Source organism: Rhinichthys klamathensis, unplaced genomic scaffold (assembly GCF_029890125.1).
Source record: "Rhinichthys klamathensis goyatoka isolate OS25496 unplaced genomic scaffold, OSU_Roscu_1.1 h1tg000445l_1, whole genome shotgun sequence".
Taxonomy (NCBI): domain Eukaryota; kingdom Metazoa; phylum Chordata; class Actinopteri; order Cypriniformes; family Leuciscidae; genus Rhinichthys; species Rhinichthys klamathensis.
This window is the reverse complement of record NW_026606940.1, coordinates 5,855-77,779: the sequence shown is the minus strand read 5'-3', so window position 1 is coordinate 77,779 and position 71,925 is coordinate 5,855. Positions and strand designations below refer to the sequence as shown.

The following is a 71,925-nucleotide window of genomic DNA, read 5'->3' as shown; positions in this document are numbered from 1 at the left end:
TTGTAGAAATAGTGTGCTCTGGTTGGTCTGGATTATTCAGGATTTTTTATTTTATACAGAAATAAATTCTTTATAATTCAGATGAGAATAAAGTTAGTGTTGATTAAAATGAAGGAAAACAAATATATTGATCTGAAATATAGCACATTAATTAATTTATTTAGGTTCAATTACCAAACATAAAATCTTAATTTAATTTAAAGCAAACAATACATTTAAAATATATGGGTTGTATGCACATTTTTTTTTATAAAAAAAGATATATATCCAAAAAGACAAGGCCTTAAAGGGTTAAACTCTTGTCACTGTAACAGACACAATCTCTCTCTCTCTCTCTCTCTCTCTCTCTCTCTCTCTCTCTCTCTCTCTCTCTCTCTCTCTCTCTCTCTCTCTCTCTCTCTCTCTCTCTCTCTCTCTCTCTCACACACACACACACGTCAAGTCACTTACATTTTAGATGCAATATTGAATAAGCAGAAAAATCGGATTTTCTGCTCTGAAAATATAAATAAGCATAAAAATTGAATAAGCACTTTGAATATTCTAAACAGAATAAGCACTAGTCGCTAATGAATAAGTACTAGTACTTAATGGAATAGATACTAGTATCTAAAAAATAAGTACTAGTAGCATGAAAATAGAGACTAGTAGGTTAAAATGATTAAATGTTAAAATGGCTTGCCATATTGTCTCAGAGAGAGAGAAAGAGAAAATGACCTTTTAGATACTTACTAGATACTAGTATTTATTCAATAAATACTAGTACTAAGTCATTAGATACTAGTATCTATTAAATAGATACCAGTACTTATTCATTAGCTACTAATACGTATTCAAAAGAATATCTAAAGAATAAGCACTAGCTCTCACACACACACACACACACACACACACACACACACACACACACACACACACACACACACACACACACACACACACACACACACACACACACACACACACACACACACACACACACACACGTCAAGTCACTTACATTTTTAGATGCAATATTGAATAAGCAGAAAAATCGGATTTTCTGCTCTGAAAATATAAATAAGCAAAAAAATTGAATAAGCACTTTGAATATTCTAAACAGAATAAGCACTAGTCGCTAATGAATAAGTACTAGTACTTAATGGAATAGATACTAGTATCTAAAAAATAAGTACTAGTAGCATGAAAATAGAGACTAGTAGGTTAAAATGATTAAATGTTAAAACGGCTTGCCATATTGGCTCAGAGAGAGAGAAAGAGAAAATGACCTTTTAGATACTAGTACCTATTAATAGATACTAGTATTTATTCAATAAATACTAGTACTAAGTCATTAGATACTAGTACCTATTAAATAGATACCAGTACTTATTCATTAGCTACTAATACGTATTCAAAAGAATATCTAAAGAATAAGCACTAGTATCTAAAGAATAGGCACTAGTATTAAAGAATAAGCACTAGTCGCTAATGAATAAGTACCAGTACTTAATGGAATAGATACTAGTATCTAAAAATAAGTACTAGTAGCATGAAAATAGAGACTAGTAGGTTAATATGATTAAATGTTAAAGCGGCTTGCCATATTGGCTCAGAGAGAGAGAGAGAGAAAATGACCCTATTCAAACCACAATATCTGACTTTCTGAGGGTCGGAGCTAATTACTTTAAATTAGAAAGTTGTTTGGCTTGAGGAGAAGAATATACACGCTGAGTTTTGTAACTGTAGATAAAACTAACCCCCCCACTTTTGTCAAAAGCATTTAGAAAGTGACACACTTCCTGCTGCCAGTTGGTGGCGCTATAACTTTGACTCACAATAGTCACATCCATGTGATCGGCCTCTTACAGCGAACATACTGTTGAAGTTTCATCAAGATCAGTTAATGTATGCAGAAGTTATAACACACTTCCTGTTTCCATTATTCGCCATAAATTCGTTTCCTCGCCACGGCCAAACCGTTCGAGATATGAAAAATCCCCTGGCAATTTTTCATCCTCAATGTCTTGACATCATGCTGACCGAGTTTCGTTGCGATTGGTTGAATTCTCTAGGAGGAGTATATCGAATTCCAGGGGCATACGCTTCCAAACAAACCATAATAGCCGACTTCCTGTTGGGCTGGGGTAAAAAGTAAAAGTACAAAGGATATATGAACCGATGAGATCTATATGTGTACCGAGTTTCATATTATTACATGGAAGCGTGTTTGATTTATGGACCAAGTTTTCGGACCCCGTTCCAGGGGGCGCTGTCGAGCCCCCCTGCCACGCCCGGGTACCAGCTTCAGCCCGGCCCTGATGGCCGCGGGTTCTGACCAGTGTGCAAAGTTTCAAGAGTTTTCGTGCACGTTAAGAGCCCCAAAAGTGCCCGAATAGTCGATAAAATAATAATAATAATAATAATAATAATAATAATAATAATAATAATAAATATAGCTGCGAGCAGCGATTACGGGCCCAAGCCGGTGGCACCGCAACCCCGGTGCCTTTAGTTACCTAAAGGCACCGGAGTGGCGGTGCCACCGGCTTTGGCCCTTCATCGCTGCTCGCAGCTATATTTATATATATATATATATATATATATATATATATATATATATATAAACAAGCCGGTGGCACCGCCACCCTGGTGCCTTTAGGGTTACTGTGCATGACGGGCAATAACTTAACCCCGCTTTGACTGTTGAGAAGATGTGTACTGTAGAGCTTGCATTGGTGTGGGCTCTGCAAAAGTGTGCATTGAGGGCACATATCATATGCGTGAGCAACCTTCTAAAACCTAAAATGAAAAATGAGACACCCTACGGTCTCATGGACTTAATGGACACATGAAATAAGTACACAAGATTGAAAGTTAAATCAAGTGTGCCAAGACAGAATATTACTTGCCTGATCTGATTAGAAAAAAGTTTGTGTGTGTGTATGTGTGTGTGTGTGTGTGTGAAACGTGATTGAACAATGTAGACATTAAAACATACTCCGTCCTTTTGTTCATACAGGACATTATTCAAACTGCAAAGTGTTTACTTATATTTGTGTACAATCGCAATAAAACACAACATTGTGCTTTTGTCAAACTGTAAACTACAACTGTCACCCAACCAAAATCTCTTTTTTATTTTATACAAAAATAAATAGTCTATCATTCAGATGAGAATAAAGTTAGTTCAAATTTTAAGGAAAACTCTGAAATATAGCACATTCATTTAAAATTCATTCAGGTTCAATTACCAAACATACAAATCTTAATTTAAAGCAAACAATACATTTAATATATATGGGTTGTATGCCTATTTTTTTTATATAAAAAGATATATATCCAAAAAGACAAGGCCTAAACTTTAACAAGGGTTAAACAATCACTGTAACAGACACAATCATACACACACACACACACACACACACACACAGACACAGACACAGACACAGACACAGACACACACAAGTCAAATCACTTACATTTTAGATGCAATATTGACTTTTTTCTGTTTCAGCAGCGAAAATAGTTAAACAAAGATCACAGCAGAACCATCGAGCATCTCACAGCAACGCGTTCTCATTACTGAATGATTCAGCATTTTGAACGAATCGGTTGACTCAAAGATTCAATGACCAATCCATAATCTGTCTCATTCATGAATGACTCAGCCGTTCGAACGAATCGTTCGAACAAATGAATCAATGACTCGCTCATTAAGACGGTCGCCTGGCGACACCTAATGATGGTTTAGTGATATGTTTAAAAGTATCATTCTTTCAAACGATTGTTAATTAACTCATATTTGAAACATAAGCTATATATATATATATACACACACATATATATATACACAAAAATAAAATAAAAACACATTTGAAGCGTGTTTGCTTACTAAATTGTGAGCGGAACGAAAGTTGCAGCAAATATCAGCAATAAATTTCATTAATCACGAGAGTGAAGTGCTGACTGAAAAGATGATGACGGAATAGGCTATTTTATGTAAAAGCGCCTATTTAAGCGAATCTGTCATTGTACTCTTTTGTTGTTGTGTTTTCCGTGAAAAATAATAGACTATTGAACTCACAATTCAAGCAATTGGCCCCCGATATTGCACTAATTTTAAAGTGACACTAAAAAGTATGCGGCTGCAGTGGCATTCATTACAGTGCGCATCCATGGCGACGAGCGAGCAAAACAGAGCGAACGTTTTTTCATTTCTACTTCCATAGAAATTCATTCGAGCGCACTGCGAGCGCCACCACTATAAATGTCCTTACTTTACTTTCACTTTTAACTTAGCGATATAAAAGCCCCCGGTGTTACACGTCAAATAACCGGTGAGAAAAAATTCTCGGAGTCACATAGCAGCTACCTATATTTAAATACAACAGGCCTACCTGATTTTGAACACAAGAGGGCAGTATAGCCCTATGTATTATTTGATATATTTATTTTTTAACTGAATAGTGCATCCTGGCTGTTTTTAAACTTGTACATTATTCTTAAATTGAAAAAAAGAATAAAATGGGTTTAGTTCTGATATTTGTATAATTTTATCTAGAAATAAATGGTGTATAATTACATTTTTAGAAGATATGAAGCTTTTAGTGTTTTTTTTTTTTTTTTACATGACTTTAATCCCTCGCCATAGCAAAACAATTAGAGATATTCAATAGATATTCACAATTATGCTTCTTTAATGTATTTTCATCATGTTGAAAAAGTTTGGTGGGAATAAAATAAACCACTTAAGAGGAGTGATGCATATTTTGTCATTTAAAAAAAAATACAAAAATTGTTATGCGAAAAGACAAGGACTTAGAGATTTCTTTATCCTTTAATGCAGGAAAAATCATACAGCCAGCCACACACACACACACACACACATAAACACAGACACCAACCCTCCCTCCCTCCCCTCCCCTCTGCTCCCCTCCCCACACAGACACACACACAAACAGAATGGCAGGGGGACAAGAAATCCATTCAAACTACAATATCTGACTTTCTGTTGCTCTGAGCTAATGACTTTAAATTAGAAAGTCGATTGGCTTGATGAGAACAATATGCGTGGCAAGTTTTGTAACTGTAGGTAAAACGAGCAAAGTTATAACACACTTTATGTGTCCTTTTTTAGTCATAAAATTAATTTCCTCGCCACGGCCAAACCGTTCGAGATATCAAAAATCCCTCCGGAATTTAGCATCATCAATGTCTTGACGTCATGCTGACCGAGTTTGCTTGAAATCCGATCAATTCCCAAGGAGAATTAAATAGAATTTCAGGGGTATGCGTTTCCAAACAAACCATGATAGCCGGCTTCCTGTTGGGATGTCGTAAAACTTAGAGCACGAAAGTTGTTTAACCCAATGATATCTATAAGTGTACACAGTTTCATATTATTACATGCAAGTGTCTTTGATTTATGGACAAGTGTTCGAATCCCAGTCCAGGGGGCGCTGTCGGTCCGCCCTGCCACGCCCGGGTACCAGCTTCAGTCCGGCCCTGATGGCCACGGGTTCTGACCCGTGTGCAAAGTTTCAAGAGTTTTAGAGGATGTTAAGGGCCCCAAAAGCCCCCGAAACCTTGATCAACAATAATTAAAAGCTTTGTCACTCAAACAGACACATCCCCCTCCCCCCACAGACACAGAGGTATGCAGAGAGAGGGAGAGAGGGACAGAGATTACTCCAAAACATCCCATTCAAACCAAAATATCTGACTTCCTGTTGTTCGGAACCAAAAACTGTAAATTAGAAAGTTGTCCGGCTTGATCTGAACAATATGCCTACCGAGTTTTAAGATTGCAGGTAAAACTATGAAACTAACCCTCTCACTTTTGTCAAAAGGTGGCGCTACTGAGTCCCTGCACCACGCCCGTTCCTGAAACTTTGCACATGTCTACTGGCTAATATATGTGACATGTCTGTCGAGTTTCATGCAATTTCAAGCATGCTAAGAGTCTCAAAAGCATCAAAAAAGAATTTTAAAGTTTGATGTGTTGCCACGGCAACAGTATCAAAGATATCAAGAATCCATTCACAGGTCTACATCTGGCGTATGTTTACATTATACAGATGAAGTTTGAAGCAAATCGGGTTAAAATAAGAGGGTGATTTCGAAGCATTTTGAAAGTGACACACTTCCTGCTGCCAGTTGGTGGCGCTATAACTTTGACTCACAATAGTCACATCCATGTGATCGGCCTCTTACAGCGAACACACTGGTGAAGTTTCATCAAGATCAGTTAATGTATGCAGAAGTTATAACACACTTCCTGTTTCACGTTTCTCGCCATAATTTCGTTTCCCCGCCACGGCCAAACCGTTCGAGATATCAAAAATCCCCTCGCAATTTTTCATCCTCAATGTCTTGACTTCATGCTGACCGAGTTTCGAGGCATTTCTTTGAATTCTCTAGGAGAAGTACTTTAAATTCCATTGCATGCGTTTTACAAACAACCCTAAATAGCCGACTTCCTGTTGGGCTGGGGTAAAAAGTAAGAGCATGAAGTATATATGAACCGATGAGATCTATATGTGTACCGAGTTTCATATTCTTACATACAAGCGTGTTTGATTTATGGACCAAGTTTTCGGACCCCGTTCCAGGGGGCGCTGTCGAGCCCCCCTGCCACGCCCGGGTACCATCTTCACCCCGACCCTGATGGCCGCGGGTTCTGACCCGCGTGCAAAGTTTCAAGAGTTTTCGTGCACGTTAAGAGCCCCAAAAGTGCCCGAATAGTCGTAAGAAAAATAAAAGAGAAAAAAAAAAAAAAATATAGCTGCGAGCAGCGATTACGGGCCCAAGCCGGTGGCACCGCAACCCCGGTGCCTTTAGTTACCTAAAGGCACCGGGGTGGCGGTGCCGCCGGCTTTGGCCCTTTGGCCCTATAAATATATATTTATATATATATATATATATATATATATATATATATATAAAGCCGGTGGCACCGCCACCCTGGTGCCTTTAGGGTTATTGTGCACGACGTGACACAAAATATCTGCTCGCTATCTGCCGAACGGCTCTGGTAGTTCTGCTTCAACACTGATGATGTTGTAGAAATAGTGCGCTCTGGTTGGTCTGGATTATTCGGGATTTTTTATTTTATACAGAAATAAGTTATTTATAATTCAGATGAGAATAAAGTTAGTGTTGATTAAAATGAAGGAAAACAAATATATTTATCTGAAATATAGCACATTAGTTTTAAATTTATTTAGGTTCAATTACCAAACATACAATCTTAATTTAATTTAAAGCAAACAATACATTTAAAATATATGGCGTGTATGCACTTATTTTTTTATAAAAAAAAAAAGATATATATCCAAAAAGACAAGGCCTTAAAGGGTTAAACTCTTGTCACTGTAACAGACACAATCTCTCTCTCTCACACACACACACACACACACACACACACACACACACACACACACGTCAAGTCACTTACATTTTAGATGCAATATTGAATAAGCAGAAAAATCGGATTTTCTGCTCTGAAAATATAAATAAGCTTAAAAATTGAATAAGCACTTTGAATAAGGCACCGGGGTGGCGGTGCCGCCGGCTTTGGCCCTTTGGCCCTATAAATATATATTTATATATATATATATATAAAGCCGGTGGCACCGCCACCCTGGTGCCTTTAGGGTTATTGTGCACGACGTGACACAAAATATCTGCTCGCTATCTGCCGAACGGCTCTGGTAGTTCTGCTTCAACACTGATGATGTTGTAGAAATAGTGCGCTCTGGTTGGTCTGGATTATTCGGGATTTTTTATTTTATACAGAAATAAGTTATTTATAATTCAGATGAGAATAAAGTTAGTGTTGATTAAAATGAAGGAAAACAAATATATTTATCTAAAATATAGCACATTAGTTTTAAATTTATTTAGGTTCAATTACCAAACATACAATCTTAATTTAATTTAAAGCAAACAATACATTTAAAATATATGGCGTGTATGCACTTATTTTTTTATAAAAAAAAAAAGATATATATCCAAAAAGACAAGGCCTTAAAGGGTTAAACTCTTGTCACTGTAACAGACACAATCTCTCTCTCTCACACACACACACACACACACACACACACACACACACACACACACACACACACACACACACGTCAAGTCACTTACATTTTAGATGCAATATTGAATAAGCAGAAAAATCGGATTTTCTGCTCTGAAAATATAAATAAGCTTAAAAATTGAATAAGCACTTTGAATATTCTAAACAGAATAAGCACTGGTCGCTAATGTATAAGTACTAGTACTTAATGGAATAGATACTAGTATCTAAAAAATAAGTACTAGTAGCATGAAAATAGAGACTAGTAGGTTAAAATGATTAAATGTTAAAACGGCTTGCCATATTGGCTCAGAGAGAGAGAGAGAGAGAGAGAGAGAGAGAGAGAGAAAATTACCTTTTAGATACTAGTACCTATTAATAGATACTAGTATTTAGGCTCTAGATCCACTCCGAAAGTCACTTCGTGATCATTTAACCGCTTCATTTGAGAAAAACTATCATTATGACATAAACTCAAAATGTCTTCACGGCAACCCGTCAAAATAAAAGTTCGGTTTAACTTGACAGAAATATATTACCGGTGTACAGTAGAATTTAGATATGTCCCAATGTAATAATACTAACACTAATCCAAATAAATTATCATCAAAACTGAATTTAAGGAATAATCCATGTTTTAATTTTAACAGTAAAGCTCATTGTGCAGCACGTTATTTGACAAAAAGTTTATTTAATTTCATATGATTAAAATTGATGATAAATGATAAAATTTGTGTTTTATGTCTTCATTTTATTACCAGAAAAAACACAACACAGAATTAGTGTGACATTTTTTTTCATATATTTTTTTAAATGTTGTATACGTTTAATGATTCATAATACACTATTTCAATTAATTAGACATGCTTTTTGATTGCTAAAAAATTTACACCACGTATTCGTAATAAACCTGCTCCGCAACACTAGCAGTTCCCCCAATCCCCCACCCCCCCCCCCCCCAAAAAAAATCCTAGGGGAAACACTGGGCATTCATTACGGTGCACGTCCATGGCGATGAGCGAGCAGAGCTGAGCGAACGTTTAGTTAATTTATTCATTCGAGCGCTCTGCAAGCGCCACCATTATCAATGTGGACGTCCGTATTTAAAAGCTCTCGATCCTCAGTCACATACCAAATATGTATATAATTTTGAACACAAGAGGGCAGTATGGCCCTATGTATGAGTTGGTGTTTAAACTAAACTATCACTCAAAGAGCCCCTTCCCCCTTCCCCCCACAGACACACACACACACACACACACAAACAGAATGGCAGGGGGACAAGAAATCCATTCAAACTACAATATCTGACTTTCTGTTGCTCTGAGCTAATGACTTTAAATTAGAAAGTCGATTGGCTTGATGAGAACAATATGTGTGGCAAGTTTTGTAACTGTAGGTAAAACGAGCAAAGTTATAACACACTTTATGTGTCCTTTTTTAGTCATAAAATTAATTTCCTCGCCACGGCCAAACCGTTCGAGATATCAAAAATCCCTCCGGAATTTAGCATCATCAATGTCTTGACGTCATGCTGACCGAGTTTGCTTGAAATCCGATCAATTCCCAAGGAGAATTAAATAGAATTTCAGGGGTATGCGTTTCCAAACAAACCATGATAGCCGGCTTCCTGTTGGGATGTCGTAAAACTTAGAGCACGAAAGTTGTTCAACCCAATGAGATCTATAAGTGTACCGAGTTTCATATTATTACATGCAAGTGTCTTTGATTTATGGACAAGTGTTCGAATCCCAGTCCAGGGGGCGCTGTCGGTCCGCCCTGCCACGCCCGGGTACCAGCTTCAGTCCGGCCCTGATGGCCACGGGTTCTGACCCGTGTGCAAAGTTTCAAGAGTTTTAGAGGATGTTAAGGGCCCCAAAAGCCCCCAAAACCTTGATCAACAATAATTAAAAGCTTTGTCACCTAAACAGACACATCCCCCTCCCCCCACAGACACAGAGGTATGCAGAGAGAGGGAGAGAGTGACAGAGATTACTCCAAAACATCCCATTCAAACCAAAATATCTGACTTCCTGTTGTTCGGAACCAAAATCTGTAAATTAGAAAGTTGTCCGGCTTGATCTGAACAATATGCCTACCGAGTTTTAAGATTGCAGGTAAAACTATGAAACTAACCCTCTCACTTTTGTCAAAAGGTGGCGCTACTGAGTCCCTGCACCACGCCCGTTCCTGAAACTTTGCACATGTCTACTGGCTAATATATGTGACATGTCTGTCGAGTTTCATGCAATTTCAAGCATGCTAAGAGTCTCAAAAGCCTCAAAAAAGAATTTTGAAGTTTGATGTGTTGCCACGGTAACAGTATCAAAGATATCAAGAATCCATTCACAGGTCTACATCTGGCGAATGTTTACATTATAGTAGTGAAGTTTGAAGCAAATCGGGTAAAAATAAGAGGGTGCTTTCAAAGCATTTTGAAAGTGACACACTTCCTGCTGCCAGTTGGTGGCGCTATAACTTTGACTCACAAAAGTCACATCCATGTGATCGGCCTCTTACAGCGAACACACTGCTGAAGTTTCATCAAGATCAGTTAATGTATGTAGAAGTTATAACACACTTCCTGTTTCACGTTTCTCGCCATAATTTCGTTTCCTCGCCACGGCCAAACCGTTCGAGATATCAAAAATCCCCTCGCAATTTTTCATCCTCAATGTCTTGAGTTCATGCTGACCGAGTTTCGTGGCATTTCTTTGAATTCTCTAGGAGAAGTACTTTAAATTCCATTGCATGCGTTTTACAAACAACCCTAAATAGCCGACTTCCTGTTGGGCTGGGGTAAAAAGTAAGAGCATGAAGTATATATGAACCGATGAGGTCTATATGTGTACCGAGTTTCATATTCTTACATACAAGCGTGTTTGATTTATGGACCAAGTTTTCGGAGCCCATTCCAGGGGGCGCTGTCGAGCCCCCCTGCCACGCCCGGGTACCATCTTCACCCCGACCCTGATGGCCGCGGGTTCTGACCCGTGTGCAAAGTTTCAAGAGTTTTCGTGCACGTTAAGAGCCCCAAAAGTGCCCGAATAGTCGTAAGAAAAATAAAAGAGGAGAAAAAAAAATAAAATAATCCTAAGGAAAACAATAGGGCCTTCGCCTTTTCAAGGCTTGGGCCCTAAAAAAAATAATCCTAAGGAAAACAATAGGGCCTTCGCCTTTTCAAGGCTTGGGCCCTAAAAAATAATCCTAAGGAAAACAATAGGGCCTTCGCCTTTTCAAGGCTTGGGCCCTAATAATCCTAAGGAAAACAATAGGGCCTTCGCCTTTTCAAGGCTTGGGCCCTAAAAATAATCCTAAGGAAAACAATAGGGCCTTCGCCTTTTCAAGGCTTGGGCCCTAACAAGAACCGAACCGACAATGAGGGAAGACAAGGTGAATGTTCTTATAGTGCTGTTGATGAGGGAGATCGCTGACAGGTGCGGGTGATTGTGAATGATGTGCAGGTGGGAGCCAAGAAGGGTGATGGGAGATGTAGTGCAGAGGAGGTGACACAGTTGGTAACCGTGACAGTACCAAAACTGAAAAATCTAATTGGCTTGACTCTACTCCATTTCCTACTTGACTTGAATCATGTCCTGCCCTATGAGATAACTGGCTACGTTCATAACCATTCATCCATAATACTTATGTCTATAAAAGTGCTAAATGATGTATCAGGTCACTTATATTTGGTAGTCGCAGTAGAGCTCAGTCTTTGGGATGCTTATCTTTCCTTACACACTCCTGCTTTTCTATCAACTAAATACACAGGCGGAAAACACTATTTGCCGAACAATGGGAGACACTATGTATCCATTGCTTTCCAAGGATGGAGAAATAGTTATTGGAGCTCTTTTTGTAATCCACACTGAAGTATCATTGCCATTATTTGGGTTTACACAAAAACCCCAGCTACTGTCATGCTCCAGGTTTGCTTCTTTATATTTCTTTATATAAAACTGGTTTGCAGGTAATCCACAAAATTTGATTTATAACAGCAAATAACATCTGGAATATTATGGTGTTTTAAGTATAAGCCAAGTTAATGTAAAAGTAAAACTTATTAATCTGATTCTTTATTATTTGCTATTTACCATGATGGTTTAATATCTTCACAGTGTGAATATAAAAGATTTTCGGCTAGCTCAAACCATGATCTTTGCCATTGAAGAGATTAACAAAAATAAAAGTTTGCTCCCAAATGTTTCTGTTGGCTATCGAATTTATGATACCTGTGGTTCAAGACTGTTTTCAATGAGTGCTACTATGGCATTGATGAATGGTCCAGAGTTTGCAACAGGAGACAGATGCAGTGGACAGTCTCTTATACATGCTATCATAGGAGAAACAGAGTCTTCTAACACAGTGATTCTGTCCAGAACTACAGGACCTTTTAAAATTCCAGTGGTAAGGAGCAAGTACGTTTAAAAATAATTCTGATACTATAATGATTATACTGATGTGCTTCTGTGTTTTTATCCAACCTCCCACCCAGATAAGTCCCACAGCCACATGTGAGTGTCTGAGTAACAGGAAAGATTATCCGTCTTTCTTCAGGACTATTGCTAGTGATTACCACCAGAGTAAAGCAATTGCAAACATAGTCAAATACTTTGGCTGGTCTTGGGTGGGAGCTGTGAACAGTGACAATGACTATGGAAACTATGGAATGGCCATATTTCTAAAAACAGCCCAAGAAGAGGGGATTTGTGTGGAGTACTCTGTGAAATTCCTGAGAACAGAGCCTGAAAAAATCAGAAACGTGGTAGACATGATACAACAAGGGACCTCTAAAGTAATTGTTGCATTTCTTACTGGATTTGAGATGAAAAGTCTACTTGAGCAGCTAACTATTCAGAACATTACAGGCCTCCAAATGATAGGTGTGGAGGCATGGATAACTGCAAAAAGTTTGATGACTCCAAACAGTTTTCATGTGCTGGGAGGGTCACTGGGGTTTGCAGTGAAAAAAATCCAAATTGAAGGGTTTGCAGAGTATGCTAGGAAAGCATTCTGGGACACAGCTTTTCCATGCTCTTTTAATGCTGAAATAAATTGCAGTCGATATCAGGATCTATTTGTGGTGAAAAAGTACAACGAAGATGTGCTCGAACAAAGATTTCTAAGCTATGTCTACAAAGCAGTGTATGCAGTGGCTCATTCACTACACAGTCTACTCAAGTGCAAAGAACAAGAAGGTTGTGAAAAAGGCCTGACAATACAACCACAGCAGGTAAAGAAAGAAAGAAAGAAAGAAAGAAAGAAAGAAAGAAAGAAAGAAAGAAAGAAAGAAAGAAAGAAAGAAAGAAAGAAAGAAAGAAAGAAAGAAAGAAAAAAAAACAGACAAGGAGTGAAAGAGGCTCCATTTTTGTCTGACATTTTGTTAAAACGATAATATATCAAAACTGTCTCATTTTTTTAGGTGGTTGAGGCTCTGAAAAAGGTTAATTTCACTGTAAAGACAGGAGACCATGTGTGGTTTGATAGCACTGGTGGCGCAATAGCCCAGTATGAAATTGTGAACTGGCAGCAGGAAACAGATGGATCACTCCAGTTCAAATCAGTGGGATACTATGATGCCTCTCTACCTCCTGACCAGCGCTTTGTGATTAACACTAAAAACATAATCTGGGCCAGAGAAAAACTGGAGGTAAATGGCAATAACCAGTTTGTGCAATAGGGTCTTCCCACACAAAAGGTTCACATTTGAATACTGCTTGACTGATATTAACTAATGTGGCATTCATCTTTACAATTTATTTCTCTGAGGTCTTAAAACAGACCTTTCAAACTGTTGTTTTGTTCTGGAGATGTATTTACAACATATGAAGTTTTATTAACTAAGTTCGGGAGGAGCACGTTCAGATAATTAACACGAGTGGACAGCACTCAGCAATCAATGATAAGAGGGTACATATAGACTCAGCAGTCTTACCTCGATCCATTGACAGTTTGCAGCATCCCCCCACCACCCCTTCTCCACACTCCCAGTTCTAAAACACTTACAGGGGGGAGTACTCTGGGTTCGAGCTGAATTCCGAGCTCGGAGCCCTCTCTCTGGATAGCACGCCAAATACGCATTAAATCTTACTCACTCAAAATTATATGTAAGTGTGAACTCGTGAAACTGGCATTCGTTAGTTACTATTCAACATTTGTGTAATTTTATGCTTCAAAGATGTTCTAGTCTCTGCTGAAAAATACTGGCAATTATTTTTATTATTTTACGCTGCTGCTGCTCATATAACATAGAGTACATGACATAACCCCCTGTACCAGATCTATACAGTCGGAACTGGGGAAAATGGAGGGTTTCTGAAAGCACGCTGCAGATTGTTTAAAGCAAACACTACCGGTATTTGAATGTTGAGCCGCAGCTCATTGGCGGCTGATGCAACAGCTTCCAATCAGCAGCACTATGTAGATAATGATGTGATCACTACCAAATTGAGTTAAGGACCTATCAGTCTGGCCATCTAGGGGCCTATTTTAACGATCTAAGTGCATGGTCCAAAGCGCATGGCACTTAGGACGTGTCCGAATCCACTTTTGCTAGTTTAACTACAGGTCTAAAAGGGTTGTCGCTATTCTCTTATTGAGTAATAGGTGTGTTTTGGGTGTAATATGCAATAAACCAATGAGAGTCTCATCTCCCATTCCCTTTAAAAGCCAGTTGCGCTCGCGCCATGGCGGAATTTGCAAGCGGAAAAACTGAATGCTTCTCTAGTGAGGAAACGGATCTGCTCGTGCGCAAGGTTTAAGCGCGGACCATCTACGGGACAAAGTGTACGTGTGTTGTGGACCTGCCTATAGGCACATATTACTAACGCGCTCTTTAAATAAAAAATAAAAAATTGCGCCATTGACTTTAGACCAGGTTTCAGTTGGTCAATGGTGCAGCCTATTTCAGTTGGCTAAAAATAGACATGCGCCAACAATGCGCCTGAACACACCTCGTTTTCAGATGGGTACACAAATGGGCGCAAATTCACTTGCTATTTAAACAACGTGATGCAGGACGTGAAAATTATAACTGTGTCGGGCTGAAACTAGCAAAAAACACTTGCGTTGCGCTGCATTGCGCCGGGTGTATGATAGGGAGCCTAGTTTCAAGACAGAACTTAGTATTTATTTTCACTTCAGAGTCAGTATAGATAACTATGTATAATGTAATTTTCCATGTAGAAGCCAAGGTCTGTGTGCAGTGAGAGCTGTTCTCCAGGCACTAGGAAGGCTGCACAGAAAGGAAGACCTGTCTGCTGCTATGACTGTATTTCATGTGCAGAAGGAGAAATCAGTAATGAGACAGGTAATCTTCAGTCCATCTCAATATTCCAAAGAAAAATGGTTAGTGGCTCACTTTGTGTTCTTCTTCTACTGTTCAGGGTGCAGTTTATCATCAAAGGAGTTCATTAATAAAACTGTTTCCTTTTTAATCTCTAACTATAGTAAACACAACTTCCTTTCCAGATTCAAATAACTGCCAGCAGTGTCCAGGGGAATACTGGTCTAATGCTGAGAAAAATAAATGTGTGTTAAAGCCTGTTGAGTTTCTGTCATTCACAGAAGTTATGGGTATAGTGCTATTTTTTTTCTCACTGTTTGGAGTTGGATTGACTGCACTGGTGGCCATCCTGTTTTACAGCAAGAAGGACACCCCCATAGTAAAAGCCAACAACTCAGAGCTGAGCTTCATGCTGCTCTTCTCATTGACTTTGTGTTTTCTCTGTTCACTTACTTTCATTGGTCGGCCCACTGAGTGGTCTTGTATGTTGCGTCACACAGCGTTTGGGATCACCTTTGTCCTCTGTATCTCCTGTGTTCTGGGGAAAACAATAGTGGTGTTAATGGCCTTCAAGGCTACACTTCCAGGAAGTAATGTCATGAAATGGTTTGGGCCTTCACAACAGCGACTCAGTGTTCTTGCCTTTACATTTATACAGGTTCTTATCTGTGTGCTTTGGCTATCAATTTCTCCTCCATTTCCCAACAAAAATATGAAATATTATAAGGAAAAGATCATTCTTGAGTGCAGTCTGGGATCTACTATAGGTTTCTGGGCTGTTCTGGGTTATATTGGCCTACTGGCTGTATTGTGCTTCATTCTGGCTTTTCTGGCTCGCATGCTGCCTGATAACTTCAATGATGCAAAATTAATTACATTCAGTATGCTCATATTCTGTGCTGTGTGGATCACATTTATTCCAGTTTATGTCAGTTCTCCTGGAAAATTTACTGTAGCTGTGGAGATATTTGCAATTTTAGCCTCAAGCTTTGGTTTACTGTTCTGCATATTTGCACCGAAATGTTATATCATCCTGCTTAAGCCAGACCAAAATACAAAACAACATATGATGGTAAAATCAACATCTAAATTTTAAGAAATAAAATAGTACAACATTTTATCATAGGATAGTTTTTAGGTGACTGCTACTCACAGCATTAAGTCAAAAAGGGAAAGAGAGTAACTAGATGTGATAGGGAATGCAGAGTAGCCTTCACATCAGGTGTGTCCAAACCTGCTCCTGGAGGGCCACTGTCCTGCAGAGTTTAGCTCCAATTTGCCTCAACACACCAGCCTGGAAGTTTGTAGTATGCCTCGTAAGTCATTGATTAGCTGGTTCATGTGTGTTTAATTGGGGTTGGAGCTAAACTCTGCAGGACAGTTGCCCTCCAAGAGTAGGTTTGGACACCCCTCCTCTAAATACAATACAAACTTTGTTGTCAAAAGATAGGTAATGATTTTTTTTATGTACATTTAACAGAATTTACCAATTTACATGTGATACATGAATATGATCCATTATTGAAATGCCATCAAATCTGTCACCTAGCATCACTCAACAATGCATGTGGTACCTTCAATTTCATATGTTAACCTGACAATTTTACAGCTATTATCATTGGATGAGCTATTCCAGTGCAGCAAAATAAATATAGAAAAAAGCTTATTTATTGAAAAATATATGCCACGTTTGTTGATTTCTGTTTTACCCATGTAAAAGTGTACTAACTTTGTTGTTTTTATTTGAAGAAAACTAAATAATACTTTTCACTGTGTTTTCATTAACTGTGAACCTAAATAACAATTTAAGTTGCATAAGTGTTTTACAACTTAATGGTTCTTGTAAGTGACTGCAATAAAGAACTTAGTGGCCTGGTACTCATTTGCCTGTCCTTGAATATTTTTTTTTGGGGGGGGGGGGGGGGGGGGGGGGGCATGATGACACAAAGCATGATGATTTGTGGCATGTTGCAACCTGCAAAACAGCCTGACGCAAAGGCTCCAGTGACTTGTACTTGCCCGGAAGCTAGGCTTCATAAACATAAAAAATAAAAATAAAAAACATTTTAATTAATGCACAGCTGGAAGCTACACCCTATTAGTGTAAACAAAAAATGTTTAACTAATCTCAACAACAAAGACCATGAACAAACACATGATGTAACATACTGTTAAATTAGGTGTAATTATGGTTTATGACAAGGGGGAGCTTACAATTTGTGTTTGGAACAAATCTCTCCTCAAATTATGAAAGGAAAGGTCTCCAGACTTTACAAAATCTGTTAACAGAGCCTTGGGTGAAATATTTGAGTTTCTCTCATTTTAAATATGCCATGATACTCTCTACCCACTTGGTATGTGTTGATAGTTTGTTCGACTTCCACTGTAGGAGTATTAGCCCTCGGGCCTACAAAGAAGAAAAAGCCAATCCGTCAGATTGACCCGGTGGTAGTGAGAGATTATCTGATGTCATTCCAAATATTGCTATTGTTGAATCAGGATGTATCTCCTTGTAGATTAAAAAATCTAACTTTCCCCTTATTGTTAATTAATTTGACCAGACACCAGTTATTTTGCCAAGAGATATCTTATTTATTTTACCATTTAAATGGATGTTGTAACCTGTATATCTCATATTCAATCTATTATTTTATACTTCAATCACCACTGTCAAACTCATACATTTGACAGTGGTGAGTTCTAGGACATCTGAGCACAAATCTACAAAGACTATTATATAATACAGAGATAGGGCGAAGATTTGAATCTGAGGTGTTTCCGTATATAACATCAGCATAATCAAGTATTGGAAGTAACCTGTTGTGAGAAGCAATCAGCAGAGCGATAAAGTGACTTCAATTGACCATATATTTTCTTGCAGATTGAGTTAATATGAGGTTTGAAGGAGAGCTTGGTATCAAGCCAGAGACTCTGTTCCATCAAGAAAACTAATAGACCAATTTTTAGATAAAGGCAAAGAATTAGGTAGAGTGCAAAACAACATACTGTAAGATTTTTTCCTGTTTGAGGAGTTTATTAGAAGAAAACTAAGCCTTTGAACTAAGTTAAAGTCCGTTTGTAGAGAGTGTTGGATTTGTGAAATGTCAGAACTGGAGGAGTATATTACAGTGTCATCTGCATATAAGTCAATTAAACAGTCAGGACAGATTTGCGATAAATCATTGATAAAAATGGAAAATAAAAGAGGACCTAAGGATGAACCTTGTGGAACACCTTTATCAACAATTTTGAAGCCTGACTGGCTGCCTTGAAAAGTAATGCACTGACTTCTGTGATGAAGAAAAGAATTGAAAAATAATAATGAGTCAGAAGAAAGACCAATAGCATACAGTTTATCCAAGAGAAGATAATGATCATCCATATCAAATGCTTTGGTAAGATCAATAAATATAGCACCTGTCGACATGTTTCTGTCAGATGCTGACAGTATGTCATTTGTGAATTTTAGAAGAGAGGTGGTGGAAACCAGATTGGTGTGGAGATAAGTTTGGGTCATTAAGATATTTAGAAAGTTGGTCAAAGATTAGTTTTTCAAATATTTTTGTTACGCTATTGATAATTGAAATAGGTCTGTAATTATTAATATCTGTGATATCACCTCCTTTATGAAGAGGAGTTACTCTGGTGCAATTCCATGATCGGGGTGGTTCGCAAGTTGCCAGTGATAAATTAAATATATCAGCCAATGGGAATGATAGAACATGAGAGGCGAGTTTAAAGAACTTGATCTCCAGACCATCTGCACCAGCACTGCATCCGGAGTTTATGTCATCAATAACCTGCTGAACATCAGCTGGAGTGATAGTATTGAAGCAGAAGGATCTATTGCACCTGTTCTGGGTCAAGGAAAAATCAAAGTGAGAAGGAAAGGAAAAAGAACTGCCAACTGTGGAGAAGTGCTGACTGAAGGCTTCTGCAATTAGTGAAGGTTCACTGATAGTTTCATTGTTTACTCTGATATGGGAAATAAGGCTTTTTATGGGTTTGTTGGTTATATAATTGATTCTCTTCCAGAATTGCTTTGGATTCTTAAAATCAATTGAAAAATAGTCATTATAGTAATTTGCTTTAGCATTTCTAGTATTGGTTTTACATTTATTCCTTAATTCTTTGTAAGCATCCCAGTCAGCAGGATCATTTGATATATGATATTTTTTCCATGCCTTATCTCTTTGTTTGAATAAGTGTATGAGGTCTCCTTTGATCCATGGTAAGTGTCGACCCTTGACTTTGATTGATGTCCAAGGAGCATGTTTATCTATTAACTCAACAAATTCAGTATAAAAGTAATTCCATGCATCTTCAACAGATGGAATTAACTGAAAACTCTCCCAATTTATGTTTAATATATCTTGGATAAAGTGTTCAGGATTAATGTTAATCGCTTTCCTTACTCTGATTAATTTAGGAGGAAGATGAGGCATTTTGATTTTCCAGATACAAAAAACAATAGAGTGGTCACTGAGAGAATCAGGTAATACCCCAGATTTTAAGTCTATTACTGCTGGAATAGTTATGTGGTATAATTAAGACTGCATGAAGTCATCAGATGACATAACTACAAGTAATGATAGTAATGACAAAAATAAAATAGGAGACTGTAAATCCTACATTATTTAATTTGTTAATCAAAATCATTCAAAGTATTAATTGCCTATATCAAACTTATAGGTAACTATCCTTTCCCGTTTAGGTGACCTAAACTAACCCATCATTTAGCATTACGCCATTTGCGTCATATTATACGGCAAACAGTAGTAAAGCAACACAAACCCTTACTGCTCCCAGCATTGATTTTCAAATAAGAAACAAAAAGTAAGGCAGAGGCAGCTCAAGCAGCACTTATGCCAGTGACAACAATACAAATAATATATAATAAGTTTGATACCAATCCGGCAAGGAGATTATTACAAAAAGGGAGAAGAACTAAAGAGTTGAAAGAGTTCATCAGCAAGCTGAGTATTGTACTATTATTAGCACTAGCCTTCGATCACTAACTTTAGGCTGTCATGTCAGAGTCATTGGAGGAGTTCGTAAGAGAGGGTTCACCAAGGAATTCCTCAGCTTCCTCAGGAGTATGAAAGAATTGTGTCTTACCAGCAAAAGCAACTCTCAGTGCAAGGATAGATCAATGTGTATTTAATGTCCCGATCACGGTGCTTTTTCTTAACCGCATCAAACCCTCGGCGTCTCTGGACCAAACCAGCGGAGAAGTCCGGATAAATGAAGACACAAGCTCCTTTGTACCGTAGGGACTCCTTATTCTCCCTGGATAGTTTTATTACTTTTAGCTTATCCTGGAAATAGTGGAACTTTACCAGGATCAGCATGGGACCCTTGGCTCTGGAGTTGTCCTGGATACCTGTACGATGACAGCGCTCGATCACCGGAGGAGTGGAGAAATTCACTTCACCTAGGAGCTGTGGAATCAGATGTCTCATGAAGCCAAGGATATCTCTAGCCTCACCCCTCTCTGGGATGCCAATGAATCGTAGGTTGGAGCGTCTGCTTCGGTTCTCAGCTTCATCCACCCATGATTTCAGGTCAGTGTTTTCCTTTTCAAGCACTTTTACACATTTGACCAGGTCTGTTATATCATCCTCGTTTGAGCTGACTCTCTGCTCAAGCTCGATGACCTGCTCTCCAAACATTTGAAGCGATCCATCTATTTTGGTCAGATTGGCTCCAAGTGAGTCAATTTTTGCTTCCATGTGTGAAACCATATCAAGCTTCATTTGCTGCATCATGTCCAAAATACTTTGGAGAGTAATTGTCTCATCACCCATTGAGAGGCCAGCCTCTTTCCACTCACAAATAGAAGGATGTGGATGTGGTCCAATAACTAGTTAGTTTAGAACTGAAGATTGGTTTAGTTTGCCTTTCTTGATAAACCATTAGTAGACCATTGGACAAAAAGAGTTTTAGAGTGGAAAAATATGTCACAATGACCTCAGTAAGCAAAACGTTGGGGGAGCAGACTGCAGCCTTTAGCACACACTCACACCACTGCAGCCATTTTGTTGTGTGATCTAGTGATGATTTCATATTCGGTTTTGATGAGGGAAAAAAACGTCTCAGGTTACTACTGTAACCATAGTTCCCTGAGAAAGGGAACAAGACGATGCGTCACTTGACGCTTTGGGAACGCCCCCAGCGTGCATGCGTCTGAGCATCAATGTCAACTAGTCCAATGGAAAGAATGAGCGTCACGGGCGGGTGACGTCATGACCAGGAAGGGATAAAGGCTCACCCGGTGAAACGCGGCATTAGCTTCAAAAAGTCGAAGCAAGCCGATCACAGGGAAGCAGGAAGTATGGCAGGGTGACGCATCGTCTCGTTCCCTTTCTCAGGGAACTATGGTTACAGTAGTAACCTGAGACGTTCCCTTTCGAGGGAACTCGCGATGCGTCACTTGACGCTTTGGGAACGAGAATACCCAAACCGCCAGAATTCCAAGTACCTGAGTGTCAGTCTGTTGGAACTAAGCACTAAGCACCTGAGAACCTGGGGCAGCATCCAGGTCCAAACTGTAAAACCTGACGAATGTGAGCGGTGAGGACCAGCCTGCCGCATCACAGACGTCTTGGAGGGAAACCCCAAATAACAAGGCTTTAGAGGCCGCCATACCCCTCGTTGAGTGAGCTCTGACCACCAAGGGACACGGATGGTCAGAGTACTCGTATGCAAGTGAAATAGCCTCGACTATCCACTTGCTAACCGTCTGTTTAGAAGCAGGAAGACCCTTCTTAGGTGATCCAAAGCAAATAAATAACTGGTCGGACTTCCTCATAGAAGATGTCCGATGAACATAAGTATCCAGTGCTCGCACTGGACACAAGAGGTTCAGCCTTTCCTGGTCCGCAAATGTAAAAGGAGGAGGACAGAAAGCCTGCAGCACGATAGGCCTCGGAATCAAGGTCGGCACCTTAGGGACGTATCCCTGTTTTGGATATAAGAATGCCTTGACCATCCCCGGTGCAAACTCAAGGCAAGTGGGGGAAACCGAAAGGGCCTGAAGGTCTCCAACTCTCTTAAGGGACGAAATAGCTAGCAGAAAGATAGTCTTAAGGGTAAGAAATTTCTCTGAAACCGAATCTAAGGGCTCGAATGGAGCCCTAGACAGACCTTCTAGTACTATTGCCAAATCCCAAGCTGGCACCCTAGTGCGAGTTGCAGGCCTCAGCCTCAATGTGCCACGAAGGAAACGTGTAATCAGGGGGTCTCGACCCAACGATGTACCCCCAACCAGGGCGTGGTAAGCCGCAATGGCCGCCACGTAAACCTTAAGTGTGGAAGGACATAAACCTGACGTAAAGCGCTCCTGCAAGAACTCGAGTACTGTATTCACAGAACAGTTAACCGGATCCCACTGATGTCGGTGACACCATACAGAAAAAACTTTCCATTTCAGCGCATATAGTTTCCTAGTAGCTGGAGCTCTGGAGCTTAGGATGGTCTCAGCAGCCTCAGCTGAGAGACCACTCTCTATGAGTTGGGCCCCCTCAGAGGCCAAACCCACAGGTTCCAAATCTCTGGTCGAGGGTGAAATATTGTGCCCCCGGCCTGAGACAGAAGGTCTCTCCTGATCGGGATCTCCAAGGGAGGACCGTCTAAGAGATGGATCAGGTCCGCAAACCAGATCCGACTCGGCCAGCGTGGTGCTACAAGCAGTAGTCTTATTCCGTACTGGCGGACTCGTTCCAGAACTCCTGGGAGCAGAGCAACAGGGGGAAATGCGTACAGACGTAGCCTCGGCCACGTCTGCACCATAGCATCCAGCCCCAGGGGGGCTGGGTGAGTAAGGGAGAACCAAAGTGGACAGTGCGTCGTGTGCTGAGACGCAAACAGATCCACCTCTGCTTGGCCGTAAAACTCCCAAATTTTCTCCACCGCCTCGGGGTGGAGTCTCCAGTCCCCTGGCCTCAGCTCCTGCCTCGACAGGATGTCTGCCCCCACATTCTGGTCCCCAGGAATATACACTGCCCTCAGGGAGAGTACCTTCCCCAGAGACCACAGGAGGATCTGGTGCGCCAGTTTGCAGAGCGGACGCGACCTCAGACCCCCCTGACGGTTCAGATAAGAGACCACTGATGTGTTGTCTGATCGTACAAGCACATGATGGCCCCTCAGGTCTGGGAGAAACTGTCTCAACGCATTGAAGACAGCCATCATCTCCAGGCAATTGATGTGCCACGAAAGATGATGACTTTTCCACAGACCCTGAACCGAGCGGCCTTCCATTACCGCTCCCCAGCCGGTGAGGGAAGCATCTGTCGAGATCGTAACACGATGGCAGAGAGCTCCCAATACCGGACCCTGGGTTAAGAACCAATGTTTCCTCCATATAATTAAGGCACGAAGGCATCGCCGCGTGACCTTGATCATACGAAGTGGGTTTCCCCTCGGGGAGAACCCTCTGGTCCTTAGCCACCACTGTAAAGGTCTCATGTACAGCAGGCCAAAAGGAATCACGTTGGACGCTGCCGCCAAGAGACCCAACAGTCTCTCGAACTGTTTCACAGTGTGTGACTGGCCTAGCTTTAGCTCTTTGGTGGCTGTCAGGATAGCAGCTACACGAACGGGCGATAGAGTGGCCCGCATCGTCACTGAATCCCATACCACACCAAGGAAAGTGGTTCTCTGTACTGGAGAAAGAACACTCTTCTTGGCGTTGAGCCTCAACCCCAACATCTGCATATGGGCGAGAACGACACCTCGGTGCCGAACCGCCAACTGCTCTGATTCCGCCAGAATCAGCCAGTCGTCGATGTAGTTCAGAATACGTATGCCCTGAAGCCTGAGAGGGGCTAGAGCTGCATTCACGCATTTCGTGAACGTGCGGGGTGATAAAGCTAGACCGAAAGGAAGAACCCGATATTGGTATTCTTTGCCCCCGAAAGAAAACCTTAGGAACTTCCTGTGCTGAGGGAGGATGGAGATATGGAAGTAGGCGTCCTTCAGATCTATCGTGACAAACCAGTCCTCGGATCTGATTTGAGTCACGATCTGTTTGAGTGTCAGCATCTTGAACTTGAGTTTCTGTACTGAACGATTCAACAGACGAAGATCTAAAATGGGACGCAACCCCCCATCCTTTTTTGGAACAATGAAATAACGGCTGTAAAAACCCGACTCCCTGTCGGGTGAGTACACCTGTTCTATAGCTTCCTTTGCTAACAGGGCCTTTACCTCTTGCTCCATTACCAGAGCCTGCTCGGGATGCACCACTGTGGGCAGCACCCCGTTGTAACGAGGAGGACGAGAACCAAACTGGATTCTGTATCCTTTCTCTACAATCTGCAGGACCCAATGAGAAATATTCGGCAGAAGCTTCCACGCTGCCAGAAAATTTACTAAGGGAACCAGCCTCTCGAGGCTGGTCTCTGGTGTTATCGAGACAGCCAATTCCGGAGCCTGAAACATAATGGCAGGAACTACCTGAACTGGCCGCTCTAAGGCCCCCCTCAGAGGGCGCGAAACCGATGCTGTGCCGCAGCATAGCATCAGCGACTCGCTGGAGACCGCTGCGCCCTGAAGCACCAAGGGTGGCAGGGTTGGCAGAACGGTCTCGTGAGGACCCCGAAATGGAACGGGCACCGTATAATGAGGTGTACACCGCTCCACTTCGGTCGGGGCTGTCCTCACAGGCCTGATGCATGAACATCAGGACCTTTTTTTTTTTTGAACCGAAGTCTTCTTCGCCTGAAGAACGGTCCTCAGATCCGGCTTCGACTTAGAAGACTTCGGTTGAGAGGGTTGCGTCCGTCTCCAGTCTCTACGTGGAGGTGCACGAGACGCAACACTCTCTTTCTGATGCACACGATATGATGAGCTCGACGGCTGGGGCTGCTCACGCCTAGCAGCCCCAGGGGGCTGGACCCGGCGAGGGATAAACTTTTTAAAAACGTCCGCTTGTTTCTTTGACTCCTGAAATCTCTCGACGACCGCGTGGACTGCGTCGCCGAAGAGACCAGAAGGTTCAAGCGGAGCATCTAATAAAAAAGCTCGATCTTTTTCTTTAATCTCAGACAGATTTAACCACAAATGTCTCTCAGTAGCTACCAAGGCTGCCATAGACCGCCCAATTGCTCTGGCGGTCTCCTTAGTAGCCCTGAGAGAAAGATCGGTAGCCCGACGAAGTTCACGAATATCGTCATGACTGACTCCCTCACTACTATCCAGATCCCCCAGCAGGTCAGCTTGATAAGCCTGGAGCACTGCCATAGTATGCAGACATGCACCAGCTTGACCTGCTGCCGAATAAGCTTTGCCCACTAACACCGAAGTGGCTTTAAGCGGTCTAGTGGGCAAAGCCGAGGCTTTCAGAGACGATGCGGGACCAGGGGAAAGATAACTGGCTAAATTCTCTTCCGCCTGGGGCATCGCCTCATAACCATACTCTTTCAGCCCTCTTATTCTCGAATAAGTGTTAACATGAGGGCTGAAAAGACGTGATGAATATGGTTTGTTCCACGATTTAGAAATTTCATTGTGCAAATCGGGAAAAAATGGAAGCCCTCGTGGTGGAGATAATGTGGTGGAAGATAAAAAGCGCTCATCTAGTTTGCTTTTAGGACGAGCGCCCTTCTTCTCAGATGGCCATTCAATATTTAATTTCTCTACAGCCCGCGACATAACATCCACCAGCTCATCATATGCTGGGGAAATAAATTGTGAATCTCTTTCCCCCATGTGTGTGCTTACACTCTCCACACTCATCGCATCAACCTCCTCGGAGGAAGAGCAATAAAGTAATGGAGGGCTCTCTCCCCGGGCGGAAGAAACCGCAGAGCGTGCTTCCGACACCGGAGAGAGAGCACTGGATCTCTCGGGTAAGGAAGGAGAAAGAGCCCTCGGACCCGTCTCCAACCCCTCCGAAAGATCCTTTTGCGATCCCCAGGAATGCATTCTCCGCGCTGCCTCAGCAGACGCGGGTCCTGATCCCTGTGGATCGCGAGCCTGCCCACTCTCTTTATCAAAGAGTGACAGGCGAGAGCGAAGCATGCGAAGCGGTAACATCTCACAATGCTGGCACTCAGCCCCCTCGAAGGCTGAGACCGCATGCTTCACTCCCAAACAAACGACACAAAGCTCGTGTGTGTCCCCACCCGTTAAATAACGCGGGCAGGGAGAAGCACACTGCTTGTACACTTGTTTAGTTTCCATCCTTTTCCGCAACAGACAACAGTAAATAGACAGAGACAAAATGACACAGATCGCTTGCTGAGACACAGAAGCTAATGCCGCGTTTCACCGGGTGAGCCTTTATCCCTTCCTGGTCATGACGTCACCCGCCCGTGACGCTCATTCTTTCCATTGGACTAGTTGACATTGATGCTCAGACGCATGCACGCTGGGGGCGTTCCCAAAGCGTCAAGTGACGCATCGCGAGTTCCCTCGAAAGGGAACTATACGAGTGCGGATTAAAACCCAGAACCTCTGACACGCTTGGCAAAAGTTCTGCCACCAAACCATGACAAGCTATATTCGCGGATCTATGGATTTATTCACGTGAAAATTCTCGGCACTAACAAGATATATTAGTAGATCTCATTAAATGGCAAATTAAACCCAATGTACACATATATTGTACATATATCTTAGCATTGAATAGCAACCTCCTCCCCACCACACACCACACACCTGTACCACAGTTGGTTAGGAATGAAATGGCCAGAATTTATTCACACCTCTGCTATTGAATCCAACGTATCATCAGCACTCGGATTCCATGGTGCAATCAAGTACGACTTGCAGTCTGTGAGATAAACTAAACGCTATTGGCTACTTGAAAAGGGTGAGGGGCCACTCAATATGTCCTGCCTTAGCTTCCTGTTTCAGTGGAAATTACGTTAACGCATCATACAAAGCTGCGTGTTCCAAGGCACTTCAGTGGGCCTTTAAGGTCACAAAACTCTGGTAGTACCTAGAATATTTAAGTCCACTAAAGGAGGGAGAGCGTTTTAACCCTCTGGGGTCTAAGGTGTTTTTGGGGTCCTTGAGATGTTTTGACATGCCCTGACATTTGTGCTTTTTTCAGTTGCTTATAAACATATTAATGGCACAGGTGAAATTACACTCTATTTAGCACAAACAGGGCTACCATAATATGTGAGCAACATGTATGTACATGTTTGTATTTTTGAGAGAATATTGTTTATGCATGGTTATTGAAAAAACTAAAAATTAAAGTTTTTTAAATAAGGCCACAAAACACATACTAAATATGTGTCCACAAGACTTTTGACTAATGGATGTTGTCGCCTAGAGTTTTTGCTTCAAAATGATCTGAAAATCATCCTGCCTAATCATTCACATAAAACAATAGATTGTTTTAAATTGTGAAAAGAAAAATTTTGTTTGGAAAGGCAATATGCAAATGTGAGTGAACGGCCCAACCCCCTCGTGAATAATTAGGTGGTTCTCACCTGAGAAGACAAAGACCCTGCATAATAATGAGCCTTTCATTCAGGTGTGTCACACAAGAAAGAATGTGAGGACAATATATATATACATATATACACACACACACACACACATATATATATATATATATATATAATAAAATATAAATGAAAGTCAAAAGCATATTTTTAGTCATACCTGGAAACAAATCCTGTTCAAATAGGCTATATGGGCCATTCTATATAATTGGTTCAAAGTTAGAGTTGGAAACATCTTGAAAAGAAAATAGTATTTTTCCATAAATCTCTTATAAAGTTTTTTTTTTTTTTTTATGTAGGCCAATACATTTTATCATACATATTTCAAAGTTAAGGATTCATTATTTTGATATAGCCTAGCTTGCATTGGAACAAACACTATAACAGTTGACTAGTTTATTTTTGACAAAACATACTATATATTTAACACATGAGCAGAAACTGTCTAACAAAAGCTTATTTGATGTCTATTTTAGAGTAAAAACTTTATAATCTATCCAAAACTAGTCAACGAAATGTTGTAAAGACACTATTCTATATCGCGATTAGAACAAATCTCAGTAGGCTATAGCAATATAGTTTGGATGTGTTCATGTAAAAATAACATTTACTAATGTAGGAGCGAGAGTGAATGAACGGCACAGATGCGATGTACAGCTGTAGTAACATCGCGCGCGCGTCTGTGCCATTCATTCATTCATTCACTCACATACAGACACGCAATTCATATCTAAACAGTCTTTGTGCAGTTTACAGACACTATTCAAAAACGCGATTAGAACAAAGCACTTAAGAATAAATAACTTACTGCATCAGCTGAATCCGTTGCTCCTCGAAATGAAACTACCAGCACTTCTGAGGTAACTTTTCCAGGATTATTATGATAGTATTATTCCTCACAGCGCAGCAAGACTAGGTAAAGTACAAGATTCTTATTAAACTAGATGTTTTATCCAGCTGATGTGGGCGTTTTCATGGCTTGCCTCAACATTTGCGTTTGAATAGCGCGCGCTCTCAGTGGGCGTGGTCACATTAAGACGTAATAAGCTATAATTAGCTGAAAGGAAAAAGACTGACATCTCTCTCTTTTCATACAGATTACATAAACTGAGAATATTTGTTTTTTATATAAATTACTTCATTTAAAAGAAGAGAATTTCAGCTTCATAACGAAAAATCTTTCGTGCCTGTGTGACAAGTATTTACTTAGTTACAGTTCATTTTCGGACGCGTTTCAGAATGAACTTCACTGACAGAGAGAAGGCAAAATTCGCATCATGTTTATTTTTCTTTATTTGACAAAAAGCAGAATACTTTGTTTTTATTGTGAGTATCCACAAAACAAAAATAGACACTTAACAGGATCTAATGATGTACAACACTTATATGTAAGATCAAAATCAACAGAGTAATTTGAGTCTCTTTTGCACTGATAAGTGAGCTTGTCGCGCCGGCGCGATAGCCGACCCCAGAGGGTTAAAACAATATGTATTGTAAAAAGCATTATATAAATAAAGGTTAACCGAGAAAGAAAATTACCAGAAACTGAGCCAGGAGGACCAGGGGTACCACAGACGCACCTGCGGTGGGGCAGCAAGGTGGAAGACAGGGACCCAACTCGGAAGGCATAGCGGGCCGGAGTGGGGTATGAGTCTGCTGGGCAATACTTACCTGTTTCCACCGGTCGGCAGGGGGTGCGAGAGAAGCCGTACTCGGATTTTTGGGACCCAGGAACAGAGGAATTTGCTTTTTTTACTGAAAATGTGGGTGAGCGGAACAGAAAACACAAACAGAAAATTCTGGTGGTTGTCATCTTTAGTCCAGGAGTGGTGCGGTCTCCCGAAGAGCTCCTTCCTCAATCCCTGGGCTGGCTGTCTCAGGGCCGCTTGCATTTACACTTTTCACCTGGCCTAGCAGCGGAAGAGATGGACTGGGTGGCCTAGGCAGCTCCACGCTGAGGACTGGGTGGAGGCTGCTGCTGAGGCCTAGCGGGAGCGGAGGTGGTGGCAGGGGGACGCCCTCAGTGACGAGCAGGCGGATGATCTGTGACTGGCGGGCGGGTGAAGGCAGCAGCTGGCCGCCGAGGGAGGATGTGCCGGATCGCCACCGTCTGCTTCTGGAGGGCAGAGAACTGCTGGGTAAAATTCTCCACCACGTTGCCTGAGAGACCAACCTCGCAAATGGGGGAGTCCAAGAACCGAGACTTGCCGGCCACTAGTGTGGACATCGCCAGACCCGGTGGACCCGGTGGACCCGCCCCTAGATACCAATCATCCAACCGGGAAGGCTCGGGACACGGTGGAGGGTTCCATACGAGCCCGACCTTCTCAGCAGCCCGGGACAGCATAGCTGACATTTTTGGATCTGGCAACGCTGTCGAGTCGTCATCTCCAGAGTCCAGCTCCCCTTCCGATGCAGCGATCGCCATCCTGACGTCAGGGGGAGCCCCGAATGAAACGGCTGGTCGGTCCACTACAGAGGGACCAGTGCACTCCACCGGAAGCTCCACAGGCTTCTGTGTTATGGAGGAGTGAGGGGCCCACGGGGACTGGTTACCGGGTGGGGAGGCGCTCACTGTGATCCTCAGATCACCCATTCCACCCAACGAAGTAGCTTTCTTCTGGATTTGGCCAGAAGGGACACTAGATCGGTGCAGGGGTATGGGGACTCCGCCTCCTTGGAGGTATGAGAGTCTCGATCTCAACACCGAGACAGTCATGTTCCTGCAGGGAGAACAAAAACTTTCCACAAAGGCTGCTTCAGCGTGCTGAATGCCCAGACACGTGATACAGCGATTGTAAGGGAACGACCGGATCCAGAAACGCAAGGGTGAAATGACATCTTGAAAAAGACGCAGACACACCCGTGTTGCTCTTTCAGGAATTAACTCTCACCAGTGCCAGAGCACACAGGGGTAATGGCCGCGGCAACACTGATGGTGCAGCCCACACAGTGAAGCACTCACGCAAACACCCTCTAACCAACCAACAGAAAAAACTCTGTTTAAATGCTGTGAAAACAGCAGTTGAGAGCTCACGACCAATGCTGCTTGCGCTGTAATCACCGACACCAGAGGAAACTTTCTGAAGAAGCACTGACACACTCGCTCGTTGAATCAGTTTTCAACACTCTTCGGAGACATCAAAATGATCGGCTCCAAATCGAAAGACAAATGGTGCGTACATCCACTTCCTATTTATACCCGCGCTGGGGGGCGGAGCACGAGATGCAAATCTCACTGGCCAATGTGCATTGGCTTGTTCTGTTAACACTCGAAGATGATAGGGCCCCCTGGCACGATCCCAATTACGTCGGCAACATAACGTCGAATGTGACCGACTGAAAGGGAACACATTTTATACTAGTAGCGGCTAGTTTATGTTCCTTTATTAGATTATCCAAACATTACATGCATTTGAACGCTTTCAGTGTATCTGGTAGGGTCTGGCGGCTTTGATACTGGTATATCCAGTATGTGTCTAGAAGAAGTCCTGGCTGGCGTAGCTGTATTTAATACTTTTGATGAGGAACTGGTTCCATTGTTTTTTTTACGCCCTCATTGTTATGGATTGGTCGAGGCAAGGATAGAGGAGCAATGGATCTAAATGCAGCCAGGCTTTATTTACAAAAATAACCAAAATAATCCAAAAAAATAAAGGAATAACGAAAAACCCAAAAGGAGCCATTCAAACGTAACAGCTTTACTTTTTATCTTTTTTCCTTTTTATTGTACTATTGTACAGACATTTCTCCAAATTTTCAGGACTTTACATGTGGTCACCCTACCTATCATTGCTGATTAGAGGTAGAAGTGATCATTCACATAACTAGGAGTTCTTCAATGTGGCAGATAGTGTGTTCCAAAGAGTTACTTCACATTAGCTAAACATTCCTATTCTTCTGATAGCTGAATCACCACCTTTCTCATCTGTAGCGACAGCCCTGCCTTCACTATGAGTTAATTGGCTACATTCAATACCATTCATCCATATTAATTATGTCTATAAAAATGCAAATACAATATCAGATCATTTGCATTGGTAGTTTCAGAGGAGTTCGATCTTTGGGATGCTTCTCTTTCTTTACACACTCCTGCTTTTCCCTCACCTTCAAACAATGGTGGAAAGCACACTTTGCAGAATAATGGGAGAACCTAAGTACCCACTGCTTTCCAGGAATGGAGACGTAACTATTGGAGGAATTTTTGCAGTTCACAGTAAACTAACATCATCTTCATTTGAGTTTACACAAAAACCTCAGCCTCTATCATGCTCCAGGTTTGTTACATTGGAAACATTAAGAAACATTAGAGAAGATGATCAAAATTATTATTCAATAACATGAATTATATATATATATATATATATATATATATATATCAATCATATTTATCTGTTTAATTGTTGTTGTTATTTATCATATTTGTTTAACATTTTCACAGTGTAAATCTAAGAGATTTCCGGATGGCTCAAATCATGATTTTTGCCATTGAAGAAATTAACAGAAGTGACAGTTTGCTCCCTAATGTTTCTGTTGGCTACCAAATTTATGATAACTGTGGATCAAGACTGTTTTCTATGAATTCAACTATGGCATTGCTGAATGGTCATGAGTTTGCACCAGAAGACAGATGCAATGGACAATCACTTATTCATGCTATCATAGGAGAATCAGAGTCTTCTGCCACAGTGATTCTGTCCAGAATTACAGGACCTTTTAAAATTCCAGTGGTAGGTAGCAATAATACTAAATGTTTGACACGATTACTATACTGATGACTGTTTTATTGTGTCCTGTTCTTTCTTTCTTCTTTTTTAAGATAAGTCAGTCAGCCACATGTGAATGTCTCAGTAATAGGAAAGATTATCCTTCTTTCTTCAGAACTATTGCTAGTGATTACCACCAGAGCAGAGCACTTGCATACATAGTCAAGCACTTTGGCTGGTCTTGGGTAGGAGCGGTGAACACTGACAATGACTATGGAAACTATGGAATGGCCATATTTCTGAAAACAGCCCAGGAGGAGGGGATTTGTGTGGAGTACTCTGTGAAATTCTACCGAACAGAGACTGAAAAACTAAAAAAAGTGGTAGACATAATAAAACAAGGCACTGCAAAAGTTATTGTTGCATTTCTTACCAGTTTTGAGATGAACAATCTACTTGAGCAGCTAAGTATTCAGAACATTACAGGCCTCCAAATGATTGGTGTAGAGGCATGGATAACTGCAAAGACTTTGATCATTCCAAAAAGTTTTCATTTTCTGGGAGGGTCACTGGGGTTTGCAGTGAGAAAAATCCATGTTGAAGGGTTTTCAGATTATGTTATAAATGCATTCTGGCACTCAGCTTTTCCATGCTCACAGATTGAGGGTAATTCTTCTCAATATGCATTAAATTGCAGCATATATCAGGATCTACTCAAGCTGAAAACCTACAATGAAGATGTGCCAGAACAAAGATATGCAAGCAACGTATACAAAGCAGTTTATGCTGTGGCTCATTCACTACATAATCTACTCAAATGCAGAGAAAAAAAAGGTTGTGAGAAAGGCCTGAGTATACAACCACAGGAGGTATACAGTATATAATAAAAAAAATACAGTTCTAGGTGCATAGACAGGGATAGCAAGATGTTAACAATTTATATCTGACAGTGTAAATGTGATACAAATTTGTCTTTCGCTAGGTGGTTGAGTCTCTGAAAGATGTAAATTTCACCGTAAAGTTTGGAGATCACGTGTGGTTTGACAACACTGGTGGCACAGTGGCCCAGTATGAAATTGTGAACTGGCAGCAGGAGTCTGATGGATCAGTCCAATTTAAACCAGTGGGATACTATGATGCCTCACTACCCCCTGACCAACGCATTGTTCTTAACACTGAAAAAATTATCTGGGCTGGAGGACAGCTGGAGGTAAATGACAAATATACCTGTTTGTCCTACAGGGATTATTTAAACTGGTGCAGCAAAAACCATTTACCTTTGCATACTGTATGATTGCAAGTTTGATTTATGGAAGCTAATGTGATACATTCCTGAGAGTGAACTCTTTGAATCATCTGGAAAACAAACTTCAAGGGTTAGTTCACCCAAAAAAAAAAAAAAAAAAATGCTGTCATCATTTACTCGTTACCCTCATTTCATTCTAAACCCGTAAGACTTTCGTCCATTTTGACGCTTCAAAAAGTTCCAAAATGTATATATAAATAGTCATCAGCAAACATAAACAGAAGCTCAACCATACGGGCTTGATCAAGATCAAACCTCATTGATTCTTGCAAAAGCTCAAATGTGCTGCGTAACACACAAGAATGAACCTCATTGGTTCTCGCACGTCAAGCAAGAATGCTTGAGCTTCCATTTACTATAACTGATGTGTGCATTGATGAATGTTTATATGCGAATAAAAACCTAAATTCAAAATTCAATCTGTTCATCACATAAAGCGATCTTGTCTCTTCAGAAACTTTGGACTAAACTGCTAAATTCATATGAATTAGTTGGTAACACTTTATAATAACTACACGCTAATAATCATTAGTTAAGCATGAGTAAACAGTTAATTCATCATTCATAAAGCATTGATAGACATTAATAAGCAGTTTATAAATACAGCTATAAATGCTTTCTTATTGATTTACAAGCATATCTACAATTTATTTAATAATTGTATTTTCATCCTTTATCAATAATCAATTTATTATTTCTAAATGAATAATTGAATTTTTTATAAACCAGTTATTTAAGAGTTTTCAGTGGTTCATAAGATTACTTAGAACGTGTAAGTAAATGATTAATAAACTATTTAAATGTACATTCATACATCTTATTATTCAGACATATAGTGATGGTTACTTAGTGTGTTAATAAATGCTTTATCAACATGTATTTATGCTGTAATTCAGGGTTAATTTGGGTAGTTATAAAGCATTTAGTAGTGGTCAGTTAACTATGTTTGTGAGCTCATCTAAAGTGAGGACTATTCATGCCTTGTAAAGCATTTATAAAGGAGATTTAAAGGCTGTTAAATATTTCTATGTTCTGTATCACTGTGTTGTGTTTGTTACATTTTACTGTTTAGAAGATTGATGCGCCTTTAAATCTCCTTTATAAATGCTTTACAAGGCATGAATAGTCCTCACTTTAGATTAGCTCACAAAATAGTTAACTGACCACTACTAAATGCTTTATAACTACCTGTATTTACTACATTTACTTACACTTTCTAAGTGATCTTATGAATAACTGACAACTCTTAAATAACTGCCTATAAATAATGCTATACTTAATTTATAAATTATTAATTGATCATTAACAAAGTATGAAAATACAATTATTAAACGCATTATAGATATGCTTATAAATCAAGAAAAAAGCGTTTATAGCTGTATTTATAAACTGCTTATTAATGTCTATTAATGCTTTATAAATGATGAATTAACTGTTTACTCATGCTTAACAAATGATTAATAGCATGCAGTTATTATAAAGTGTTACCAATTAGTTTTATGTTAACTTTATGAACTTTTTGAAGCATCAATGTGGTATTTACGTAGGTTGTCAATGGAGGGGCAGACATTTCTCCAATTTCAATGAAAACATCTTAATTTGTGTTCCGAAGATGAACGAAAGTCGTTCGGGTTTGTTACGCAATAAGGGTCAGTAAATTATGTTTATACATAATTTCCATTTTTGAGTGAACTAACCCTTGTATTAATTATAATTCATATATTATTATATTATAATGTCTAAAAGAAAATACCATTGGAAATCCAGAACAATTAGTGAAAAAGTGAATCAGTTGATTTAAGAGTCTGAGTAAGAGAGTAAGGCTATGTTTACACGGACACGATCTGAAGAGAAAACGCAAAAGTGGCGTTACGTTATCACTTTTTATTCTGCGTTTAGACAAGCGTTATGGTTGGGAAATCCGCATGCATATGGTGACGCAAAAGTGTGTGAAATTCGATGTAGTATGCACTCCAGGCGGCTAGGTGGCAATGTGAAGCACTGCCACACAACAACACCAATATCTTAGAATATTTTGTACAACTGCTGAAAAGACTCTTGTATGTTTTTCAGAGCTGCTAGGGCAACTTGAAGGTCCGACGTATGGAAATAATCTGACATGTTGGTTGTTATTTTCCTGTACTGGCGCATGCATGTGACGTAAACGCGTACGCGACGAGAGCCACCGTGAGCAGATTTGCGTTTTTACCGTTTAGACGGGAATGCGACGGTGGAGCATTTTTAAGATTTCCACTCTGGAGGGTGGTTTCACTTTTTTGCGTTTTTAAGCCCCCAAAACGCCGTTGCCGTGTAAACGAAAGGCACATCCGATAAAATATTTTTACGTTTTCACCCGGAATCGTTCTCGTGTAAACGGGGCCTAAGAGTCTTGATGCTGAGTAATGTTGCTAATTTTCTGTAACAGCACTTATTGTGCTATTGTGCTATTCCCAAGACATATTCACAAACCAATCGGTTAACAATCGCTCATATTGCAGTTGCAAATCTTATGCTTCAAATATGCAGTACTCTGTTATGAATAATGCTGACATATGTATTTTGATTCTTCAGAGTCATTATAAAAAACTATATGTATATATTTTCCATGTAATATAGAAGCCAAGGTCAGTGTGCAGTGAGAGCTGTCGTCCAGGCACTAGGAAGGCTGCACAAAAAGGAAGACCTGTCTGCTGTTATGACTGTATTCCATGTGCAGAAGGAGAAATCAGTAATGAGACAGGTAATCTTCAGCCGCCCATCTCACAGTTTCAAAGGAAACTGGTTAGTTGCTCTTTTTGTATTCTTATTATACTGATCAGGGTGCAGTTTCTTATCAAAGGAGGTCATAAATAAAACCATTTACCTTTTGTCTCTAAATAGTGATCACAATTTCCTTTCCAGATTCAAATAACTGCAAGCAGTGTCCAGGGGAATACTGGTCTAATGCTGAGAGAAATACATGTGTGTTAAAGGCAGTAGAGTTTCTGTCATTCACAGAAGTTATGGGTATTGTGCTAGTTTTTTTCTCACTTTTTGGAGTAGGATTAACCGTGCTGGTGGCAATCCTGTTTTACAGCAAGAAGGACACCCCCATAGTAAAAGCCAACAACTCAGAGCTGAGCTTCCTGCTGCTCTTCTCATTGACTCTGTGTTTCCTCTGTTCACTTACTTTCATTGGTCGGCCCACTGAGTGGTCCTGTATGTTGCGTCACACAGCGTTTGGGATCACTTTTGTTCTCTGTATCTCTTGTGTTCTGGGGAAAACATTAGTGGTGTTAATGGCCTTCAAGGCTACACTTCCAGGAAGTAATGTCATGAAATGGTTTGGGCCTGCACAGCAACTACACAGTGTTCTTGCCTTTGCACTTATACAGGTTATTATCTGTGTGCTTTGGCTAACAATATCTCCTCCATTTCCCAATGAAAATATGAAATATTATCATGAAAAAATAATTCTTGAATGCAGTCTGGGTTCGATAATAGGTTTCTCTGCTGTACTTGGTTATATTGGTCTACTGGCTGTCTTGTGCTTCATTTTGGCTTTTCTGGCCCGCACACTACCTGATAATTTCAATGAAGCCAAATTCATCACATTTAGCATTCTCATATTCTGTGCTGTATGGATCACGTTTATACCAGCTTATGTCAGTTCTCCTGGAAAATTTACTGTAGCTGTGGAGATATTTGCCATTTTAGCATCAAGTTTTGGTTTACTGTTATGCATATTTGCACCTAAATGTCATATGATCCTGTTTAAGCCTGAAAAAAACACAAAGCAACATATGATGGGGAAAGTACCATCTATGTCGTATTGAGTAATAAAATAACTATATTAAAAAATGTGTTAAACTAAACACTTAAGTATCCTGCAGCTATAAAGTGATATCCATAGACAGAAAAGATAAAGGAAAGATCGCATTGCTCAAAGTTTTGATTCATGCAGAAAAAAGAAGGCTGACTATAGGATTACTTAATTAAAATTTTACATGATGTCCCCAGTTTGACACTGACATACATTATCAGGGTTTATGCAGGAATCATAGAGATGAATTTACTACCTTTTACTACCTTTTTTACTACCTCCACAATATTTTTTACTACCAACACGACATATATTCTATGTAACGTTACAATGTTCTCAATATAATTCATAATCCCACGTTTATAATGAACAACGCGTTATGGTTATTGTGTTATTAAAAACTGTGTACGCAGAGGGGCGGGGTGACCAAAGCTCATTATCATTTAAAGGCATGTGATTGTGCACTGAAACGGCGTGCTGAAAACAGAGCTATTTTTGAGCTGGTAAAATGAGTGTTTTCTTAAAATACTAATGAGAATTTTTGATAAAAGTATATTACAAAGTTTTCATTTAGACCCTAAAGATTCATATTAACTTGTACAAAAATGGCATTATATGACCCCTTTAACCCTAGCCCTTGAGTTATCCTAACCATTACGTTAACCCTTAGCCCTAATAAGGTGAATAATAACCTCGGCACTTAAAAACAAATGACACTTAACAGCCATAAACTTTAATAAAGATTAATAATAAAGTGTGTCACATCACACACACTTACCCACAAACACACATTCTCACACACACAGACTTAAATAAGCAGTGAAATTACTATCCCAAAACAGCAATTTATTTAATCACATCTCTAAATGTGCTTCAAATATGGCACTGCTTTGCTCCTCCCTCACGCGAACCCGTTAAATATTTTCAATTAGGGAACGAGACGGATACCAATACTTTCATTTTTGGTACTCGCCGATATCGATACCGTAACCGATCCCTGAATTGTCACTGCATTTGTAATTTTTAAATGTATTAGTAGATAAACCAAAAGAATATAAATCATATTAGTTGGCTTAATTTGTTCATCAAATATATATTTCCTTCAGATATTTTCATGCTTAATTAATCCTGCTAAAAAGCATGCTTCTGTTTCTGTCACTGTTCATTCTATTGCTCTATCATATTTTATCTTTCATTTAATACAGGGTATACACAGAAATTCTTAAAATGAATTTAATACCTTTTAATACCTTCACTATATTTTTTAATACCATCACGACTTCAAGATGCAACTGTAGTGGCGTATATAGAGACAAGTAAAGTAATGAAATATCTTCGAAAACTTGCATTTCCCCATAATGTCCAGGGTTTTTTCCTTGGTCAAAATTGGTCTTCGGTGGTGGCCGACAGACACTTATCCTTTCTTGCCCTTTTAAAAAAAAAATACTTCTTTGCTGGACGTGATAATTGTTTTGGTATAATCATATCAATATCAAAAAGTAGAATAAAAACGGAGCATTAAAAAGTTTATTTTAAAAGTTTATTGAAGTCTAATTTTCTACCATATACTGTAAAATGTAATAGAATTAGCTGCCAGATACTTTTTTTTAATTTAAATTAAATAACAAAAATTGCTGCTAGATAACAACTTGCTTTGCACTTTTTTTCTGGTTTCACCTCACTCCAGTCTAAACAAATTTTTTTTTTTTTTTGCAATGTTTCTACACATTATAACATAAATAACCTGAAAATACTACGTAGTTTACAACATACATGAATTGTTTGTTCATATTACTTCACAGTGCATTAACTAATGTTAACAAATACAACTTTTGATTTCAATAATGTAGGCTATATGGTGAAATTGACATTAAGAAAGATTAATTAATGATGTAGACGTGCAGTTTATTAATAGTTCATGTTAACTAATGTAGTTAACTAGATTTTAATAAATGGAACCATATTGTGTTACCGATTCAGAAGTCCCGTGAGGACAGATCCGTTGTGTTAACCATTCATTAAAGTGACGCGTCATTAGCGGACGTGTACGCATTGTGTGGTTATCCCATCAGTTAGGACATCGCACAAAATTTGTGTCAACAAATAGGTTTTTTTAGGATAGATTTTTCCTTTATTGAAAGTGTGGCTATGTCAGCTGAATGTGGCACACGCCGTGAGAGAAGATAAGGCAACGTTTTTTTAGCACAATTCACACACAGCGGGAAATAAATTTCCAATTGCGCCACGTGAAACTTCGGTCTTCCGACCTTTTACCATCGTGTCTGTCAATTGATTTTGATTAATATGAGCGAGGGAGAGAGAGCAAGAGTGAATTGAGTGCGCGCGCGCAGCCGGGGCTCTCTCTCTGTTCCTTCTTTCAGTTAACATGCACCCTGTCACAAGCGTAGCAGTCAGTCGTCTACATTAGGCTACTCACCGATCAAATATGGCTTTGGCGGCCGACTGATGACTGAAATAGAAGCGAACTCGCGAACAGGTTGGGCAGCAAGCCAGGCCAGCCGGGTACCCAGTTTGTTTCAGCGCGCGCGAACGAACAAACACCACGTCACATGATATCGCACAGGTCCTACTCGCAACATATAAATTAATCCACGCGAATTTTAGAACAAAGTCCTGCACTTAACACAAATTGAAACTCATAGGCCTAGTTGGATGGGGGTTCGAAAATTTACTACTTCGTCAGATGACGTTTACTACTTTTTACTACTTTTTACTGGCCTTAATTTGGGCATAATTTAATTTACTACCTTTTACTACCTTTTACAACCCCGCGGAAACCCTGATTATGAGCAAACTCAATTGCATCAGAAGAGTAAGGAAGGGTCTGTGATTTTTATTCTTGGGTAAATGTTCTTTAAAATCTTTATTTCCCTATTGTGAAATGAGACATCTTGAACAAGAAAAAAAAAGTAGGATGGGACTCAATTTTGTCCATTGATTGGAAATTGATTGGATTGTTGTTTGCTAATTGCTGGAGGACAGGGATTATCTTCCAGCTTTGACACTGGTGCACATGTCATAGGGGAAGGGGAAGTTAATGTTTTTGCATGGATAAAACATTTTTAATAAACCCTGTACAAAAATGTCAATTTTGATTTCATGGTTACTTAAAAGAAAAAATTAAACGGATACTTTTAGTATGATATTCCTGTGTAAAAAAATATTTTTTACCAGTATAGTACAAATTCTGCTGTCAAAATAATTGAGACAACATTCTCTTTCACATATGTGACCCTGGACCACAAAACCAGTCACATGGGTATTTTTTTTTTAAATTGAGGTTTATACATCAACTGAAAGCTGAATAATAAGCTTTCCATTGATGTATGGTTTGTTAGGATAGGACAATATTTGGTTGTCCATTTATGTTCGCGATTGTCAAGTCAAGTCACCTTTATTTATAGCGCTTTTTACAATACAGATTGTATCAAAGCAGCTTCACAGTGATAACATGAAAATAATACAACAAAGTTTGTTTCTAGAAGACAATTTCATCAACGTCCACCTTAAGTAAGGCAGATCAATAATATTGTTGAATATTAAATGTCCCCAACTAAGCAAGCCAAAAGCCAAGGCAACAGTGGGAAGGAACCAAAACTCCATCAGGTGACAGAATGGAGAAAAAAACCTTGGGATATCACAGAAAATATCACGGTTTCACGGTATACGATATTAAACTATCATTATTATTATAATCATCATCAGCTACACTACATATACACACATAATAAACCAACAACATGGATTTAAATAGGAATTTTAAATAACTTGGATGGGGCAAACTAATTCAAAATGTTAAAATACTGAAACATGTCTAATAAATAGTATTAAAAAAACATTTTTAATGTATTAATTATTATTTAAGAACAATAGAGTCTTTATGAAATGTATATTTATTTCCTCAGAAATTTTGGGTTGTCTGATATAACTGGTCTGGATTCTGTGATTGAATACAAAATGTATTTTTGAAAATGCAATCAGATAAAATGTAACAACTTTTGTTTGTCTACACAAGAGAGGTTTACTAAATTAAGACATGGACAAAAAAACTATACACAATAGTAATATATTTTAGTCATTATTTCTTCAGGCTAAACCAAACTTTTTTTTACAGGTTGTACTGAACACCTATGAGTTTCAGTCAGTGTATTTGATGATTATTCTTTTAAAAAACAATTATAAAATGCTCATTAAGTGTTCTCTGTCTGGATATGTTCATGTGTTCACGTCTTCACATAGTGGGTGAGACAGCAGATGCTTTAAAAACCATGAGCATCATGCGTACTTGAGTGTGTACTAGATCTACTAGACGAAACGGCGCTGCTCATTCATACAGAGACACGCTGAATATAGAATTAAGGGGGTCGCACACCAGTCTTTTTGCGCTGTATATTCACAGACACGCACATCGCGATTTGATTTACTGCACAGCTATATTTTGATTTATTCATCCATCTAGTATCTATCAAATCACACATTTTACGTGGCATCTGTATTGTAACGCAAAAAGACTGGTGTGCGTCTTTTTGACAGGCCGGGATTCCCTCAGCATGACAGAAATAATATGGCCTTAAGTTATAAAAGTTATGAATTACCTTTATCTTCACGGAGGGATGGTGTTCCCGAATATGGGAGAACATGTTCGACGTGTTTCCTCCCTTTGCAGCCACTCTTCGTCCACATATCTTGCAAACTGGATATCCATCTTCAAGGACAACACCACGATCGTTTTTCGGATATCCAAAATATTCCCATGCTGCAGATTAAAAAAAAATTTCGGCGGGAGATAGAGATTCGGACATTTTCAGCGCTGTACAGGTAGGCCTATGGGTGGAGTCTAAGCAGTCAAGCTGAAAGAAGTTGCATGCGGCAGTGCGGGTGAATTCTGGTTTAATTTTTTTTTTTTTTTTTTTTTTTTTTAAACCGCGGATAAGCAAATGTGCACGATATGATAATCGTACATGTCAATATCGCAATAAACCGCCATACCGGTATACCGTTACAACCCTAGTTGGAAGTCGAAGTAATCACGCCGGTATGGAGACGAGTTGTTGAGGATCAGTGTCGATGGCTGTCGTGTCGATGAGGCCTTCACAGGGCTGATGAGGCTGGCACTTCAGGATGAGTTGGGATGGGTCCAGGCGCAGGTCCACCATAGAGGGTCCCTCGGGATAAACAGAGAGACTAATAGCGTAGACGCCATCCTTCTTATGATGTACCAAGTACATCAGGATTTACGGGACGTGTTCCCGGTTCCGGCTGATCTAAGCTATGCAGCCTAATTTTGAATTAAGGAAGTCTATAGTGTGTTATGTGTATGCTAGGCCAAAGAGATGTGTTTTTAGTCTAGATTTGAACTGACAGAGTGGCTCGTCCTGATTTTGCCAAGTGGGAGCTGTCCTGAGACCAATATCTTTATGATGACCCTGGGACAACAAGTGCCTCAGCCAATCAACGTTTATGATGTCATCACCGTGTGCCCCCCCGTCGAGTCCGCCAAATTAAAAAAAACAAAAAAAAAAACACACCCTTGCCAACAAGTGCACAAGTTACAAGGTAAGACCAACGGCTTTTTACATTCTCCTATTAATTAACAGCAGTCTTTTACTACGACTAAACATATTTGTTTTTTGAAATAACGTTAGCATTTTCCCACCATTGAAGTAATATAACGCTATAACGCATATGTTGACGTGCTTAAGAGTAAAATTGCCAGCCAAAATTGATCAGCATCGCTGACGTTCTGGCTCAAAAAATAAAAACAATAGAAGATGAAAATACTGTTTAGATGTTTAACGTATAGTTTTTATAGTGTGCCTAGCTACAAAAAAAAAAGACGACTCAGGGACAAACGTTTGAATTAGCTTATTTCTGATGTTGTCCTCAGACCATCATATGAATATGTTGACCTCAAGTCATCACTGATTTATTCTGTTACATGATGTTGTCCTCAGACCATCATATGAATATGTTGACCTCAAGTCATCACTGATTTATTCTGTTACATGACGTTGTCATCAGACCATCATATGAATATGTTGACCTCAAGTCATCACTGATTTATTCTGTTACATGATGTTGTCCTCAGACCATCATATTAATATGTTGCCCTCAAGTCATCACTGATTTATTGTTACATGATGTTGTCCTCAGACCATCATATGAATATGTTGACCTCAAGTCATCACTGATTTATTGTTACATGATGTTGTCCTCAGACCATCATATTAATATGTTGCCCTCAAGTCATCACTGATTTATTCTGTTACATGATGTTGTCCTCAGACCATCATATTAATATGTTAACCTCACGTCATCACTGATTTATTGTTACATGACGTTGTCCTCAGACCATAATATTAATATGTTGACCTCAAGTCATCACTGATTTATTCTGTTACATGACGTTGTCCTCAGACCATCATATTAATATGTTGACCTCAAGTCATCACTGATTTATTCTGTTACATGATGTTGTCCTCAGACCATCATATGAATATGTTGACCTCAAGTCATCACTGATTTATTCTGTTCCATGACGTTGTCATCAGACCATCATATGAATATGTTGACCTCAAGTCATCACTGATTTATTCTGTTACATGATGTTGTCCTCAGACCATCATATTAATATGTTGCCCTCAAGTCATCACTGATTTATTGTTACATGATGTTGTCCTCAGACCATCATATGAATATGTTGACCTCAAGTCATCACTGATTTATTGTTACATGATGTTGTCCTCAGACCATCATATTAATATGTTGCCCTCAAGTCATCACTGATTTATTCTGTTACATGATGTTGTCCTCAGACCATCATATTAATATGTTGACCTCAAGTCATCACTGATTTATTCTGTTACATGACATTGTCCTCAGACCATCATATTAATATGTTGACCTCAAGTCATCACTGATTTATTCTGTTACATGACGTTGTCCTCAGACCATCATATTAATATGTTGACCTCAAGTCATCACTGATTTATTCTGTTACATGATGTTGTCCTCAGACCATCATATGAATATGTTAACCTCAAGTCATCACTGATTTATTCTGTTACATGACGTTGTCCTCAGACCATCATATGAATATGTTAACCTCAAGTCATCACTGTTTTATTCTGTTACATGATGTTGTCCTCAGACCATCATATGAATATGTTGACCTCAAGTCATCACTGATTTATTCTGTTACATGACGTTGTCATCAGACCATCATATGAATATGTTGACCTCAAGTCATCACTGATTTATTCTGTTACATGACGTTGTCATCAGACCATCATATTAATATGTTAACCTCAAGTCATCACTGATTTATTCTGTTACATGACGTTGTCCTCAGACCATCATATTAATATGTTGACCTCAAGTCATCACTGATTTATTCTGTAACATGATGTTGTCCTCAGACCATCATATGAATATGTTGACCTCAAGTCATCACTGATTTATTCTGTTACATGACGTTGTCCTCAGACCATCATATTAATATGTTGACCTCAAGTCATCACTGATTTATTCTGTTACATGATGTTGTCCTCAGACCATCATATGAATATGTTGACCTCAAGTCATCACTGATTTATTCTGTTACATGACGTTGTCATCAGACCATCATATTAATATGTTAACCTCAAGTCATCACTGATTTATTCTGTTACATGACGTTGTCATCAGACCATCATATGAATATGTTGACCTCAAGTCATCACTGATTTATTCTGTTACATGACGTTGTCATCAGACCATCATATGAATATGTTGACCTCAAGTCATCACTGATTTATTCTGTTACATGACGTTGTCATCAGACCATCATATTAATATGTTAACCTCAAGTCATCACTGATTTATTCTGTTACATGACGTTGTCATCAGACCATCATATTAATATGTTAACCTCAAGTCATCACTGATTTATTCTGTTACATGATGTTGTCCTCAGACCATCATATATGTTAACCTCAAGTCATCACTGATTTATTCTGTTACATGATGTTGTCCTCAGACCATCATATATGTTAACCTCAAGTGATCACTGATTTATTCTGTAACATTATGTTGTCCTCAGACCATCATATGAATATGTTAACCTCAAGTCATCACTGATTTATTCTGTAACATGATGTTGTCCTCAGACCATCATATGAAATGATGTTTTATTAACAAAGTTCGGGAGAAGCACGTTCAGATAATTAACACGGGTGGAGTGCACTCAGCAATCATGATTAAAACGTGTATATATAGACTCAGCAGTCTCACCTCATTTCTCTGACAGTTTAGCAGCATCCCTCCACCACCCCTTCTCCACTCTTCTAGTTCAAAACCACTTTACATACGGGGGGGGAGTACTCTGGGTTCGGGCCGAATTCCGAGCACGGAGCCCTCCCCCCGGACAGCACGCCAAATACGCATTATACTTTATTCCCTTTAATTGTATGTAAGTGTGAACTCGTGAATATGTTGACCTCAAGTCATCACTGATTTATTCTGTTACATGATGTTGTCCTCAGACCATCATATTAATATGTTAACCTCAAGTCATCACTGATTTATTCTGTTACATGATGTTGTCCTCAGACCATCATATGAATATGTTGACCTCAAGTCGTCTCTGATTTATTCTGTAACATTATGTTGTCCTCAGACCATCATATGAATGTTAACTTGTACGTAACATCTTGGTTTTTCTCCATGTTTAAACAAATAGCTTACAGTACTTTCATGAGATTATCATGGATTTTTAGGTCTTTACATTATTTATGTTTTTAGCCTAATTTTTTGTGTCTTTTCTTTTTAGGTTGAACATCAAATATGGAGGAATTTATAAAGACATCTGTATACAAAGAGGAGAGATTTAAAGGAAACAAAAAAGAGACAGATATAACAGTCCATGTTTTAGAAAAGGATTTGGATGCTTTTGAATTTATTCAAGAAAGGCTCTCTACCATAAATGCGTCCAAAGATGCCAACTTCAGGAGTGTGAATTCTGCAAGTCTGCAAAATCAGAAAAATGGATATTTCTTGTTTACATGTAAACGCTCTGGAACATGCACACCCCGAAGTCGAAGGGCCAAAGGATGTAAGGCCTATGTTTCCTTTATAAAGAGGACAGACTGGCTCAACAAACTTGTTATAGTTGAAAGGATTTAAAGGATTCATTCAGGACATGACCCAACAAGTTCTTCTGAGGGTCACTCAGAAAAAATTAGTCAAGAGCTGGTCAAGCATATTCAAGATTTAATATCTCTTGGTGTTAAGCCAGGTACAATTCTCTTAAAATCACACGAATGGTCAAAGGAACAAGGGCATACTGATCTCAACAACCGAGCATATTTTGTTACCCCAAAAGACATTGAAAATATTCGGACATGTATGATGCGAAAAAATCAGCAACACAAAGATGATGCCAATAGTACAACACAACTTCTTGAGGGCGCTTTCAGAGACAGTGTTATTTTTTATCAGCCTTACAGTCCACAAACAGATCTAGTCATAGTTCTACAAACACCATCCATGAGAGACAACCTTCAAGAATATGGAAGAGATATTGTTTTTATTGATGCAACACATGGCGTCAACCAGTATGGCTTTCCTTTATTTACATTAGTTGTCAGGGACAGTCATGGTCATGGCATACCCATTGCCTATATCATCTTGGGAAATGAAAAGCAGGCCATGCTTCAGCTGGCACTGGAAAAGCTGAAACCAACATTTCCTGTAGCTCCAAGGTAATACAAACAGATATACCGGTAAACAAATTAAATGAATATTATTACATAACGTTTTGGTACACAGTTCCTTAAAATTAAACTTTTTATGCATGCCTTTATTTCAGGTTCATTTTTCAATTTATGAATTCAACTTATTTATTTTTTTTCTATGAACCAGAACAAACTTGTATTGATTTCTTAACTGCATTCTATGATTAGCCTACAGTAGGTGTTATCTCCATGTTAACTAATGAACCTTATTGTAAAGTGTTACCTTATTTTCATTAGGTGCTTTATGGTTGATAAAGACCAGGCTGAAATCAATGCTATCCGTAAGGTATTCAACGAGTCACATGTTCTCCTTTGTTGGTACCATGTAACCCAAGTAAGTACTAAGTTAAGATTGAATGGAGACTGCTTTGATTTTTGCTTATTTTGCAATATAAATCTATTATTGTTGTGCTAAAATTTCAATAAAAAACAACAGTTAAATTTTTTGGTTACTGGATGACATGTAAGGTTTAGTGAGAATAATATGAATGGCCTAAAAATGAAGGTCATTTTGTTGTAAATCTTAAACAGTCGTTTGTAACTTAAAGCTGCAAGACTTCTTGTGTCATCCACTTCTAGTTACTTTTAGCTGTACAAAACAGCCTGTTAATGCTACTTGATATTGTAAACTGGTATTTTTTTGCCATATAATTTTAATGTATTGTTGGAATTATAAACATATGGGATTGCTAAAGCAATAACATATTTACATTTTTAATGTGGTTCGAGTTCACTGTAACTGTAGACAATTGTTGCCATCAATTGATCGCAATAATACTAGCCAAATGCATTAGACTATTTGAAGGTCTCACCAGTTTAAATACATAATTTTATATTTCCCCACCATTTATTACACGCAGGCAGTAACTCGTTGGCTGTCAAGATCTGAATCTGGAGTGAGTGGACCTGAAAAGGCAGATTCGAGAGCACACATCATGCAGTTAATGTCGGAGCTGAAATCCTGTTCCACGGTGTGTTACTTTTCATTTGTTTTATAGAGCAATTATAGCTTGTAGTGTTTTTGTTTTTTTCTCAATGGTAGCAAGCAATGTGTGGTCAGTATCTACAAAATGTTATTATTTTAACAGAATAAGAGGGAAAAAGAAAGAATGGAAAAGCGTAGCACCAAACAGTAGTCCACAAACAGATGAATAAACAACTTCTTGCAGAGCGTAGATCCAAGAAAACCAAAAAAATAGGATAAAAGATTTGCCACACTTTATTTGTGACCTCTGGACCATAAAATCCTGTGAGCTTTTTGGCCAGTTTTCGTGCAAGGTGCACGATATTACCACCTACGAAGTTTAATTCCGAGATTGAATGGGGTATCTTATATTACAGGATCATACATTTTTTATTTTAGTTCTGTCCTGAATAAGATATTTCACTTAACAGATATTTACATAAAGTCCTCAACAGAAAATAATAGCAAAATTTATGATAATGACCCCGTTCAAAAGTTTATATAAGTACCCTTGCATTTTTTATGTTATAATATACAAACATAAATTATTTCAGCCTATACTTTGAGGTGGATCATTGTTTTATTTACTGCAAATAGAATCAGTATGTTTGTTTATTCTATTATCATTCATATAGGCCTAAATGGCTTTAGTATAATCAGTCAAGAACATGACATTCTCAGTACACTAACTGCACACACTAGGGTTGAGCTCTATGTCGAGGATTACCTTTATGACCTATAAATTCAGTTCTTACACTAATAACACAAAACAACATCATTTTCCTTGTCCATTTTTACAGGAACATGAATTCAAGAAAAAAGCTGAGATGTTTCACTGCCAGTTTAAGAACTTAAAAGATGTCTGCAAGTACTTTAGGAACCACTGGGAGCCAATTGGTCGTCTGTGGTCTAACTTCGGAAGATGTTATAAGCATGGAGACTCAGAAACAAACAATCTAATAGAACGGTATACGTTTTTATGCATGTTCACCTCATTTATTAGTGGGCTAACTGAAAGCTAGCACGGTGTTTTGCGTATTTTTTAATTTGTTAAAGAGTACATTGTATTTTTTCAAACCTGTTGCTGCTCCTCATTCAACATACTGATCTCTCTGCTTTCATTTCCTTTATAGCTTCTTCCACCGTTTAAAATACCAATTCCTCTGTGGCATCCGGAATCGTAGATTGGATCATTTGATTGATGTGCTACTAAACAAGACTGACACGTACTTTAACATAATACAGGATTTGCAGTCTGCTGGGAGGGTCCATAACCCTCTGGAATGTAAAATGGAGGAAATAAAGAAGTCTGCTCAGAGGATGCTAGACAATAGGGATGCAACGGTACACGGTAAAATCCCGGACCGTTCGGTCAGCCCTGCACGGGACAATCTACCCTCGTGTCCCGCGGGACTTCGGTTTTGCCATTGAGTTCGCGCTGATCCTTTTAGTTTTTGCTTTAAGCCTTGTTTATACTCGACGCGTCCGCACCACTGATCTATATAGAATGACATTATAGTAGTCATAGTAATAGTCATTATATAGATCAGTGGTCCGCACGAGCGCGAGTCTCCACTGAATGCGCGTGCACCTCTTCAAACGGACGAGGCGTTTATACTTGACGCGCTCGCCGTTGTGCTATTCTGTGAAACGACAGGGGGCGACCTGTCGAGGAGTAATTCTCCTCTAAACCACCAGGAATCAGCAGTGAAGAAGTAGTTTGCCGTTTATTAGTAGTTTATTAATTGCTGATTCATAAAAGAGTAATAAATGCAGTAGGTTTATTGTAGCCAACTTTCACTGCATGTAAACTAGTTAAACAATTGAAGCCTGAGTGTTTAAACCTTAATTTCATCAGCAGGGCTTACTTCTGTTATTGTAGGCTTATTTTGTAAATGTAACCAATTACTTTAGACAAGTGCAAACTGGGTGCTTAATGCAAATGTGTTCCTATTCACAAAATGAGAGGCTTTTATGGTCGCCCATCAATGCAAATGTCTCTGTGTATAGAAGGATCATAAACATGCTGGTACAGACGTACCAGTTCGGCCTGATTCGGCTCGAAGTCGTTCATCTTCACAGAAACACAGAAAGATAACCGGTGCATTGGGATTCCATACACATTGATGTTCTTCCTACTGTGACATTCTGTTTATGCTCATAAGAAAAATAAAACATATTTTTGGGATGAAATAGCAGTCTCTTTCTGCACAAAACATGTACCGAAACCGAACCGAGACCATGGCCCAAAAACCGAGGTACGGACCGTACCGTGGGCTATCTGTACCGTTGCACCCCTACTAGACAATGGTTGGGCCACAGCAGTTACTGCAGCTTCAACAGAAACATACGTATACAATGTTCCATCTGAAAATAATCCACATGTAGTTTACTGTGTATGCCCTGCAGAGCAGTTCTGCAATTGTCTCGCTGGTACAAGGGGACATACATGTAAGCATCTCATTTTATTAAGTCTTCTCACTTGTGGTGATGGTGAGACCTTTCCAGATATGGACAGACAACTGCAAGCCCATGCCAACAACTTGATACAAAAGAATAAGTATAGCATTTCTACAAAGCCTCAAAAAACACTAGAGGTTGAAAGCTTATTTGGAAGAGCAGTATCAAAACCATGTATATTGACGAATGTATGTGACTGCTGTACTTTCTCATATCATAAAAAATGTGCTTGTCTACTACTTGCAAAGGGACTTTTAAATGAGATGAATGAGACGACATCAAAACATGCAATTAACATTTCAGTGGAGCCTATACAGAATGAAATTGCAGATGAAGATAGGCGTAGTACAACTATCAGGAAACTGGAAAGCATATTGAAGACTTTACAGACCTGGGAGAGAATTCCTGAGGACATTGCCCATAAAGTCAATGAACTAGAAGTGCAAACAAAGGAAGAAAATATAAACTTTAAAAGATTTGTGCGACTTTGTGATGAGGACAAGTCACGTAAAATACGCCCACTATTTGCAAACAGAAAAAGAAAGACTGACAGAAACACTGCCTCAGAGACGAGGACAGATGTCACATCAAGTTCTCCTATTAAATCAAGAAGAAAACACAAAGCAATCAGTGGTCCAAAAAGATAATACAAATAAGGTTTGAAAAGTACTTTTTATTCAAATGCAGTTTTGCCATTTTATCAAACATTGTACTTGTTCTCCACTATGAGTCCTCCAGTAATCCAGTAAAAGTTACTATAAAACAATTGACTATGAAAATAAAAGCCTTGTCAAATATCAAATAAAGTAATGAACTTTTCTTTTTTGTTTAGAAATAAGCTGATAACAGCCACATTAGAACATGTGTGCAGGAACATGGGTACTGTTCATTTCAAAGAGTCCTCTAAAAAGGAAAAGAAAACCTCAGCTGCTGTAGGCCCAAAGCGGTGGGTGGCCAAATCCAGCTCAGATTCAGGACCAAGGTTTTCCACATTACTTTTCATTTGTTCAATGCTCCTCCTGTAAATAAATTAAAATGTTCATGTTACTACTCGGAATTGTTACTCTGTTGCATCATAGCCATAGCCCCATATTGTTAAAAGCGCTATATAAATGAAGGAAGGTGACCTAGACTTGAGGATAATATGGAATTGCAATATGCATGACATTATCATTCTCATTTTGATTAATTGACCTCTTGATACAGGGACTAGACAGCAGGCTGAAAAAGTTTGTACAATGGTAATGTTAGAATAAAATGCATATTAGGCCAATTAAGTTTAACAAAGGGAAAATAATCTCCAAGAAGATTTTATTTTCTGTCAACCGAACAGTACTAGAACGTCAATGCACCCTACATTTGTACTTTAAGATCTGTCCTGATCCACGCTGCTACCATCATTTCCTAATATGACCTCAGAGGCCAGCAATCCTATCTGGTTGTTAAGTCGTGACTTAACCACTCTCCGATAATACTGTTTCCGGGTCCTCTCTACCTACCTATCGCTTTCGCCGAGTTTTACCATGCTGCAGTGCTGTGTCCCATGTTGTTTAAATAGACCGTTTAAAAAAGCAAGTTACATTCAACTGTCATTTTACTTTTGCTTTCCCTGTGCTGAGAAAGTGAAGAGGATATGGCTGCAGTTGATAAGGTAAGTTAAAAATCTTAAACGAATGAAGAAACTTTCACCGGCAAGGGTGCCTCACTAAAGGAGGACGTGATCGTAAATAAATGAACACGTTCTGCTATTGTTATTGGATCTGGACGTGCGGAGCGCTTGGACCCGGAAGAGGCTAAACGTCACGTGTGACGTCAGACTTAACGACCGGATACACTATATAGCCCCTTTCACACATAGATTCCGAAAAATACACGGATAATGTGACCCGGGATTGTTTGATTTTGGTTCATTCACACTGCCAGGTTTTTCCCGGAATCAACCCGTAAAGACACGTGATATCGATGTGACATGTAATGTCTCCAGCGTCTTAAGTTTGCTTATGAGCTGCGATTTCTCTCGCTAGTGCATTTTTTTCTCTGATTCGATCATAAACTAGCGCATTAAGTACTGTTTCACTAGCTGGCGAACGATCCCAGCTTCAGTGTCATCACTACGACACGCATATTACGGCATTGATTATGGATTTTGTTCACACAGAGCGCATTCCGGGACTGATACCGGCAATGTTACTAGGTCCCCAACCTGGGATCAATCCCGGGTCGTGTTTGCGTTCACACAGGAGGCACTTTGGCAATTTCCCGGGATCAACACGCTGTGTGAAAGGGCTTGTGTGATATGGAGTCAGTGTAGCATAGAAATACATATACAGTCAGAGACCAGAAAGTAGTGATTCGGGGTGTATAAATAAAATGAGGGTGTAGACATCAAGATATTCTAAGACAAGACACCACATACAGGTAGGGGACTTACACAGACACACTTACAGTGTTGCTGGCATGTCCTCTGCGGGTATACCAGCAAGTAGTTTCTCTTTCGGGACATGTTTGGCCAGTGCTATGCCAAACCCCTTGGCTAGGTCTTCCGCCTCTCCCTCTGTTAAAGTGCTGAATATTGTCAGCCTTGTCTTTGCCTTTCTAGGCTGCTGCAGCACATTGGGTGGAACATCTTTTTTGCCAACCTATGTATGAACAAGTACAGTGTCACAGATGCAAAGCATGAGAGCAGGGCTTTCTAAACATCACTGTACCATGCCTATCAATAGCCATGAGGGGCAGAGTGGCAAACTACAAATGGCTTTCTATCTTCTTTTATACTTAAATGTATGCATATAATAGAAATACAAACCCTTATCAACATTCGGAACATGTTTGTGGACATGTTTTCTCCTTTGACCCTCCTCCTCAACTCATCTTCATCTACCTGGTAGCTCTTTCCTTGCGCTGTTAGCCTTCCTAAAACTTTGTAAACTTTCCTTTCTTTTTCCTCCACTCCCTCATCATCCCTATGTCTTTCTTCAATGTGTTGCTCTTCTTCCTTGTCCTCCTCCATTTCTTCCTCACTGCAAATGGCCATAGGTTTTCCTATGGCCTCCAACATGGACATAACAGTCTCTTCTGTTCAAAAAATATGTCAGAATTCATGTCAACATCACAGGTTTACAATGTGGGACAGTCTACAAAAATGTAATTACTAGCTAAACCTTTCTATCAATTGAAGAGGAATGTCACTCCTTTATAAGAATTGACATACATGTTAGTTCTTTCTATGTCCCAGGGCAGAGCAAGTAAACAATACTTGTTTCTTATATATAAACAAACTGAACTCAGACACTCCTTGGTGTTTCAGACATTATCAAACGTACACATCATTGCAGCAAGCTAAACTATATAAAATGTTGAATTAAATTGAATGTACAATTAAATAGAGAAAGTTTATAGAGCTAATAGATTTGGTCAAAATAACTGATTTTTGTTTAAGGTGAATAATGTTGTTAGAAACAGCATAGTTAGGCAACATATATTGTCTTTAAGCTACAGTAAATGAGACGCAGTCTGTATAGACCATATTTGAGAACTAGGGCAAAGTTTGGCTTTGCTTTGACCTGCTTTCTCTTGGCTTTACAGTGCACTGACCAGCATAATCTATGAATGGAATGCTTGAAAAAAAAAAAAAATTGGCTGTCCCAGGTGAAGTGACTATTGTAGTTGAAAGATTTTGTATTTTCAGTCATCAGATTCATTTACATTGTGTCTGTGCCTTAGATTTAATCAACCCTATCTGTGTCTGTAAAGGCGTGAACCCATAGAAACTGATTGGTGTGAATGACAAAGACAGAGTAGATTGCAGGGTAGATCGATCTCCTGTGGGAGGCCCTAACAGTTTTCTATTGTTTGTAGCCCATTTGTCCTCATGTATAAATTTCTGTCTCACAGACAGAACTTTGGGTTAAGATTATTGAAGGGTGAAATGCTAACATCGCTGCTGAAGGACTGCTACACTACAAACCTTCAATAAATTCTCCCTACAAGAACTCTGGTCAAGCTTACTTATTTTATGTATTGGAGAAATCTAATACATTGGCGAGCCACCCAAACCACTGCTCGGCCAAATGCAGCAAAATCTAACAATTTAGTAGTGTAAATGAGATACAGCCAAGGTTCAGTTAAGGCGAGACACTACAGGTGAATAGGCTAAACATTTTAACTTACAGATATCACCATGAAACTTTACCAGTTGATTACTCACATGAATTGGAGAAAAAAATTTATTGCAAGTTTTTTGTAATTTTTTGTTTAAATATGCTAATCAGGCTATATCTAATTAAATATGCGCTAATTTGCCTATATTTTGAAGTGACGTTTTTTGAAGATGAAAAAAACAAGGTTCAAAATTATTTTTGCATTTTGTTGATATATTCAATAAAAAGACATTTTCAGAGGGGATTATGAATATCTCCTTTTGTTACCCTGTAAATCAGAAAATACTGCCAATAGTCTTAAAAAATTGATTTCCGCCCTATTTTTAGGCATAAAATGTCATATAAATCAGGCCAAAAATGATATATCAACAAATCCCTCTGAACAAACCTTCAGAATATAGTTAGGAATAGGACTGTAAAGTTTGGTGTATGTAGGTGCTACTGAAGTGGAAAATCGTTACTAGGAGTGTGAGAAAAAACTCATTTTGAGAAAACGGCCTTTAAAGATTTGTATGGCAAAATTCCACTAATTTCTATTGAAAGCCATGAATTACAGACAAAATATGCTTTAGGTCCAAGTAAAATCAATGTATCACACTGTTTAACATCCAAAACTCATCATTGCTTCATCCATCACTGATCATAACATCCAAAACAACACTTCAACACATCAAAACAACACATCAACAGTCCATCACACAGGTGAATATGTTTCTGCCTGAGGAACTCACAACCACTTTAGGATCCCACAATTACAGATTTGTTAAGTATTATATAGTAGTTATATTATACAAAAACTGAAATGTGTTGTGTAATGTAATTGTTTTGTATATATAGCGTGTAAAGTATAGTATTATGTGATGCATGTATATAATGTCAGAGCGCGTCACGTGATGATTCTGAACGAATCACATTGTTAGAAATTGGCATCAGCCAATGAGATGCGCATTTCGAGTTAAATCGCCGGTTTTACTTTCAAGATTGGTTGCTGATAAACAGGAAATGACCATATTTGGATCAGATAGCGTTGCAAAGGAGAGAGAGAGCTTTCTAACGGTGTGTGTGATGACAGGGTGCAGATCGCGATCGCGGAGCAGAGGGATGATTTAGAACGCCAACTTTTGATGAATTTATGTGAAATCTACACACGCAAACAGACAAAGTGTAGTAAAATAAAGACCTAAATGTGTATTTTGGACTTTTTTTCAGCACAAGTCTGAAAGAAGACATGTTATTGAAGACAAATAGCCCAAAATCTCAAAATTGACCAATGAAAAAAAAAAAACATGTTTTTGCCTGCCGTGTCTCGCCTTAAGTCAGAAAGCATGCAAAAATTTGAATTTGTTACCCTGTTGTAGTACAAAGCCTTCTGCGGATCCAGAGGGTTGGCCTAACAGGTCTGGGTCAGCTGTGTAAAAAGAAACAAGATTTAAAAGTCTGAGATTATCTAAAAGATACCTTTTTATAGTGAGTGAGTGTTTGAGTGAATGAGTGTGTGAGTGAGTGTGTGTGTGTGTGTGTGTGTGTGTATGAGTGAGTGAGTGAGTGAGTGAGTGAGTGAGTGAGTGAGTGAGTGTTTGAGTGAGTGAGTGTTTGAGTGAGTGACTGTTTGAGTGAGTGAGTGAGTGTGTGTGAGTGTGTATGAGTGAGTGAGTGAGTGAGTGTTTGAGTGAGTTAGTGAGTGTTTGAGTGAGTGAGTGTTTGAGTGAGTGAGTGTTTGAGTGAGTGAGTGAGCAAGTGAGAGTGTTTGAGTGAGTGAGTAAGTGAGAGAGTGTTTGAGTGAGTGAGTGTTTGAGTGAGTGAGTGTTTGAGTGAGTGAGTGAGTGAGCAAGTGAGAGTGTTTGAGTGAGTGAGTAAGTGAGAGAGTGTTTGAGTGAGTGAGTGTTTGTTTGAGTGTTTGAGTGATTGTTTGAGTGAGTGAGTGTTTGAGTGAGTGTGAATGAGTGTTTGAGTGAGTGAGTGATTGAGAGTGTTTGGGTGAGTGAGTGATTGAGTGAGTGAGTGATTGAGAGTGTTTGGGTGAGTGAGTGATTGAGTGAGTGTTTGAGTGAGTGTTTGAGTGATTGAGAGAGATTTCTGCTCTTCTGCTCTAAATATACCAGTACAAGAGAAACGTTTCTGCCCAAATTTGAAGTCTTGATCCTATCATTCTATGAACTGAGTGACACTGAAAAAATGTCCTTCTTACTCGGAGAAGATGTTAATACAGCTGCACTAGCGGCTAAATATGTGCTAGCTATTCACAATGCCAGAGACAGCTAATTCTCTAGAGTGATCAAATGTATTTATTTATCTATTTATTAAGATAGATTGTGTTTATTTATCTATCTATTTACAATGCTACATATGACATGATTTATACATATATGTTTACTGTTTGTTTTATTATTTATATATAATATGTTGATGCTTTGGCAACATTGTGTTACACAATCATGCTAATAAAGCTAATTTGAAATTTGAAAATTTTGTTTGAGTGTGTTTGAGTGAGTGTGTGTTTGTGTGAGTGTTTGAGTGTTTGTTTGAGTGAGTGATTGAGTGAGTGTTTGTTTGTTTGAGTGATTGAGTGTTTGAATGAGTGAGTGATTGAGGGAGTGATTGAGTGTTTGTGTGATTTAGTGTTTGTTTGAGTGAGTGAGTGAGTGAGTGTGTGAGTCAGTGAGTGTTTGAGTGAGTGAGTGTGAAAGAGTGAGTGAGTGTTTGAGTGAGTGAGTGTTTGGGTGAGTGAGTGAGTGAGTGAGTGATTGAGTGTTTGAGTGAGTGAGTGTTTGAGTGAGTGAGTGATTGAGTGAGTGAGTGTTTGAGTGAGTGAGTGTTTGAGTGAGTGAGTGATTGAGTGAGTGATTGAGTGAGTGTTTGAGTGAGTGAGTGTTTGAGTGAGTGAGTGATTGAGTGAGTGAGTGAGTGTTTGAGTGAGTGAGTGTTTGAGTGAGTGAGTGTTTGAGTGAGTGAGTGTTTGAGTGAGTGAGTGTTTGAGTGAGTGTTTGAGTGAGTGAGTGATTGAGTGAGTGAGTGAGTGATTGAGTGTTTAAGTGAGTGAGTGTTTGAGTGAGTGAGTGATTGAGTGAGTGTTTGAGTGAGTGAGTGAGTGAGTGATTGAGTGTTTGAGTGAGTGAGTGTTTGAGTGAGTGAGTGATTGATTGAGTGAGTGAGTGAGTGAGTGTTTGAGTGAGTGAGTGTTTGAGTGAGTGAGTGTTTGAGTGAGTGAGTGTTCGAGTGAGTGTGTGTTTGAGTGAGTGAGTGTTTGAGTGAGTGAGTGTTTGAGTGAGTGAGTGAGTGATTGAGTGTTTGAGTGAGTGAGTGTTTGAGTGAGTGAGTGAGTGAGTGTTTGAGTGAGTGAGTGTTTGAGTGAGTGAGTGATTGAGTGAGTGTTTGAGTGAGTGAGTGAGTGAGTGATTGAGTGAGTGTTTGAGTGAGTGAGTGATTGAGTGAGTGAGTGTTTGAGTGAGTGAGTGTTTGAGTGAGTGAGTGTTTGAGTGAGTGAGTGATTGAGTGAGTGAGTGTTTGAGTGAGTGAGTGTTTGAGTGAGTGAGTGTTTGTTTGAGTGAGTGAGTGTTTGAGTGAGTGAGTGTTTGAATGAGTGAGTGTTTGAGTGAGTGTTTGAGTGATTGAGTGTTTGAGTGAGTGTTTGAATGAGTGAGTGTTTGAGTGAGTGAGTGGTTGAATGAGTGAGTGTTTGAGTGAGTGAGTGTTTGGGTGAGTGAGTGAGTGAGTGAGTGAGTGATTGAGTGTTTGAGTGAGTGAGTGTTTGAGTGAGTGAGTGATTGAGTGAGTGAGTGTTTGAGTGAGTGAGTGTTTGAGTGAGTGAGTGAGTGAGTGAGTGAGTGAGTGATTGAGTGTTTGAGTGAGTGAGTGTTTGAGTAAGTGAGTGATTGATTGAGTGAGTGAGTGAGTGAGTGAGTGTTTGAGTGAGTGAGTGTTTGAGTGAGTGAGTGTTTGAGTGAGTGAGTGTTTGAGTGAGTGAGTGATTGAGTGAGTGAGTGTTTGAGTGAGTGAGTGTTTGAGTGAGTGAGTGATTGAGTGAGTGTTTGAGTGAGTGTTTGAGTGAGTGAGTGATTGAGTGAGTGTTTGAGTGAGTGAGTGATTGAGTGAGTGTTTGAGTGAGTGAGCGTTTGTTTGAGTGAGTGAGTGTTTGAGTGAGTGAGTGAGTGTTTGAATGAGTGAGTGTTTGAGTGAGTGTTTGAGTGTTTGAGTGAGTATTTGAATGAGTGAGTGTTTGAGTGAGTGAGTGTTTGAATGAGTGAGTGTTTGAGTGAGTGAGTGTTTGGGTGAGTGAGTGAGTGAGTGAGTGATTGAGTGTTTGAGTGAGTGAGTGTTTGAGTGAGTGAGTGATTGAGTGAGTGAGTGTTTGAGTGAGTGAGTGTTTGAGTGAGTCAGTGTTTGAGTGAGTGAGTGATTGAGTGTTTGAGTGAGTGAGTGTTTGAGTGAGTGAGTGTTTGAGTGAGAGTGTTTGAGTGAGTGAGTGATTGAGTGAGTGTTTGAGTGAGTGAGTGATTGAGTGAGTGTTTGAGTGAGTGAGTGTTTGTTTGAGTTAGTGAGTGTTTGAGTGAGTGAGTGTTTGTTTGAGTTAGTGAGTGTTTGAGTGAGTGTTTGAGTGAGTGAGTGTTTGAGTGAGTGTTTGAGTGAGTGAGTGTTTGAGTGAGTGTTTGTTTGAGTGAGTGAGTGTTTGAGTGAGTGTTTGAGTGAGTGAGTGAGTGAGTGAGTGTTTGAGTGAGTGAGTGTTTGAATGAGTGAGTGTTTGAGTGAGTGTTTGAGTGAGTGTTTGAGTGATTGAGAGTGTTTGAGTGAGTGAGAGTTTGAGTGAGTGTTTGAGTGATTGAGAGTGTTTGAGTGAGTGAGAGTTTGAGTGAGTGAGTGTTTGAGTGAGTGAGTGAGTGATTGAGAGTGAGTGAGTGAGTGAGTGTTTGAGTGAGTGTTTAGGTGAGTGAGTGAGTGAGTGTTTGAGTGAGTGAGTGTTTGAATGAGTGAGTGTTTGAGTGAGTGAGTGTTTGAGTGAGTGAGTGATTGAGTGAGTGAGTGTTTGAGTGAGAGTGTTTGAGTGAGTGAGTGATTGAGTGAGTGTTTGAGTGATTGAGTGAGTGTTTGAGCGAGTGAGTGTTTGTTTGAGTTAGTGAGTGTTTGAGTGAGTGAGTGTTTGTTTGAGTTAGTGAGTGTTTGAGTGAGTGTTTGAGTGAGTGAGTGTTTGAGTGAGTGTTTGTTTGAGTGAGTGAGTGTTTGAGTGAGTGTTTGTTTGAGTGAGTGAGTGTTTGAGTGAGTGTTTGAGTGAGTGAGTGAGTGTTTGAGTAAGTGAGTGTTTGAATGAGTGAGTGTTTGAGTGAGTGTTTGAGTGATTGAGTGTTTGAGTGAGTGTTTGAATGAGTGAGTGTTTGAGTGAGTGTTTGAGTGAGTGAGTGAGTGAGTGATTGAGAGTGTTTGAGTGAGTGAGTGTTTGAGTGAGTGTTTGAATGAGTGAGTGTTTGAGTGAGTGTTTGAGTGAGTGAGTGAGTGTTTGAGTGAGTGAGTGTTTGAATGAGTGAGTGTTTGAGTGAGTGTTTGAGTGAGTGTTTGAGTGAGTGAGAGTTTGAGTGAGTGAGTGTTTGAATGAGTGAGTGTTTGAGTGAGTGAGTGTTTGAGTGAGTGAGTGATTGAGTGAGTGAGTGTTTGAGTGAGAGTGTTTGAGTGAGTGAGTGATTGAGTGAGTGTTTGAGTGAGTGAGTGATTGAGTGAGTGTTTGAGTGAGTGAGTGAGTGTTTGTTTGAGTTAGTGAGTGTTTGAGTGAGTGAGTGTTTGTTTGAGTTAGTGAGTGTTTGAGTGAGTGTTTGAGTGAGTGAGTGAGTGTTTGAGTGAGTGAGTGTTTGAGTGAGTGTTTGTTTGAGTGAGTGAGTGTTTGAGTGAGTGAGTGAGTGAGTGTTTGAGTGAGTGAGTGTTTGAATGAGAGTGTTTGAGTGAGTGTTTGAGTGATTGAGTGTTTGAGTGAGTGTTTGAATGAGTGAGTGTTTGAGTGAGTGTTTGAGTGAGTGAGTGAGTGAGTGATTGAGAGTGTTTGAGTGAGTGAGTGTTTGAGTGAGTGTTTGAATGAGTGAGTGTTTGAGTGAGTGTTTGTGTGAGTGAGTGAGTGTTTGAGTGAGTGAGTGTTTGAATGAGTGAGTGTTTGAGTGAGTGTTTGAGTGATTGAGAGTGTTTGAGTGAGTGAGAGTTTGAGTGAGTGAGTGTTTGAGTGAGTGAGTGAGTGATTGAGAGTGTTTGAGTGAGTGAGTGTTTGAGTGAGTGTTTGAATGAGTGAGTGTTTGAATGAGTGAGTGTTTGAGTGAGTGTTTGAGTGAGTGTTTGAGTGAGTGTTTGAGTGAGGGAGTGTTTGTTTGAGTGAGTGAGTGTTTGAGTGAGTGTTTGTTTGAGTGAGTGAGTGTTTGAGTGAGTGAGTGAGTGAGTGTTTGAGTGAGTGAGTGTTTGAATGAGTGAGTGTTTGAGTGATTGAGTGTTTGAGTGAGTGTTTGAATGAGTGAGTGTTTGAGTGAGTGTTTGAGTGAGTGAGTGAGTGAGTGAGTGATTGAGAGTGTTTGAGTGAGTGTTTGAGTGAGTGTTTGAATGAGTGAGTGTTTGAGTGAGTGTTTGAGTGAGTGAGTGAGTGTTTGAGTGAGTGAGTGTTTGAATGAGTGAGTGTTTGAGTGAGTGTTTGAGTGATTGAGAGTGTTTGAGTGAGTGAGAGTTTGAGTGAGTGAGTGTTTGAGTGAGTGAGTGAGTGATTGAGAGTGTTTGAGTGAGTGAGTGTTTGAGTGAGTGTTTGAATGAGTGAGTGTTTGAGTGAGTGTTTGAGTGAGTGAGTGTTTGAATGAGTGAGTGTTTGAGTGATTGAGAGTGTTTGAGTGAGTGAGAGTTTGAGTGATTGAGAGTGTTTGAGTGAGTGAGAGTTTGAGTGAGTGAGTGTTTGAGTGAGTGAGTAAGTGAGAGAGTGTTTGAGTGAGTGAGTGTTTGTTTGAGTGTTTGAGTGATTGTTTGAGTGAGTGAGTGTTTGAGTGAGTGTGAATGAGTGTTTGAGTGAGTGAGTGATTGAGAGTGTTTGGGTGAGTGAGTGAGTGAGTGATTGAGTGAGTGAGTGATTGAGAGTGTTTGGGTGAGTGAGTGATTGAGTGAGTGTTTGAGTGAGTGTTTGAGTGATTGAGAGAGATTTCTGCACTTCTGCTCTAAATATACCAGTACAAGAGAAACGTTTCTGCCCAAATTTGAAGTCTTGATCCTATCATTCTATGAACTGAGTGACACTGAAAAAATGTCCTTCTTACTCGGAGAAGATGTTAATACAGCTGCACTAGCGGCTAAATATGTGCTAGCTATTCACAATGCCAGAGACAGCTAATTCTCTAGAGTGATCAAATGTATTTATTTATCTATTTATTAAGATAGATTGTGTTTATTTATCTATCTATTTACAATGCTACATATGACATAATTTATATATATATGTTTACTGTTTGTTTTATTATTTATATATAATATGTTGATGCTTTGGCAACATTGTGTTACACAATCATGCTAATAAAGCTAATTTGAAATTTGAAAATTTTGTTTGAGTGAGTGTTTGAGTGAGTGTGTGAGTGTTTGAGTGTTTGTTTGAGTGAGTGATTGAGTGAGTGTTTGTTTGTTTGAGTGATTGAGTGTTTGAATGAGTGAGTGATTGAGGGAGTGATTGAGTGTTTGTGTGATTTAGTGTTTGTTTGAGTGAGTGAGTGAGTGAGTGAGTGAGTGAGTGAGTGTGTGAGTCAGTGAGTGTTTGAGTGAGTGAGTGTTTGAATGAGTGAGTGTGAAAGAGTGAGTGAGTGTTTGAGTGAGTGAGTGTTTGGGTGAGTGAGTGAGTGAGTGAGTGAGTGAGTGATTGAGTGTTTGAGTGAGTGAGTGTTTGAGTGAGTGAGTGATTGAGTGAGTGAGTGTTTGAGTGAGTGAGTGTTTGAGTGAGTGAGTGATTGAGTGAGTGATTGAGTGAGTGTTTGAGTGAGTGAGTGTTTGAGTGAGTGAGTGATTGAGTGAGTGAGTGTTTGAGTGAGTGAGTGTTTGAGTGAGTGAGTGTTTGAGTGAGTGAGTGTTTGAGTGAGTGTTTGAGTGAGTGAGTGAGTGAGTGATTGAGTGTTTGAGTGAGTGAGTGAGTGATTGAGTGAGTGAGTGTTTGAGTGAGTGAGTGAGTGATTGAGTGTTTGAGTGAGTGAGTGTTTGAGTGAGTGAGTGATTGATTGAGTGAGTGAGTGATTGATTGAGTGAGTGAGTGAGTGAGTGAGTGAGTGTTTGAGTGAGTGAGTGTTTGAGTGAGTGAGTGTTTGAGTGAGTGAGTGTTCGAGTGAGTGTGTGTTTGAGTGAGTGAGTGTTTGAGTGAGTGAGTGTTTGAGTGAGTGAGTGAGTGATTGAGTGTTTGAGTGAGTGAGTGTTTGAGTGAGTGAGTGAGTGAGTGATTGAGTGAGTGAGTGTTTGAGTGAGTGAGTGTTTGAGTGAGTGAGTGATTGAGTGAGTGTTTGAGTGAGTGAGTGAGTGATTGAGTGAGTGTTTGAGTGAGTGAGTGATTGAGTGAGTGAGTGATTGAGTGAGTGAGTGTTTGAGTGAGTGAGTGTTTGAGTGAGTGAGTGTTTGAGTGAGTGAGTGATTGAGTGAGTGAGTGTTTGAGTGAGTGAGTGTTTGAGTGAGTGAGTGTTTGTTTGAGTGAGTGAGTTTTTGAGTGAGTGAGTGTTTGAATGAGTGAGTGTTTGAGTGAGTGTTTGAGTGATTGAGTGTTTGAGTGAGTGTTTGAATGAGTGAGTGTTTGAGTGAGTGAGTGGTTGAATGAGTGAGTGTTTGAGTGAGTGAGTGTTTGGGTGAGTGAGTGAGTGAGTGATTGAGTGTTTGAGTGAGTGAGTGTTTGAGTGAGTGAGTGATTGAGTGAGTGAGTGTTTGAGTGAGTGAGTGTTTGAGTGAGTGAGTGAGTGAGTGAGTGAGTGAGTGATTGAGTGTTTGAGTGAGTGAGTGTTTGAGTAAGTGAGTGATTGATTGAGTGAGTGAGTGTTTGAGTGAGTGAGTGTTTGAGTGAGTGAGTGTTTGAGTGAGTGAGTGTTTGAGTGAGTGAGTGATTGAGTGAGTGTTTGAGTGAGTGTTTGAGTGAGTGAGTGATTGAGTGAGTGTTTGAGTGAGTGTTTGAGTGAGTGAGTGATTGAGTGAGTGTTTGAGTGAGTGAGTGATTGAGTGAGTGTTTGAGTGAGTGAGTGATTGAGTGAGTGTTTGAGTGAGTGAGCGTTTGTTTGAGTGAGTGAGTGTTTGAGTGAGTGAGTGTTTGAATGATTGAGTGTTTGAGTGAGTGTTTGAGTGTTTGAGTGAGTATTTGAATGAGTGAGTGTTTGAGTGAGTGAGTGTTTGAATGAGTGAGTGTTTGAGTGAGTGAGTGTTTGGGTGAGTGAGTGAGTGATTGAGTGTTTGAGTGAGTGAGTGTTTGAGTGAGTGAGTGATTGAGTGAGTGAGTGTTTGAGTGAGTGAGTGTTTGAGTGAGTCAGTGTTTGAGTGAGTGAGTGATTGAGTGTTTGAGTGAATGAGTGTTTGAGTGAGAGTGTTTGAGTGAGTGAGTGATTGAGTGAGTGTTTGAGTGAGTGAGTGATTGAGTGAGTGAGTGTTTGAGTGAGTGAGTGATTGAGTGAGTGAGTGTTTGAGTGAGTGAGTGTTTGAGTGAGTGAGCGTTTGTTTGAGTGAGTGAGTGTTTGAGTGAGTGAGTGTTTGAATGAGTGAGTGTTTGAGTGAGTGTTTGAGTGTTTGAGTGAGTATTTGAATGAGTGAGTGTTTGAGTGAGTGAGTGTTTGAATGAGTGAGTGTTTGAGTGAGTGAGTGTTTGGGTGAGTGAGTGAGTGAGTTATTGAGTGTTTGAGTGAGTGAGTGTTTGAGTGAGTGATTGAGTGAGTGAGTGTTTGAGTGAGTGAGTGTTTGAGTGAGTCAGTGTTTGAGTGAGTGAGTGATTGAGTGTTTGAGTGAGTGAGTGTTTGAGTGAGTGAGTGTTTGAGTGAGAGTGTTTGAGTGAGTGAGTGATTGAGTGAGTGTTTGAGTGAGTGAGTGATTGAGTGAGTGTTTGAGTGAGTGAGTGTTTGTTTGAGTTAGTGAGTGTTTGAGTGAGTGAGTGTTTGTTTGAGTTAGTGAGTGTTTGAGTGAGTGAGTGAGTGTTTGAGTGAGTGTTTGAGTGAGTGAGTGTTTGAGTGAGTGTTTGTTTGAGTGAGTGAGTGTTTGAGTGAGTGTTTGAGTGAGTGAGTGAGTGTTTGAGTGAGTGAGTGGTTGAATGAGTGAGTGTTTGAGTGAGTGAGTGTTTGGGTGAGTGAGTGAGTGAGTGATTGAGTGTTTGAGTGAGTGAGTGTTTGAGTGAGTGAGTGATTGAGTGAGTGAGTGTTTGAGTGAGTGAGTGTTTGAGTGAGTGAGTGAGTGAGTGAGTGAGTGATTGAGTGTTTGAGTGAGTGAGTGTTTGAGTAAGTGAGTGATTGATTGAGTGAGTGAGTGTTTGAGTGAGTGAGTGTTTGAGTGAGTGAGTGTTTGAGTGAGTGAGTGTTTGAGTGAGTGAGTGATTGAGTGAGTGTTTGAGTGAGTGTTTGAGTGAGTGAGTGATTGAGTGAGTGTTTGAGTGAGTGTTTGAGTGAGTGAGTGATTGAGTGAGTGTTTGAGTGAGTGAGTGATTGAGTGAGTGTTTGAGTGAGTGAGTGATTGAGTGAGTGTTTGAGTGAGTGAGCGTTTGTTTGAGTGAGTGAGTGTTTGAGTGAGTGAGTGTTTGAATGATTGAGTGTTTGAGTGAGTGTTTGAGTGTTTGAGTGAGTATTTGAATGAGTGAGTGTTTGAGTGAGTGAGTGTTTGAATGAGTGAGTGTTTGAGTGAGTGAGTGTTTGGGTGAGTGAGTGAGTGAGTGATTGAGTGTTTGAGTGAGTGAGTGTTTGAGTGAGTGAGTGATTGAGTGAGTGAGTGTTTGAGTGAGTGAGTGTTTGAGTGAGTCAGTGTTTGAGTGAGTGAGTGATTGAGTGTTTGAGTGAATGAGTGTTTGAGTGAGAGTGTTTGAGTGAGTGAGTGATTGAGTGAGTGTTTGAGTGAGTGAGTGATTGAGTGAGTGAGTGTGTGATTGAGTGAGTGAGTGTTTGAGTGAGTGAGTGTTTGAGTGAGTGAGCGTTTGTTTGAGTGAGTGAGTGTTTGAGTGAGTGAGTGTTTGAATGAGTGAGTGTTTGAGTGAGTGTTTGAGTGAGTATTTGAATGAGTGAGTGTTTGAGTGAGTGAGTGTTTGAATGAGTGAGTGTTTGAGTGAGTGAGTGTTTGGGTGAGTGAGTGAGTGAGTTATTGAGTGTTTGAGTGAGTGAGTGTTTGAGTGAGTGATTGAGTGAGTGAGTGTTTGAGTGAGTGAGTGTTTGAGTGAGTCAGTGTTTGAGTGAGTGAGTGATTGAGTGTTTGAGTGAGTGAGTGTTTGAGTGAGTGAGTGTTTGAGTGAGAGTGTTTGAGTGAGTGAGTGATTGAGTGAGTGTTTGAGTGAGTGAGTGATTGAGTGAGTGTTTGAGTGAGTGAGTGTTTGTTTGAGTTAGTGAGTGTTTGAGTGAGTGAGTGTTTGTTTGAGTTAGTGAGTGTTTGAGTGAGTGAGTGAGTGTTTGAGTGAGTGTTTGAGTGAGTGAGTGTTTGAGTGAGTGTTTGTTTGAGTGAGTGAGTGTTTGAGTGAGTGTTTGAGTGAGTGAGTGAGTGTTTGAGTGAGTGAGTGTTTGAATGAGTGAGTGTTTGAGTGAGTGTTTGAGTGAGTGTTTGAGTGAGTGAGTGAGTGAGTGAGTGAGTGAGTGAGTGAGTGAGTGAGTGTTTGAGTGAGTGAGTGTTTGAGTGAGTGTTTGAATGAGTGAGTGTTTGAGTGAGTGTTTGAATGAGTGAGTGAGTGTTTGAGTGAGTGAGTGTTTGAATGAGTGAGTGTTTGAGTGAGTGTTTGAGTGAGTGTTTGAGTGATTGAGAGTGTTTGAGTGAGTGAGAGTTTGAGTGAGTGAGTGTTTGAGTGAGTGAGTGAGTGAGTGATTGAGAGTGTTTGAGTGAGTGAGTGTTTGAGTGAGTGTTTGAATGAGTGAGTGTTTGAGTGAGTGTTTGAGTGAGTGAGTGTTTGTTTGAGTTAGTGAGTGTTTGAGTGAGTGAGTGTTTGTTTGAGTGAGTGAGTGTTTGTTTGAGTAAGTGAGTGTTTGAGTGAGTGTTTGAGTGAGTGAGTGAGTGAGTGTTTGAGTGAGTGTTTGTTTGAGTGAGTGAGTGAGTGTTTGAGTGAGTGAGTGTTTGAGTGAGTAAGTGTTTGAGTGAGTGAGTGTTTGAATGAGTGATTGTTTGAGTGAGTGTTTGAGTGATTGAGTGTTTGAGTGAGTGTTTGAATGAGTGAGTGCTTGAGTGAGTGTTGAGTGAGTGAGTGAGTGAGTGAGTGATTGAGAGTGTTTGAGTGAGTGAGTGTTTGAGTGAGTGTTTGAATGAGTGAGTGTTTGAGTGAGTGTTTGAGTGAGTGTTTGAGTGATTGAGAGTGTTTGAGTGAGTGAGAGTTTGAGTGAGTGAGTGTTTGAGTGAGTGAGTGATTGAGAGTGTTTGAGTGAGTGAGTGTTTGAGTGAGTGTTTAGGTGAGTGAGTGAGTGAGTGTTTGAGTGAGTGAGTGTTTGAATGAGTGAGTGTTTGAGTGAGTGAGTGTTTGAGTGAGTGAGTGATTGAGTGAGTGAGTGTTTGAGTGAGAGTGTTTGAGTGAGTGAGTGATTGAGTGAGTGTTTGAGTGATTGAGTGAGTGTTTGAGTGAGTGAGTGTTTGTTTGAGTTAGTGAGTGTTTGAGTGAGTGAGTGTTTGTTTGAGTTAGTGAGTGTTTGAGTGAGTGTTTGAGTGAGTGAGTGTTTGAGTGAGTGTTTGTTTGAGTGAGTGAGTGTTTGAGTGAGTGTTTGTTTGAGTGAGTGAGTGTTTGAGTGAGTGTTTGAGTGAGTGAGTGAGTGTTTGAGTAAGTGAGTGTTTGAATGAGTGAGTGTTTGAGTGAGTGTTTGAGTGATTGAGTGTTTGAGTGAGTGAGTGTTTGAGTGAGTGTTTGAGTGAGTGAGTGAGTGTTTGAGTGAGTGAGTGTTTGAATGAGTGAGTGTTTGAGTGAGTGTTTGAGTGAGTGTTTGAGTTAGTGAGTGTTTGAGTGAGTGAGTGTTTGTTTGAGTTAGTGAGTGTTTGAGTGAGTGTTTGAGTGAGTGAGTGAGTGTTTGAGTGAGTGTTTGAGTGAGTGAGTGTTTGAGTGAGTGTTTGTTTGAGTGAGTGAGTGTTTGAGTGAGTGTTTGAGTGAGTGAGTGAGTGTTTGAGTGAGTGAGTGTTTGAATGAGTGAGTGTTTGAGTGAGTGTTTGAGTGAGTGAGTGAGTGAGTGATTGAGTGTTTGAGTGAGTGAGTGTTTGAGTGAGTGTTTGAATGAGTGAGTGTTTGAGTGAGTGTTTGAATGAGTGAGTGAGTGTTTGAGTGAGTGAGTGTTTGAATGAGTGAGTGTTTGAGTGAGTGTTTGAGTGAGTGTTTGAGTGATTGAGAGTGTTTGAGTGAGTGAGAGTTTGAGTGAGTGAGTGTTTGAGTGAGTGAGTGAGTGATTGAGAGTGTTTGAGTGAGTGAGTGTTTGAGTGAGTGTTTGAATGAGTGAGTGTTTGAGTGAGTGTTTGATTTTATCAAACATTGTACTTGTTCTCCACTATGAGTCCTCCAGTAATCCAGTAAAAGTTACTATAAAACAATTGACTATGAAAATAAAAGCCTTGTCAAATATCAAATAAAGTAATGAACTTTTCTTTTTTGTTTAGAAATAAGCTGATAACAGCCACATTAGAACATGTGTGCAGGAACATGGGTACTGTTCATTTCAAAGAGTCCTCTAAAAAGGAAAAGAAAACCTCAGCTGCTGTAGGCCCAAAGCGGTGGGTGGCCAAATCCAGCTCAGATTCAGGACCAAGGTTTTCCACATTACTTTTCATTTGTTCAATGCTCCTCCTGTAAATAAATTAAAATGTTCATGTTACTACTCGGAATTGTTACTCTGTTGCATCATAGCCATAGCCCCATATTGTTAAAAGCGCTATATAAATGAAGGAAGGTGACCTAGACTTGAGGATAATATGGAATTGCAATATGCATGACATTATCATTCTCATTTTGATTAATTGACCTCTTGATACAGGGACTAGACAGCAGGCTGAAAAAGTTTGTACAATGGTAATGTTAGAATAAAATGCATATTAGGCCAATTAAGTTTAACAAAGGGAAAATAATCTCCAAGAAGATTTTATTTTCTGTCAACCGAACAGTACTAGAACGTCAATGCACCCTACATTTGTACTTTAAGATCTGTCCTGATCCACGCTGCTACCATCATTTCCTAATATGACCTCAGAGGCCAGCAATCCTATCTGGTTGTTAAGTCGTGACTTAACCACTCTCCGATAATACTGTTTCCGGGTCCTCTCTACCTACCTATCGCTTTCGCCGAGTTTTACCATGCTGCAGTGCTGTGTCCCATGTTGTTTAAATAGACCGTTTAAAAAAGCAAGTTACATTCAACTGTCATTTTACTTTTGCTTTCCCTGTGCTGAGAAAGTGAAGAGGATATGGCTGCAGTTGATAAGGTAAGTTAAAAATCTTAAACGAATGAAGAAACTTTCACCGGCAAGGGTGCCTCACTAAAGGAGGACGTGATCGTAAATAAATGAACACGTTCTGCTATTGTTATTGGATCTGGACGTGCGGAGCGCTTGGACCCGGAAGAGGCTAAACGTCACGTGTGACGTCAGACTTAACGACCGGATACACTATATAGCCCCTTTCACACATAGATTCCGAAAAATACACGGATAATGTGACCCGGGATTGTTTGATTTTGGTTCATTCACACTGCCAGGTTTTTCCCGGAATCAACCCGTAAAGACACGTGATATCGATGTGACATGTAATGTCTCCAGCGTCTTAAGTTTGCTTATGAGCTGCGATTTCTCTCGCTAGTGCATTTTTTTCTCTGATTCGATCATAAACTAGCGCATTAAGTACTGTTTCACTAGCTGGCGAACGATCCCAGCTTCAGTGTCATCACTACGACACGCATATTACGGCATTGATTATGGATTTTGTTCACACAGAGCGCATTCCGGGACTGATACCGGCAATGTTACTAGGTCCCCAACCTGGGATCAATCCCGGGTCGTGTTTGCGTTCACACAGGAGGCACTTTGGCAATTTCCCGGGATCAACACGCTGTGTGAAAGGGCTTGTGTGATATGGAGTCAGTGTAGCATAGAAATACATATACAGTCAGAGACCAGAAAGTAGTGATTCGGGGTGTATAAATAAAATGAGGGTGTAGACATCAAGATATTCTAAGACAAGACACCACATACAGGTAGGGGACTTACACAGACACACTTACAGTGTTGCTGGCATGTCCTCTGCGGGTATACCAGCAAGTAGTTTCTCTTTCGGGACATGTTTGGCCAGTGCTATGCCAAACCCCTTGGCTAGGTCTTCCGCCTCTCCCTCTGTTAAAGTGCTGAATATTGTCAGCCTTGTCTTTGCCTTTCTAGGCTGCTGCAGCACATTGGGTGGAACATCTTTTTTGCCAACCTGTGTATGAACAAGTACAGTGTCACAGATGCAAAGCATGAGAGCAGGGCTTTCTAAACATCACTGTACCATGCCTATCAATAGCCATGAGGGGCAGAGTGGCAAACTACAAATGGCTTTCTATCTTCTTTTATACTTAAATGTATGCATATAATAGAAATACAAACCCTTATCAACATTCGGAACATGTTTGTGGACATGTTTTCTCCTTTGACCCTCCTCCTCAACTCATCTTCATCTACCTGGTAGCTCTTTCCTTGCGCTGTTAGCCTTCCTAAAACTTTGTAAACTTTCCTTTCTTTTTCCTCCACTCCCTCATCATCCCTATGTCTTTCTTCAATGTGTTGCTCTTCTTCCTTGTCCTCCTCCATTTCTTCCTCACTGCAAATGGCCATAGGTTTTCCTATGGCCTCCAACATGGACATAACAGTCTCTTCTGTTCAAAAAATATGTCAGAATTCATGTCGACATCACAGGTTTACAATGTGGGACAGTCTACAAAAATGTAATTACTAGCTAAACCTTTCTATCAATTGAAGAGGAATGTCACTCCTTTATAAGAATTGACATACATGTTAGTTCTTTCTATGTCCCAGGGCAGAGCAAGTAAACAATACTTGTTTCTTATATATAAACAAACTGAACTCAGACACTCCTTGGTGTTTCAGACATTATCAAACGTACACATCATTGCAGCAAGCTAAACTATATAAAATGTTGAATTAAATTGAATGTACAATTAAATAGAGAAAGTTTATAGAGCTAATAGATTTGGTCAAAATAACTGATTTTTGTTTAAGGTGAATAATGTTGTTAGAAACAGCATAGTTAGGCAACATATATTGTCTTTAAGCTACAGTAAATGAGACGCAGTCTGTATAGACCATATTTGAGAACTAGGGCAAAGTTTGGCTTTGCTTTGACCTGCTTTCTCTTGGCTTTACAGTGCACTGACCAGCATAATCTATGAATGGAATGCTTGAAAAAAAAAACAAATTGGCTGTCCCAGGTGAAGTGACTATTGTAGTTGAAAGATTTTGTATTTTCAGTCATCAGATTCATTTACATTGTGTCTGTGCCTTAGATTTAATCAACCCTATCTGTGTCTGTAAAGGCGTGAACCCATAGAAACTGATTGGTGTGAATGACAAAGACAGAGTAGATTGCAGGGTAGATCGATCTCCTGTGGGAGGCCCTAACAGTTTTCTATTGTTTGTAGCCCATTTGTCCTCATGTATAAATTTCTGTCTCACAGACAGAACTTTGGGTTAAGATTATTGAAGGGTGAAATGCTAACATCGCTGCTGAAGGACTGCTACACTACAAACCTTCAATAAATTCTCCCTACAAGAACTCTGGTCAA

General features: G+C 39.7%; 3 protein-coding genes across 3 annotated transcripts; all 3 read left to right on the top strand.

The window, feature by feature from the left end:
• Window positions 1–11,776: 11,776 nt before the first annotated feature.
• Window positions 11,777–16,446, top strand: LOC130071480 (extracellular calcium-sensing receptor-like). Its single transcript, XM_056236327.1, has 6 exons — window positions 11,777–11,994; window positions 12,184–12,472; window positions 12,561–13,298; window positions 13,488–13,715; window positions 15,251–15,374; window positions 15,536–16,446. Exons 1-6 carry the CDS (start codon window positions 11,786–11,788, stop codon window positions 16,444–16,446), a joined length of 2,499 nt encoding a protein of 832 aa, XP_056092302.1. The 5' UTR covers window positions 11,777–11,785.
• Window positions 16,447–31,873: 15,427 nt separating this feature from the next.
• On the top strand, window positions 31,874–37,641 carry LOC130071479 (extracellular calcium-sensing receptor-like). Its single transcript, XM_056236326.1, has 6 exons — window positions 31,874–32,091; window positions 32,256–32,544; window positions 32,634–33,389; window positions 33,503–33,730; window positions 36,443–36,566; window positions 36,728–37,641. The coding sequence occupies exons 1-6, from the start codon at window positions 31,883–31,885 to the stop codon at window positions 37,639–37,641; spliced, it is 2,520 nt and encodes an 839-aa protein (XP_056092301.1). The 5' UTR covers window positions 31,874–31,882.
• Window positions 37,642–46,833: 9,192 nt separating this feature from the next.
• LOC130071481 (uncharacterized) lies at window positions 46,834–49,817 on the top strand. The gene is made up of 5 exons (XM_056236328.1): window positions 46,834–47,389; window positions 47,660–47,756; window positions 48,283–48,393; window positions 49,187–49,353; window positions 49,520–49,817. Exons 1-5 carry the CDS (start codon window positions 47,034–47,036, stop codon window positions 49,815–49,817), a joined length of 1,029 nt encoding a protein of 342 aa, XP_056092303.1. The 5' UTR covers window positions 46,834–47,033.
• Window positions 49,818–71,925: the final 22,108 nt, after the last annotated feature.

Bases quoted from the DNA above. Each gene is read 5' to 3' on its own strand.
- LOC130071480 (XM_056236327.1), top strand. From the start codon at position 11,786: ATGCTTATCTTTCCTTACACACTCCTGCTTTTCTATCAACTAAATACA. The intron at 11,995-12,183 runs GTTTGCTTCTTT...ATATCTTCACAG, and splicing joins CAGCTACTGTCATGCTCCAG to TGTGAATATAAAAGATTTTC. The intron at 13,716-15,250 runs GTAAATGGCAAT...TTTTCCATGTAG, and splicing joins GGGCCAGAGAAAAACTGGAG to AAGCCAAGGTCTGTGTGCAG.
- LOC130071479 (XM_056236326.1), top strand. From the start codon at position 31,883: ATGCTTCTCTTTCTTTACACACTCCTGCTTTTCCCTCACCTTCAAACA. The intron at 32,092-32,255 runs GTTTGTTACATT...ACATTTTCACAG, and splicing joins CAGCCTCTATCATGCTCCAG to TGTAAATCTAAGAGATTTCC. The intron at 36,567-36,727 runs GTAATCTTCAGC...TTTCCTTTCCAG, and splicing joins AGAAATCAGTAATGAGACAG to ATTCAAATAACTGCAAGCAG.
- LOC130071481 (XM_056236328.1), top strand. From the start codon at position 47,034: ATGATGCGAAAAAATCAGCAACACAAAGATGATGCCAATAGTACAACA. The intron at 47,390-47,659 runs GTAATACAAACA...TATTTTCATTAG, and splicing joins ACATTTCCTGTAGCTCCAAG to GTGCTTTATGGTTGATAAAG. The intron at 48,394-49,186 runs GTGTGTTACTTT...CCATTTTTACAG, and splicing joins AGCTGAAATCCTGTTCCACG to GAACATGAATTCAAGAAAAA.